The sequence below is a fragment of the Triticum aestivum genome, chromosome 6A (genome assembly GCF_018294505.1).
Source record: "Triticum aestivum cultivar Chinese Spring chromosome 6A, IWGSC CS RefSeq v2.1, whole genome shotgun sequence".
Classification (NCBI taxonomy): Eukaryota; Viridiplantae; Streptophyta; class Magnoliopsida; order Poales; family Poaceae; genus Triticum; species Triticum aestivum.
In genome coordinates, this window is record NC_057809.1 from 60,846,479 (window position 1) to 60,909,565 (window position 63,087).

Below are 63,087 nucleotides of genomic sequence, written 5' to 3' on the forward strand. Positions count from 1 at the left end.
TTCTTGCTAGAAACCCATAACAGCCACGTAAAACATGCAAACAACAATTAGAGGACGTCTAACTTGTTTTTGCAGGGTATGCTATGTGATGTGATATGGCCAAAAGGATGTGATGAATGATATATGTGATGTATGAGATTGATCATGTTCTTGTAATAGGAATCACGACTTGCATGTCGATGAGTATGACAACCGGCAGGAGCCATAGGAGTTGTCTTTATTTATTTGTGACCTGCGTGTCAACTTAAACGTCATGTAATTACTTTACTTTATTGCTAACCGTTAGCCATAGTAGTAGAAGTAATAGTTGGCGAGGCAACTTCATGAAGACACGATGATGGAGATCATGATGATGGAGATCATGGTGTCATGCCGGTGACGATGATGATCATGGAGCCCCGAAGATGGAGATCAAAAGGAGCAAAGTGATGATGGCCATATCATGTCACTATTTGATTGCATGTGATGTTTATCATATTTATACATCTTATTTGCTTAGAACGACGGTAGTAAATAAGATGATCCCTTACAACAATTTCAAGAAGTGTTCTCCCCTAACTGTGCACCGTTGCGACAGTTCGCTGTTTCAAAACATCACGTGATGATCGGGTGTTTTATTCAGACGTTCAAATACAACGGGTGTTGACGAGCCTAGCATGTACAGACATGGCCTCGGAACACATGCAAAACACTTAGGGTTAACTTGACGAGCCTAGCATGTACAGACATGGCCTCGGAACACGGAGACCGAAAGGTCGAACATGAGTCGTATAGAAGATACGATCAACATGAAGATGTTCACCGATGATGACTAGTCCGTCTCACGTGATGATCGGACACGGCCTAGTTTGACTCGGATCATGTAATCACTTAGATGACTAGAGGGATGTCTGTCTGAGTGGGAGTTCATAAGATGAACTTAATTATCCTGAACATAGTCAAAAGGTTTTTGCAAATTATGTCGTAGCTCACGCTATAGTTCTACTGTTTAGATATGTTCCTAGAGAAAAATTAGTTGAAAGTTGGTAGTAGCAATTATGCGGACTAGGTCCGTAAACTGAGGATTGTCCTCATTGCTTCATAGAAAGCTTATGTCCTTAATGCACCGCTCAGTGTGCTGAACCCCAAACGTCGTTTGTACACGTTTTGATAACTACGTGATAGTTCAGTGAAACGGTTTAGAGTTGAGGCACCAAAGACGTTTTTCGAAATGTCGCGGAACATATGAGATGTTTCGAGGGCTGAAATTGGGATTTCAGGCTCGTGCCCATGTCAAGAGGTATAAGACCTCCGATGACTTTCTTAACCTGCAAACTAAGGAGAAAAGCTCAATTGTTGAGCTTGTGCTCAGATTGTCTGAGTACAACAATCATTTGAATCGAGTGGGAGTTGATCTTCCAGATAAGACAGTGATGGTTCTCCAAAGTCATTGCCACCAAGCTGTTAGAGCTTCGTGATGAACTATAACATATCAGGGATAGATATGATGATCCTTGAGGTATTCGCGATGTTTGACACCGCGAAAGTAGAAATCAAGAAGGAGCATCAATTGTTGATGGTTGGTGAAACCACTAGTTTCAAGAAGGGCAAGGGCAAGAAGGGATACTTCATGAAACGGCAATTCAGCTGCTGCTCTAGTGAAGAAACCCAAGGTAAAACCCAAACCCGAGACTAAGTGCTTCTGTAATAAGGGGAACAACCACTAGAGCAGAATTACCCTAGATACTTGGTAGATAAGAAGGCTGGCAAGGTCGATAGAAGTATATTGGATATACATTGTGTTAATGTGTACTTTGCTAGTACTCCTAGTAGCACTAGGGTATTAGATACCGGTTCAGTTGCTAAGTGTTAGTAACTCGAAACAAAAGGCTACGGAATAAACGAAGACTAGCTAAAGGTGAGCTGACGATATGTGTTGGAAGTTTTTCCAAGCTTGATATGATCAAGCATCGCACGCTCCCTCTACCAAAGAGATTGGTGTTAAACCTAAATAATTGTTATTTGGTGTTTGCGTTGAGCATAGACATGATTGGGTTACGTCTATCGCAATACGGTTATTCATTTAAGGAGAATAATGGTTACTCTGTTTATTTGAATAATACCTTCAATGGTCTTACACCTAAAATGAATGGTTTATTAAACCTCGATCGTAGTGATACACATGTTCATGCCAAAAGATAGTAATGATAGTACCACCTACTTGTGGCACTGTCACGTAAGTCATATCGGTATAAAATGCATGAAGAAGCTCCATATTGATGGATCTTTGGGCTCACTCGTTTTTGAAAAGTTTGAGACATGCTAACCATGTCTATTGGTGTATATGCATGAAGAAACTCCATGCAAATGGACCGTTTTGACTCACTTGATTTTGAATCACTTGGGACATGCAAATCATACCACATGGGCAAGATGACTGAAAAGCCTCGTTTTCAGTAAGATGGAACAAGATAGCAACTTGTTGGAAGTAACACATTTTGATGTGTGCAGTCCAATGAGTGCTGAGGCATGCAGTGAATATCATTATGTTCTTACTTCACAGATGATTCGAGTAGATGTTGAGTATATTTACTTGATGAATCACGAGTCTGAATTATTGAAAGGTTCAAGTAATTTCAGGGTGAAGTTGAAAGATCGTCGTGACAAGAGGATAAAATATCTATGATATGATCATAGAGATGAATATCTGAATTACGAGTTTGGCACAAAATTAAGACATTGTGGAAATTGTTTCACAACTAATACAGCCTGGAACACCATAGTGTGATGGTGTGTCCAAACGTCATAGTTGCACCCTATTGGATATGGTGCATACCATGATGTCTCTTATCGAGTTACCACTATCGTTTATGGGTTAGGCATTAAAGACAACCACATTCACTTTAAATAGGGCACCACATAATTCCGATGAGATGACACCGTATGAATTATGGTTTAGAGAAACCTAAGTTGTCGTTTCTTAAAGGTTTGGGGCTGCGACGCTTATGTGAAAAAGTTTCAGGATTAAGCTCGAACCCAAAGCGGATAAAGTACATCTTCATAGGACACCCAAAAACAGTTGGGTATACCTCCTAATTCAGATCCGAAAGCAATAGGGATTGTTTCCTGAATCGGGTCCTTTTTCGAGGAAAAGTTTCTCTCGAAAAGTTGAGTGGGAGGATGGTGGAGACTTGATGAGGTTATTGAACCGCCACTTCAACAAGTGTGTAGCAGGGCACAGGAAGTTGTTCCTGTGGCACGTACACCAACTGAAGTGGAAGCTTATGATAGTGATCATGAAACTTCGGATCGAGTCACTACCAAACCTCGTGGGATGACAAGGATGCGTACTACTTCAGAGTGGTATGTAATCCTGTCTTGGAAGTCATGTTGCTAGACAACAATGAACCTACGAGCTATGGAGAAGCGATGGTGGGCCCGGATTCCGATAAATGGCTCAAGGCCATAAAACCCGAGAGAGGATCCATGTATGAAAACAAAGTGTAGACTTTGGAAGAACTACTTGATGGTCGTAAGGCTGTTAGGTACATATGGATTTTGAAAGGAAGACAGACAATGATGGTAAGTGTCACCATTGAGAAAGCTCGACTTGTCGTTAAGATGTTTTTCGACAAGTTCAAGGAGTTGACTACGATGAGACTTTCTCACTCGTAGCGATGCTAACAGTCTGTTGGAATTATATTAGCAATTACTGCATTATTTATGAAATCTTGCAGATAGGATGTCAGAACATTGTTTCCTCGACGATTCTTGAGGAAAGGTTGTATGTGATACAACCGGAAGGTTTTGTCTATCCTGAAATATGCTAATAAGTATGCAAAGCTCCAGCAATCCTTCTGAGGACTGGAGTGAGCATCTCGGAGTTGGAATGTATGCTTTGATGATGATCAAAGATTTTGGGTGTATACAAAGTTTATGAGAAACTTGTATTTCCAAAGAAGTGAGTGGGAGCACTATAGAATTTCTGATGAGTATATGTTGTTGACATATTAATGATCAGAAATGACGTAGAATTTCTGGAAAGCATATAGGGTTATTTGGAAAGTGTTTTCAATGGAAAACCTGGATTAAGCTACTTGAACATTGAGCATCAAGATCTATAAGGATAGATCAAAACGCTTAATAGTACTTTCAAATGAGCACATACCTTGACGTGATCTTGAAGGTGTTCAAGATGGATCAGTCAAAGAAGGAGTTCTTGCCTGAGTTGTAAGGTATGAAGTTAAGACTTAAAGCTCGACCATGGCAGAATAGAGAGAAAGGAACGAAGGTCGTCCCCTATGCTTAAGACATAGGCTCTACAGTATGCTATGCTGTGTACCGCACCTGAAGTGTGCTTTACCATAAGTCAGTCAAGGGGTACAAGAGTGATCCAAGAATGGATCACAGGACAGCGGTCTAAGTTATCCTTAGTAACTAGTGGACTAAGGAATTTTCTCAATTATGGAGGTGGTAAAAGAGTTCGTCGTAAAGGGTTACGTCGATGCAAGCTTAACACCTATCCGGATAGCTCTGAGTAGAGATACCGGATACGTATAATGGAGCAACAATTTAGAATAGCTCCAAGTAGAACAGTTATTTGGAATAGCTCCAAATAGAACGTGGTAGCTGCATCTAGGAGATGACATAGAGATTTGTAAAGCACACACGGATCTGAAAGGTTCAGACCCGTTGACTATAACCTCTCTCACAAGCATAACATGATCAAACCCAGAACTCATCGAGTGTTAATCACATGGTAAATGTGAACTAGATTATTGACTCTAGTAAACTCTTTGGGTGTTAGTCACATGGGGATGTGACCTTGAGTGTTAATCACATATCGATGTGAACTAGATTATTGACTCTAGTGCAAGTGGGAGACTGTTGGAAATATGCCCTAGAGGCAATAATAAATTGATTATTATTATATTTCCTTGTTCATGATAATCGTTTATTATCCATGCTAGAATTGTATTGATAGGAAACTCAGATACATGTGTGGATACATAGACAACACCATGTCCCTAGTAAGCCTCTAGTTGACTAGCTCGTTAATCAATAGATGGTTACGGTTTCCTGACCATGGACATTGGATGTCGTTGATAACGGGATCACATCATTAGGAGAATGATGTGATGGACAAGACCCAATCCTAAGCCTAGCACAAGATCATGTAGTTCGTATGCTAAAGCTTTTCTAATGTCAAGTATCATTTCCTTAGACCATGAGATTGTGCAACTCCCGGATACCGTAGGAGTGCTTTGGGTGTGCCAAACGTCACAACGTAACTGGGTGGCTATAAAGGTACACTACGGGTATCTCTGAAAGTGTCTATTGGGTTGGCACGAATCGAGATTGGGATTTTGTCACTCCGTGTAAACGGAGAGGTATCTCTAGGCCCACTCGGTAGGACATCATCATAATGTGCACAATGTGACCAAGGGGTTGATCACGGGATGATGTGTTACGGAACGAGTAAAGAGACTTGCCGGTAACGAAATTGAACAAGGTATCGGTATACCGACGATCGAATCTCGGGCAAGTACCATATCGCTAGACAAAGGGAATTGTATACGGGATTGATTGAGTCCTTGACATCGTGGTTCATCCGATGAGATCATCATGGAACATGTGGGAGCCAACATGGGTATCCAGATCCCGCTGTTGGTTATTGACCGGAGAACGTCTCGGTCATGTCTGCATGTCTCCCGAACCCGTAGGGTCTACACACTTAAGGTTCGATGACGCTAGGGTTATAAAGGAAGCTTGTATGTGGTTACCGAATGTTGTTCGGAGTCCTGGATGAGATCCCGGACGTCACGAGGAGTTCCGTAATGGTCCGGAGGTAAAGATTTATATATAGGAAGTCCTGTTTCGGCCATCGGGACAAGTTTCGGGGTCATCGGTATTGTACCGGGACCACCGGAAGGGTCCCGGGGGCCCACCGGGTGGGGCCACCTGCCCCGGGGGGCCACATGGGCTGTAGGGGGTGCGCCTTGGCCTACATGGGCCAAGGGCACCAGCCCCTAGAGGCCCATGCGCCAAGATAAAGGAAAAAGGGGAGAGTCCTAAAGGGGGAAGGCACCTCCGAGGTGCCTTGGGGAGGATGGACTCCTCCCCCCTCCTTAGCCGCACCCCTTTCTTGGAGTAGGGGGCAAGGCTGCGCCTCCCCCCTCTCCCCTGCCCCTATATATAGTGGAGGGGAGGGAGGGCAACCATACCTGAGCCCTTGGCGCCTCCCTCCCTCCCGTGACACCTCCTCCTCTCCCGTAGGTGCTTGGCGAAGCCCTGCAGGATTGCCACGCTCCTCCATCACCACCACGCCGTTGTGCTGCTGCTGGATGGAGTCTTCCTCAACCTCTCCCTCTCTCCTTGCTGGATCAAGGCGTGGGAGACATCGTCGAGCTGTACGTGTGTTGAACGCGGAGGTGCCGTCCGTTCGGCACTAGGATCATCGGTGATCTGAATCACGACGAGTACGACTCCATCAACCCCGTTCACTTGAACGCTTCCGCTTAGCGATCTACAAGGGTATGTAGATGCACTCTCCTTTCTACTCGTTGCTGGTCTCTCCATAGATAGATCTTGGTGATACGTAGGAAATTTTTTGAATTTCTGCTACGTTCCCCAACATGAATTCCTCCGAGTCAAAGTTCGACCCATTATCCGTAATGATGCTGTGCGGGACTCCATATCTGAATATCAGTTCCCTGATGAAACTAACAACAGTACCGGCGTCAAGGTTCTTGATTGGTTTAGCCTCAATCCACTTGGTGAACTTGTCGACTGCCACCAGTACGTGCGTGAAGCCACTCCGACCTGTTCTCAAAGGACCAACCATGTCGAGCCCCCATACTGCGAAAGGCCAGACGAGTGGGATGGTCTTCAGAGCTGATGCAGGCTTGTGCGACATATTCGAGTAGAATTGACATCCCTCGCACTTATCCACTATTTCCTTTGCCATCTCATTCGCCTTCGGCCAGTAAAATCCGGCTCGGTATGCTTTGGCCACGATGGTCCGAGAGGACGCATGATGACCACAGGTCCCCGAGTGAATATCATTAAGGATGATTCGACCTTCATCTGGTGTTATGCAGTTCTGACCAACTCCAGTCGCGCTTTCTCTATATAACTGTCCTTTGATTACGGTAAAGGCTTTAGATCGACGGACGATCTGTCGAGCCTCTTCCTCATCCTCCGGAAGCTCTTTTCTCAGGATATACGCGATATACGGAACTGTCCAGTCGGGAATGACCACCAAGACCTCCATGACCAAGTCGACCACTGCTGGGACTTCAACCTCAGTCGGATCTGTGGCACTCTTGGGTTGTGGAGCCTCTTCGGTGAAAGGATCTTCTTTGACTGACGGAGTGTGTATATGCTCCAAGAACACACCACTCGGAATGGCTCCTCTCTTGGAACCTATCTTTGCTAGATCATCAGCTGCTTGATTTTTCAGTCGGGGTATATGATGGAGCTCCAACCCCTCGAATTTATTTTCCAGCTTCCTCACTGCACTGCAGTATCCAGTCATGGCTGGGCTTCTCACGTCCCACTCCTTCATCACTTGGTTGACCACTAAATCTGAATCGCCATAGACCATCAGGCGACGGACGCCGAGTGAAATGGCCATGCGCAATCCGTATAAGAGGGCCTCATACTCTGCCTCATTGTTGGAGGAATCAAAGTGAATCTGGAGCACATATCTGAGCTTATCTCCTCTGGGGGAAACCAGGACAACCCCAGCACCGGAACCATTCAACATCTTAGAGCCATCAAAAAACATGGTCCAATGCTCCGAGTGAACTTCAGTCGGCTGCTGCTGTTCAATCCACTCGGCGAGGAAATCTGCTATTGCTTGGGACTTAATGGCTTTCTTTGCCTCAAACTTGATATCAAGGGGAAGAAGTTCAATCGCCCATTTCGCCACTCGACCAGTTGCATCTCTGTTGTACAAAATCTCTGATAGTGGAGCGTCGCTGACGACTGTGATGGAATGATCAGAGAAATAATGAGCAACCTTCTTTGTGGTCATGTATATTCCATACACAAGCTTCTGATAATGAGGATATCTCTGCTTGGATGGAGTCAAGACTTCAGACAAATAATACACTGGGCGCTGAACTTTGAAAGCTTTTCCTTCTTCTTCCCGCTCGACCGTAAGCACAGTATTGACGACTTGTCCTGTGGCTGCGATATAAAGCAACAGAGGCTCTTTGCTGATTGGAGCAGCAAGCACCAGCTGGGTGGAGAGCAGAGCTTTTAGCTCAGCAAACGCTGCATCAGCTTCTGGAGTCCACTCGAACTTGTCTGCCTTCTTCATCAGTCGGTAAAGAGGCAATGCCTTTTCACCGAGTCGTGAGATGAATCGACTTAATGCTGCCAAGCATCCAGTAAGCTTCTGGACATCGTGCACTCGCACAGGGCGTTTCATTCGGAGAATAGTGCTGATCTTTTCCGGATTAGCGTCGATCCCTCGCTCGGAAACGAGAAAACCGAGTAACTTGCCACCAGGAACTCCGAATGTGCACTTTGATGGATTGAGCTTGATATCATACCTTCTGAGGTTGGCAAATGTTTCGGCGAGGTCAGCGAGCAGGTCGGAACCTTTTCGTGACTTGACGACGATATCATCCATATACGCTTCCACATTCCGACTGATTTGAGTGAGTAGACACTTCTGAATCATTCGCATAAATGTGGCTCCGGCATTCTTGAGGCCGAATGGCATGGTGATATAGCAGAAGCACCCGAATGGAGTGATGAAAGCTGTTTTTACCTCGTCGGGTCCGTACAGACGGATCTGGTGGTACCCGGAGTAGGCGTCTAGAAAAGACAATCTCTCGCATCCCGCGGTCGAGTCAACAATTTGATCTATGCGAGGGAGAGGAAAATGATCTTTCGGGCAGGCCCGGTTGATGTGCTTGAAATCAATGCACATTCGGAGCGATTTGTCCTTCTTAGGAACCATGACGACATTAGCGAGCCACTCGGAGTGGTATATCTCTCGGATAAATCCTGCCGCCAACAGTCGAGCCACTTCCTCACCAATGGCTTTTCTCTTCTGGACGGCGGACCGCCGAAGATGCTCTTTGACTGGTTTTGCTGATGAGTCGACTCTTAGGCGATGCTCAGCCAGTCCCCTGGGAACACCTGGCATGTCAGCGGGCTTCCATGCAAAAATGTCCCAGTTCTCACGGAGGAACTGGATGAGCGCTTCTTCCTATTTCGGGTCGAGTGTTGTGGAGATGTGGGTCGGGGCTGCATCGGGGTCGGTCGGGTGAATGTGAACAGGCTTCGTCTCACCGGACGACTGAAATGCAGATTCTGTGGCGGGTTTCTTGGATCGCAGCAAATCACTCGGATCTGCGTTTTGCTTGTATTCTTCAAACTCGACCGCTGTCACCTGGGAATCAGCAATCTTTGAGCCCTTCTGAAAGCACTCTTCTGCCTTTTTCCGATCACCGGTGACAGTGATCACTCCTTTGGGGCCGGGCATCTTCAATTTGAGGTACACGTAACATGGTCGAGCCATGAACCGTGCATAAGCTGGTCTCCCCAAAATGGCATGATATGCACTCTGAAAATCCACGACCTCAAACGTCAACTTCTCTTTGCGAAAATGTTTCGAATCACCAAACACCACGTCCAGAGCTATTTGGCCGAGTGACTCGGCTTTCTTCCCTGGTATAACTCCATGAAAGCTCATGTTACTGGTGCTCAGTCGGGACATCGGAATGCCCATTCCTTTCAGTGTGTCTGCATACAACAAATTCAGCCCGCTACCACCGTCCATCAGCACTTTTGTCAGTCGAGTGCCTTCGACAACTGGATCGACCACCAAAGCTTGCCTCCCAGGGGTGGCAATATGAGTCGGGTGATCAGATTGGTCGAATGTGATGGGTGTTTGGGACCATCTCAGATAATTTGCTTTTGCTGGGGTAACCATGTTCACCTCGCGGTTAATGACTTTCAATCGACTCTTGCTTTCCACATCTGCAAAGATCATCAGAGTGGAGTTGACATGCGGATATCCTTCCTCACTGTCCTCCTTGTCTTCGGCCTTGTCCGACTCCTTTTCCTTGTCTTTAGACTGTTTTCCTTGAAACTGCTGGATCAGGAGTCGACATTGGCGAGTGGTATGCTTTGGGTAAATGATATTCCCCTCTTCGTCTTTCTTCGTGTGGATATGACACGGCATATCCATCACGTCGTTCCCTTCTTTATCCTTTACCTTCTTAGGGTTCCAGGATCCTTTTGGTTTCCCTTTAAACTTTCCATGAGCCACGGCCAGAGCCTCTCCAGGAGCTGCCGGTTCAGCCTTCCGCTTCTGTTTCCGACTGGTGTTTCCCTTCTCCGACTGGCTCGGCTTGTGCTTGCCGCTTCGGAGTCGGTCTTCTTCTTCACCGTTGGCGTACTTGGTAGCAATTTCCATCATCCGACTCAAGGTCATGTCTCCGGTTCGACCAAATTTCAAACTCAATTCTCTGTTCTTGACACCATCCTTGAAGGCGCAGACTGCCTGATGATCAGACACATTCTCCACAGTATGGTGCAAAGTGATCCATCTCTGAATATACTCCCTGAGAGTCTCATTGGTCTTCTGCACGCAGACTTGCAGCTCCGTCAATCCAGCCGGTCGCTTGCAAGTTCCTTCAAACGTTCTGACGAACACTCGGGACAGATCTTCCCAAGTGTAAATGCTGCTAGGAGGTAACTGATTCAACCACGCTCTGGCAGAACCTTCCAACATGAGGGGCAAATGCTTCATGGCCACCTCGTCATTCCCACCACCGATCTGAACTGCCACTCGGTAGTCCTCAAGCCAAGTTTCAGGCTTAGACTCACCGGTGAACTTGCTGACTCCTGTTGCCAACCTGAAATTGGGAGGAATCACTGCGGCTCTGATAGCTTTGCTGAAACATTCCGGACCAGAAACATGCACTCGACTGCTCGTGGGCGCATCTCTGTCGAGTCCACCTCGATGGGCTCTGTTCCGGTCGACCAAGCCTTGCACGATAATGGATCGCCTGGTTCTCTGGGGTCGACTGGAACTCTTTGCCCCGCACTGAGCTGACGTCTGACATCTTGCTGCCGAGGAGCGTAAGACCCACCCCTCGGAGGGGAAGTGGGCACTCGACGCCTATCATCTCGGTCGTGTCGGTCTTCATATTGGTCTCGCCGATTCTCGCGCCCCTCACGCCGCGGAGGCGATCTGGGACTGTGAGCCGACTGAACCGTATTCGCAGCGACGGATCGACTGTGAATTCTGTTGCGCGACTGCGACACGGCTGAATTCTGATCTCCTGCTGCCCGGAGCAGATCCCTGATCTGCATCAAGCCTCTGCCAGCTTCCGACTGAGAGGGCTGGATGGACTCTGCAATACGGGTCGCAGCTGCTAAATTCTGGATTGGGGTTCGATATACCTGAGTCGGCGGGAAGAGTTGACGTCGACTGGCGTCAGGAACTCGTTGCCGCGCGCGCTCGTCGAGTGCTCGCTGAAGATTCTCCAGGCGAGCGCGTTCGGCCAAATTGGACAAACGTGCCTCCTCCAAGGCGCGAGCCTCGGGGGTTTCTCCTGCGATGGGAGTATGCAGGGCATCCATGTTCCTGCGGCGAAGTTCCTCTCTTTGCAGAGAGTCGAGTGGCTCGGGCTGGTACTCTTCGTGGTCTCGTGCGGGGTCGCCTCCGTCGCCTGCCCCACCATCACGGGCGAAGCCAGGGGGGCTGCGAGGCCCGTCGACCATCAAGATTTCCGCCGCTGGATCACTGCTATCGCATTCGGATGCAGTCTCTACGGAGCCAGTCGACAGATCGAACAGGCCGTAGAGAGATTCGTCGGGCTCGATTGCCGCAACTTGGGTGGTGGCCGTCTGGCGAGCCACCGCGTGTCTCACCCACCGCTGAAGCCTCGACCGACCCGAGCGCTTGCGCTGGCGGGAGACCGGGAGGGTGGTCGATAGGGGAGTCCGACCGATATGGGGTCGACGGTTGCCGCAGCAGAACGCCGCGGACACATGCGCGAAAATGCGTCGCACCGCGGACGGGGAGCGCATCGACGTCGAGTGGAGCCTCCTGGAGCCAGGCGGAGTCGTCGGCGACGAAGGTGAGAGCACCGAGACGAATCTCTCGACCCTCGACCAAAACTCCAGCAGCTACCATGATGAAAGTACTCGGAAGAATCGCAACTTCTCCACAAAATCGCTAAAACACCCGCCCCAAGGTGGGCGCCAACTGTCGTGGATCTAAGTCTGACAGTAGAGTGGGGGTAGGTATGGAGATGGCAAGGTCCTAGCTATGGAGAGGTTGTAAACACAAGAGATGTACGAGTTCAGGCCCTTCTCGGAGGAAGTAAAAGCCCTACGTCTCGGAGCCCGGAGGCGGTCGAGTGGATTATGTGTATATGGATTACAGGGTGCCGAACCCTTCTGCCTGTGGAGGGGGGTGGCTTATATAGAGTGCGCCAGGACCCCAGCCAACCCATGTAATGAAGGGTTTAAGGTACATTAAGTCCGGGGCGTTACTGGTAACGCCCCACATAAAGTGTCTTTACTATCATAAAGTCGACTTAATTACAGACTGTTGCAGTGCAGAGTGCTTCTTGACCTTCTGGTGGTCGAGTGAGTCTTCGTGGTCGAGTCCTTCAAGTCAGTCGAGTGAGTCCCTCGTAGGTCGACTGGAAGGTGATCTCTTCTAAGGGTGTCCTTGGGCAGGGTACTTAGATCAGGTCTGTGACCCTACCCTAGGTACATGACTCCATCACCTAGCACTCAACGACGAGGGGTCTTGCAACACCCTCCAAGCCTGTCGCGCCAAAAGTGATAGGTTGAAAAGTTCCAGGTCCCTGAAACCCAGGCCTCCCAAGTACTTTGGCCTAGTCATTACCTCCCATGAAACCCAAGATGGTTTCCTTTGTCCCTGTTTGCAGCCCCACCAAAAATTTCTAATGATGGAGTTTATGTGATCACATAGGCCTCTTGGCAACTTGAAACAAGACATCGAGTAAACATGGATTGCTTGGGCAACTGACTTGATGAGTACTTCCTTGCCACCAGCTGATAAACACTTTCCCATCCATCCCTTTACCTTGTACCATACTCGGTCACTCAAATATTTGAACGTGCCCCTCTTTGAGTGTCCCACATCTGTGGCCATGCCAAGATATCTATCACTCAAAGACTCATTAGGGACCTGTAAGCATCCCTTAACTGCATCTCTAACAATCTGGGGGCATCCCTTACTGAAAAAGATAGAAGATTTGTCCTTATTAATTCTCTGGCCCGATGCCCTGCAATATGTATCCAAAAGGTGTGATACCTCATCCGCTCCATCTACACTAGCCTTGAAAAACAGCAGGCTATCATCTGCGAATAAAAGATGGCTCACCGAGGGTGCCGATGGCGCCACCTTAATGCCGCTGAGCTGGGATGATTCATTTTGAGATCTCAAGAGGCACGAAAGGCCCTCTGCTGCTAGCAAGAAAAGGTATGGAGAGATAGGATCTCCCTGACGGATACCTCGTGTTGGTTGGAACTCCTCCAACTTACTCCCGTTAAACAAGATTGAAAAAGAGACTGTCCTGACCATGTTCATGATGATGGATACCCATGGTGCAGCAAAGCCCAATTTCTTCATTACTGCTTCCAGATAATTCCATTCAACTCTGTCATATGCCTTCATCATATCGAGCTTGAGCGCACCGTGGTTGTTTTTCTTTGACCGGTTCCTCTTCATAAAATGCAGACATTCGTAAGCTGAGATAATATTGTCAGAGATAAGCCTCCCAGGAACAAAGGCAGACTGTTCCTCTGAGATAATGTCTGGTAGTATTGCCTTCAGGCGGTTGGCTAATACCTTTGAGGCTATCTTATAAAAGACAGTGCATAAGCTTATTGGTCGAAATTGAGACAACAGGGTCGGATTCGATACCTTTGGGATTAAAACCAAAATTGTGTCGTTAACACAAGCCGGACTCTCCTCCCCCCTGACTATACTCAACACTGCTTTTGTAACCGAAGCTCCACAAATATCCCAATGGCGCTGAAAAAAGTGCGCCGGAAACCCATCGGGACCGGGCGCCTTAGTAGGGAACATTTGGAACAACACCTTCTTCACTTCTTCCTCCTTGTAAGGTGCCATGAGAGACTCGTTCATAGCAGCTGTCACTTTCGAGGGTACATGATGTAGAACATCATCTACTCCTTCCACTCCTTCGGAAGTGTAGAGATTTTTATAGAATTCTTGTGCAAGTTGATGCATCTCCGTGAGATCCTCTGTTAGTTGCCCGTCTTGTTTCTGTAGAGCTTTAATCAGATTTTTTCGCCGTCGCATCGACGCCCGAAGATGGAAAAAGTGTGTATTCCTGTCGCCTGCTGATAGCCACTCCACCCTGGACCTTTGGCGCCACATCAGCTCCTCACGTAGATAGAGCTCAATGAGACGGTCATTAATTTTTATCTCTACATGGGTCGGGCCAACTCTGAGCGGGTCAAATCCGAGCCGTTGTAGGTCCTTTTTGAGCCTCCTTATTTCAGCCTTGACATTGCCAAACGTTGACCTACTCCATTCTACCAGGTTGTTAGACAAGGATTCTAGGTTTGCACGAACCTCAGCCACCGTTAGATTAGGACCGTTGGCCTCCCATGCATACTGGACCGTGAGGATCAACTCAGGATGCGTATCCCACATGCATTCATACCGAAACAACTTCTCCTTTGCCGGCCTTTCCGATGTTGGGTCGAGCTTTAGCAAAAGAGGGGAATGATCAGATGTTGCAACTGTCAGGTGTTGTACCGCAGCAACGGGAAATTGTGCGCACCACTATGCTGAACCGAGCGCTCTGTCAAGCCTTACCCTAGTATACGAACCTCCTGCAACTTTTGTTTCGAACGTCCACTTATGCCCTTGAAAGCCAAGGTCGATCAGGCCACAAACGTCGACCGCATCACGGAATCCTTGGATCTGAGTCTGGCTCCTCTGGCCTATTCCATCATGTTCATCATACCAGAGGACCTCATTGAAATCGCCAATACATACCCATGGCATGTTCTGTAGCGAAGCCAAGTTTTTCATTATGTCCCAAGTTCTGTGTCGTAGGTGTGTTTGGGCTTCACCATAGAAACACGAGAGCCTCCACGGATTTCCTCCCAGGTCCGACACCTTAACATCAATATGGTACTGCGAGTAACCCAAAACTTCAACCTTTATTTCATTATTCCAATACAAAACTAAACCACCACTACGACCGGTGGAACCAACAACAAAAGAACAATCATATCCTAGAGTACCTGCTAAGCTTTCAGCTCTCTCTTGGCTAATTTGTGTTTCCAAAATACAAAGCACTCTAGGGGCAAACTTTAGCGCGATTTCGCGCAATTCTTGAACTGTCGGGGCATTGCCTAGTCCCCGGCAGTTCCAACTTAATAGATTCATTGTGCTCGGCGGTCCTCTGACGAGGAGGCCGCCGCTGTTGCATCTTGATTTTTGAGACCAACCGAGTTCTTACTCACCCCTGTGTTTCCCGCCTTCTCTGCTAGCTGCACCGTTCTGGAACGCTTGGGATCCTGCTTCGGCGGGGGGCTCACTGGGATCACACACGTCCCTCCCCTTTGATTTGATGTGAGTGCAAGCTCCAGATTCCCCTTGGGGGCCGTGGTCATTGCAGAAACCGCGGCCTCATCACTTGATCTTTTCCGGTTCAGATCATTCTCCTCCATATCCGTATCCTCTCCCTCCATTGCTCTCTTATCCACTTCCAAGTCAGTGGTAGTTCCTCCTCCCGTTTGGTTGGGCTGTTTCTTCCCATTGTTTCGACGTCTCGTGCCCCATGCTGTAGTGGCAGGCGCCCTCAAGTTTTTGAAAACCAGGGCCGAGGGAGGATGCACACCATCACCGTGTTCTTTAAACTCGTGTCCCATCATTCCGCATACCTGACACCAGTCCGGGAGCCGCTCGTATTTCACAGCAAATATCTCCCTCTGGCCCCCATGGACTATGGAAGTTGCCTTCTTGAGCTGGTTGCGGACGTCCAGGCGAATTCTGACCCTGTAAAAATTGCCTTCGAAGTTGAAGGAAGACGGTTCTGAGTCTACAAAATCTCCGATCTTAGCAGCTAACGCCTTCATTTTTCCGTGGTATGCAATTGGAAGATCAATAATTCTTGCCCATATCTCAAATTTGAAGAGTTTAATGGATGTAGGCTTGGAGTAGCCATCATAAGGGACGATGATCACCGGGTTCCCCCGGAAGTGCCAAGGCCCCCCTTGGGTTACCCTCTCCCAATCACCCAGACAATTAAACTCCACGAGAGCTAGGGTCGAAACGTCGGTTGCTCTGACAGACAAGGCCCAACCCAAAAGTAAAACGTTGGAGCGCTGATTTTCAAAAAAAGAACGCTGGAGCGCTGTGAACGCTCTATCACATTTTTTAGGCAAAGTTTCCAACCGGTGCACCGGCCGAAGCTTCAGCCGGTCGCACAGGACGCATTCGATCGAGTGGGATCCAACGAATCGTTTTTCTACTTGGGGTACAGCTGGACTAGGTCATGTGGCCCACTCTCCACCAAACATTCCTTATCCTTTTCTTCTTCCTTCTTCTTCCTCCGTCCGCATCTATACTTCACTTCTACTTCTTTTTCCTCCCGTAGCAACCCCTCGCAAGCTGCTGGTTTTCTGCATTGGAGGCGGTGGTGCTGAATGGCAGCCACCTCACGGCCGAGCCTCCGCTCCTCCTCGTTGTTGCCCGCGCACACACCGCTGCAAGATCAACGCTCATGACGATACAGCATCACCATGGACGTGCCCACACAGCTTTGCTTTTTCTTTTACTGAGTGTTGCAACCGGTCATGGGAGATGCTACATCCACCGTGAGGGATGCTACAACCCATAAACTTTTTTGCTGGAACCAACTACTGTATTTGTCGCTGATTCTTTTTTTTTGCTGGAACTAGTGTTTTGTTTTGCTACCACCAGCGACATGGTTTGCTACCACCATACGCAGCGACCGGCCAACCAATTTTTTTCTTGCTACAATTGTGTCATATTTTTGCTGCAATCGGCAGCCACGGAAGCTACAATCGGTTAACATTTTTGCTACAACGGCAACGACGGGCGGCGCCGGCGAGCTTTTAATTTGCTGGAAGCGTTACCCTTTTTGCTACAACCGTTCATTTTTTGTTGCTACCGACACCGCGACGGAGAGTACAGTTTCTTGCGAGCTCATCATTGGAGGTGCTACGACCTGCAACCACCGCACACCGGAGCTGTGTCCGTCGTCATCAGAGTTGCGACCATCATCAGGGGGAGACTACGGGGACATGCTGCTGCACGCACGGAGCCGACGAGAAACACATGAGATGACGGCGGTGACCCTTGCCGCCCAACGGTGAGGGCAGCCATCGGCGGCGACTAGCGAGACGTGCCAGGCGGTGCTTCTAGGCCGGGCGCGTCGCTCGTCCATGGCGGCGCTATGGGGCTGCTTCCCAGGGAAGAAGACACACGGGAAGAAGGAAGGAGATCCTGCGGTTCTAAATTGCTTAATTTTGCTACAACCATTTTTTTTCCTAGAATTAGTCTACTTTTTCTGCTACGATCAACCACTGAATCTCTCCCAGTTTGAGTTTGTTTTCTGTTGGAACCGGTGCTTAATTTTGCTACAATCAGGGCCCGTTTGGTAGCAAAGTATTACAAAAAACAAAGTATCAAAAACTGCAGTAATTTTACCTATAGGTATGAGATAACATGGTTTTACCATAACAGAGTAATTTTGAAGTATTCACAATACATAGAACATGTTTGGTTATTGCTGCAAAACACTGTATTACCTAGCCGTTAGCAGTGCAAATGCATGCAACTGGCCGGCCGTTTGAATAGTATTTCTGTTGAGCTATTGTAGCTAGCTAGCTGGATATTCGGAAAAAAATTATATGAGACCAGGTCTCATATAAATCAGGTGAGACCCGCCCTGATGAATGACATGTGGCATTCACAAATCACAAAGCATCTAATCTCCCCCCCCTGATTTCAGGTTGGGGTGGAGTGGATGCTTTGTGATTTGTGGATGCCGCGTGTCATCCATCAGGATGGGTCTCACCTGGTCTCATAGAATTTTTTTCCTGGATATTCCTTACTCGTGCATAACAACCCAACGGCTAGCTTGTGTATACAAAGAAGACCATCCATGGCACGGCGTCTCCTGTGACTCACCTGCTGGTGAAGCTACACCTAGACGGAGCGGCTTGCCCTTCTTCGAGCCACCATTGAGGCGCAGCGGAGCTACGCGTTCAGGCGGCGACCCACCGCGTGCCGTTGTTGGCCAGTCATCTGCGTCACTGTCGAGGGGCACGAAGAGCTGCGCGAGAACTTGAATCGCATGGCCACGGTTGGCGCATTCAATTGATACTTGCATCGTCTCTGTCCTCTGTAAGTCCTCCTAATTGCTCCATCAATGTGGGGGAATTTTTTGAAGCGTAAACACCGAGAAGATGATGAGTTAGCCATCATCAAAGTCGTATACACAGGCGAGAGAGGTTCAACCAATCGCCAACATGTTCACACTTCCATCCTTACGGGACATAAGTACGTGAGAGAAGTTTTGGAGGGTCATGAATTGAGATGTAAAAGAGATTTTCGAATGGAAAAATATGTATTCCATAATTTGGTCAAGTGCTTCCGAGAGAGACAACTTCTACAAGATGAGAGGCTTGTTTCCGTGGAAGAGCAAGTAGCAATATTCTTATATACCCTTTCGGCGAATGCAAGCAACCGTACTCTGCAAGGGCGATTTTAACATAGTGGTCAAACCATAAGTATATATTTCAATAAAGTGCTACAAAGTATTATGTCACTATCTGGACAGCTCATACAGTTGCCACCAATAAATGTCCCTCAAAAGGTTTCAAGCAACCCTAAATTTATGTCGTACTTTCAGGTATGCATCTTGTAGTTCTTACATATCATTTGTAAATATTGTTACATATTTGTCATCAGTATTTCCTGTCTTTATGAAGGATTGTATCGGAGTAATTGATGGGACGCATGTTCCGATTAGCATATCTCTGAGACTACAAGACCCATATCGCAATAGAAAAGGAACATTATCACAAAATGTCATGGTGGTGTGTAATTTTGATAATCAGTTCGTCCATGTCAGTGCGGGCTGGGAAGGTTCAGCTTCTGATGCTCGAGTTCTACAAGATGCACTAGAAAACAATTTCTATGTGCCAGAGGGAAAATTTTATTTAGTTGATGCAGGATATGCAAATACACCTAATTTTATTGCACCCTGCTGAAATGTCATGTACAACCAAGTTCTTCTATTAGGCCAACTACTATAATGCAAATACACACATCTTCATTACCTTTCTGAAATTTCAGGTACCATTTGAACGAGTAAGCTAGATGCAACCAAAGGCCACAAAATGCTAAAGAGCTATTCAATCTCAGGCATGCACAACTACGTAATCACATCGAGCGTATCATTGGCGTTGTGAAGAAGCGTTTCCCAGTATTGAAGTGTGCTTCACATTACCCAATTGAATCTCAAACTGATATTGTCATAGCATGTTATGCACTTCATAACTTTATTCGCAATCACGAGGGGGGAGAACAATGGTTTGATCAGGTTGGCTCCAATATTGACCCAAAACATATAGTTGATATTCCAAGTGGGGATGCAAAATACAGAAGTGATGTAGAATCTCTCAATGAGCGGCGTGCATTGGGTCGTTCAAAAAGGGATCAAATTGCTGAAGCAATGTGGAAAGACTACTGTGAGTATCTGCAGGAGCGCGGTAGAAGAAATAGCACATGACTTGTGCAATTGTTGAAGCTAGAATAAAACGATCAGTAGAATATTTTTATCAAAATATTGTAGTAGCTTTCTCATTCATTAATAATGTACTTTACATTTCTGTGAGAAGATATGTAATGTAAAAGGCAACTATCAACTAGTGCAGCAAATATGAGTTTTTGTGTCCTGTACAAATAACATGGCGGAACTAACAAAATTTAAAGGATTGTGCTTTTATGAAAGGAAACATAGTGCCGTCAAAACCAAGTTTAGTGCTGAAACAAATTTATGCTGAGATACATTCGTGCTCCTCCTTTTATTCATGGTACAGTGCACAATGACATCTTTTTAACAAAAAAATTAACCTAGAGTAGTATGAACCAATAAACCAATAATAGAGTATCAAAGATTTTTCCTATTCAGATGAAAATACCTAGAACGAATTTCTACTTTAAATTTGACGGCCAAGCACTTCCTTGAGGATCTCCAGAACGACATCATGCTCGACTGTCATGAAGATTTCATGGTCAACTCTTTCTCCTTTCAGATGCTGGATCATCTTCAGATGTTCACTTGCTGAGAGATCTGGTATGCTCTTAAGCTTGACAATGCAATTGGCAATGCAATAAGGATCTTTGTCAGGATCTTTTTTTCCATCTGCACCATTTTCATTTCTCTATAGCTCTCAATTTGCTTCGTCTTCACATCCACATAAGTTTTAAGCTCCTCATTTCTAACAGCAACCAGATCTTCAATCGATGTGTCTTTGCCTCTCTTAGGCTTACCTTCATCATTGCCTTTAGAAGTCCTAGCCTTTTTCATAGGTGGTGGGTCAGGAAGTGTGTTCATGTCTTCCGTCAGAAAATGATTACTATTATTTTCCATACGTTCTGCTCTTTTAACAAGAAATACTTCAACATCGTCACCATATATGCCTTTACTCCACTCATAATGTTGATCTTCAAAGCCTGGAGCAGGTAATGTTGGACTAGGTGAATTACGCCCAGCGGCATTTAGAACCTGTTGGGTGAAGGTTTCCCCTCGTGACAAATCTGTAGCCGGACTGAACTTCTCTTCAACCTGATCAGTTGTCCTCTTACAACCCTTCCCCTCCGCTGTTTTACCTGCGTACATAGGAATATATTGTAAACTACAAGCAAGCAAGATCATATGCTAAATTCATTACATGTGAAACCAACGTACCATCATAAATTGCATGCAAATCATCGTAGTAAGGGAAAGCTTTGTATCTCCACTTCTGCCGTTCTTTGCTCAATTCATCCATTTTTCATCAATGGTTGTTGGCATTTTTGTAGTAGGATCAAAATTGAAGGCACTCTTCTCTACAATAGATTTGACAACAAACTATTCTTTCTTCAACCGCTGCTCTCTAAATTTTAGTTGAGAAACAATGAAATTAGCTCTCAGAAACTGATTATTCAATCGTGTAGTTATGCTATTCCATCCTTCTTTGGTCCATCCATTCCGACCGCGAAATCTAGCTGGATATGCATACTCTTTCATCACAGAAACGAGCAGGTCTTGTTGAGCACTGGTCCATGATGCTCTCTTTTTCTTGTCTGCAATTGGGAAGCAAAACATCAGGAAAATAGACAAGGACCCTACTCGAAAGCAACAAATATCATAGTTATCATAAATATCTGGTTAAAACAAATCAACTTCAGTAAATCCTAATATCTCGTGCATGACGCCACACCATGGATTACATTGACAAAACAAAATACTATATCCTAATGTACGCAGGCTTGTAGGCTGTCATGGAGCTAGGCAAAAATCTGTAGTAAGCAACTGCTAATGATAGAACAAAATTGTTATGGGTGGGCCGAAACCACGCTAGCTACAAAATGCATGCTACAAATTAATGAACTGTCACCTCTAGCCCCTACCCCCTGCTAAAAGTACCAAGTGTGGTTTGTCTTTTTTGAGAATCAGATTCGAATAGGTATACTGGAATCTGAATTGTCTGAATGAAAAACAGCAAAATCGCTATGGTATGACTGTTGTGCATTTCAGCAGCGAGATTGGGGTTCTACTGCTTGTCTTAGACAGTCTATTTACACTTCCACAGCCTGATTGGCTGTCAAAATTTGTAAGCTGGTAACCCAGCAAAACTTAGATAGCCAAAGCCTCTGTAACATACATATTTCTGAAATCGCAGCCTGATATAAGCCGACCAAGCAGCAGCTTGGCTGTCTACTTTCTTTTGGCTTCAGATATAAGCCGACCTAGATAGCCAATGCTTTTGTAACACATATATTTCTGAAAATCGCAGCGATGCAGACTGTCTTACGCCATATTTCGGGCTACTACATAAAGCTATCACCAAGCTAAGATCATCTAGGTTGCATCTAGCCTTAAGCCACTAAATCTTGCTTCTCAATCTATCCAAGGAGAATCTACTCTGCCCCTGAATCGGGGATGGCCTTCTCGTCAGCAAGGTCGGACGGCATCGAGGAGATTGTGCGTCGCGGCGCCGTCCGCAGATACCAGCGGCATGCACAGTGGAGAACGGCACGGCCGTGCAGAGGAAGGAGTCGGCGGTTGGCGGGGAGAGGCGGGAAGGAGCGATGAGGGAGGATGGAGGGCAGAGTAATCACCTTTGGTCTCTCCATCGCCATCTCTTTGTTTCCCCATGGCCGCCGATGGAAGACGACAGGGCGGCGGCGGCGGCGTGAGAATGAGCCAGAGCAAGGAGCGGGGAAGGATAACGAGGGGACTCCCTTCTTTTCGCCGCTCTGTTTTTTAAAAACAGGTCGGGGGTTTTTTTTATTAAACAGAGAAAAAACTACAGTTTGCCAAATACTACAATATTAAAACAACAGTTATTAGGGGCAAACAAACAGCTCGTTGTAAATAAAACTGTGGTAATCTCAAAAACTGCAGTATTCTCAAAATGCTTAAAAAATACTTCGCTACCAAACGGGGCCTCATTGTTTTTTCTGCTGGAACTAGTCTACTTTTTTGCTACAATTGACCACTGAATCCCCAGCTGAGTCTACTTTTTTGCTTCCACCATGTTCTGTTTTTACTGGATCCTATCATTATTTTTGCTTCCACCATGTTCTGTCTTTTTGGGCACGACATTCAGAGTTGCGACCGTGGGGGCGTCGTCGGGATGCCGCCGGCGAGTTGGCTGGCGCTGCAGTAGAAGCATGCGAAGGATGAGGGGGGAAGGAGGAGGTGCATGGTTGTTGGGCATGGACATGGGGGAGACGAGGAAGGGGAGTGGAGACGCGGCGACGGCGAACTCCGACCCGCGGCGGGGGCGGCGACGCTGAACTCCGACCCACGGCGGGGGTGGCGATCTGCGTGGTGGGCAGGGCAAGTGGTCGTGGTGGGCGGGTCAATTTGATGGGGCGAGGGGAATTTTTCTCCTACACGCTCGGAACGATGGGTGGGGAACGAAGCGGGAAAGCTGATCTGGCGGACGAGATGCCTTGCATCGTACGGCGCAGATGCGACTTGGGCCGGTGCGCCGGCGCAGATCAGCGCCCTTTTATAATCTATTTCACGCGAGCTTATATATATATACTCCCTCCGTTCCAAATTACTCGTCGTAGAAATGGATGTATTTAAAACTAAAATACATCTAGATACATCCATGCCTGCGACAAGTAATTCGGAACGAAGGGAGTAGTAACTAAGAGAGATTCCTGTTTCCCTTAAGAAAAGCAGTTTTGCTAAGTCTTAGAGGGTGTTTGTTTCTAGGGACTTTTTGATGTAGAGACTAGAAAAAATCCCTCTTAAAGACATTTTAACCAAACAGAAGGGACTAATAGGGACTAAAAGTTGCTTTTTGGGACTAAATAAAGAAGACTCTCAAGGAGAGTCTTTTTTGGGACTTTTCGGGACTTTTCCAACAATGCCCCTCCCTACACCCATTGCCCCGCCGCCCCATGGTGTTATTTGGTTGTTATTTTTCTGTATACTAGGGGTAACATGGCCTTTTACATGTCATTTAATAACCTTTAAGAAGGGACTAGGGACTTTTTAGTCCCTCAAAACAAATAGAGAGGGACTTTTTAAGGACTAGGGACTTTTTATTTGGGACTAGAAAAGGTCCTAGGACTTATGAACCAAACAGGGCCTTAGTCGATTGAGACTTCGTTATGCCTCAGTCGATGCTATATGCCTTTTTTTACGAGAAAATTTCCGATCTATTCATCTTCAATCATGTCAGTACAACGAATACCAAAAATAATAGAAATTACATTAGATCCATAGACCACCTAGCGGCGACTACAAACACTGAAGCGAGCTGAAGGCGTGCGGCCGTCATCGCCCCTCCATCGCCGGAGTCGGGCACAACTTGTTGTAGTAGACAGTCGGGAAGTCGTCGTGCTAAGGTCCCGTAGGACCAGCGCACCAAAACAGGAACCGCCGCATATGAAGAATAATGTAGATCAGAAGGATCCAACCCGAAGACACACGAACGTAGACGAACAACGGCAAGATCCGAGCAAATCCACCATAGATAGATCCGCCAGAGACACACCTCCACACGCCCACCAACAGTGCTAGACGCACCGCCGGAACAACATTTGTTTGTGCTAGGAACAACAAATAATGAATGTTGTACCCGAAGAAGATGACAAAGGTTACAATTGATCATATCATATGGTAAAGAAAGTTTGAAACAAAATTGAAGAACACTCATTTAGCATGTTCACTTCACAAGCACCTAAAATTAGCGATTCAGATAAAATGACTGTCGCTATCTCTCATTTTTGTTAATTACTGCATATATTTGAATGATGGAACATTGATCAATTAATAATGCGCAAGTCCCATGGGACGGAACTAAAGCAACAGAACTTTAACCACCATCGTGTGAGTGTGCACGCATTCCACAAGGGGTCAGTTTCAGCAAGACATTACACATCTATATCGTTTCATCTACTTAGGTACCTACGCATGCTCTTGATGTCAAGTATCTTCTCATGCTTGTCGAGATCTGCATCGTCAACGTCATCACCATCACCATCGCCAAGATTGTAGTGATAAGCCTCATAGTCATCATCGCCGTATTTTGAAGAGGGCACGTAATCACAACAATCACATAGAGTAGGCTTGGGGCGGTAATACGCATAATGAGTGTCATTGTAATAGTCACTCCAGTACTCATGGTCATCAAAGGTTATCCGGGAAAACCTCGCTCGTAGGTTGTAATCCATAGGAGAGCCACAATCTCGCATGTTTAGGTACTTTAGATCATGGCAGTTGTTAAGGATGGCTGTTAGCCCTTCTTTGTCGAGGACAAAACCGACAAGATGCAAGGAACGTAGCTTACGCATCCTGGCAACCGCAAATGCTACCTTGTTACCATTTTCGTAGTACCTTCCTGTGACAAGTCTGAAGTGCTTCAATAGTGGGCAGGCTCTAGCAGCAATTTCAACCAGCTTCAATGTATACGTTTTTGAAAGCAGCGTAATTTCGAGCTCCTCGAGAAGAGGCAACATCTTGATTGCCTTTGCAAATCCTTTGTCAGAGATATGGGTCACAACGAGATGAAGGCTTTTCAACGAGTGGGCCCTGCAAGTTTGCATTAGATATGACTATTATTATTCGTGACAAGTACGTAAGTAGGATATTCAAAAATGCATAAGCAACCCTCTGTCCTTCGAAATAAATTTGACATTCAAATATATACAGAAACGACCTTTCCTCCTTTAAAGAATAATGCAATAAAAAAATCTCAAAAGACAATGGCAATTGGAGGGGCCATGAGAAGAGCACTCCCTTTACCCTTCGATTTATGCGAATTGAAGTCCCAGCTAATCGGACAAGGGAAGCCTAACAAGAGTACGAAAGAGATCGGGGTGATAGGGGAAGGAAATTAAATCCCGTACCGCTCGGCGAGAAAGAGGAGTGTGTCGTCGTCGACGTGCTCGCACACGAGGGCCTCGCACTGCCCCGCGCTCAGCCGCAGGGCCTTCCGCACCATGGACCTCGTCTCCAGGTTGAACATGGGTGGGTAGGACCCCGGGGCGTACCACAGGCCGCCGCTCAGGTCGATGCGGCGCCACAGCGCCGGCTCCTCCCGGGCGACGCGCCGCCAGGAGCGGCACACGCCCGTCACGCCGCCGAGCAGGAGCTCGGCCTGGTCCAGCCTGCGGAAGATGCGCGAGATCAGGTCCGGGTGCAGCTCCGCCCAGTCCCTCTCCGGCAGCGGCACGGGCGTGTACTTGAACACCGTGACGTGGAACGTCCGTGCTCTTCTCTTGGAATATCGACGGCTTCGTGGTGCCGCCGCCGGCGGTGACGACGGCATCGAGATGCGGAATTGTGGTGGGCGTTAACGACGAGCGAGCATGTCGCTGACCGAGCTGGCACTCGCTCCGATCGATCGTTGTGGTTTTATAGTGTGCGAGCGGCAGGTCGGTTCCTGTTTTCTTGGGCACAAAGTTTCTTTGTAGCTCAGCATCAATTTTCTCACAGCCCGTTTGTGATGGGCCAGGCCTACATGTTGAGCCTCCTACTGTACTAACGGGCTGATGTATGCCAATATTTGACCTTCTTCTCTAAGAAAAGAGAAAAAAAAATACATGGTTTGAGCTATGCTCCTAATAAAAGAAAAAACAGGACAATTTAATTATCCAATCAACAGTTATGAAAAAGAGAGAGGAAAACTCTAGCTGCCACAGCTGGTTCTCCTAGTGTTATGAAAAAGAGAATTCAAACACCGAAAATGCATAGGAGCACATGCGGGCACACAACCCCTCATATCTGACCAATAAACAAGCATAGGGATATGTACTACTATATTAGTATGAGGGTATTTTTTATTTATGCTTTGATTTAGGAATGGTGTAGAGGGTTGTATTCACTGCACAAAGTGTCCCATCTAGCCCACTTTGTAGCACCCTCTTGTTCTAGATGCATTTATTCTTGTAATGGTCACATTGCCAATCAATGTCATCTCTTCAAATTCAAAGCTATTTTGCTAATTTACACCTTTCTAATAAACCATAAATTTCTTATGATACTAATTCCTAGGAAATTATGTAAATAAATATGAGAAAAATTTCAAGATATTCCATGTTATTTTTATCGTAAGTGAAAAAACTGAGAGCGGCATGGTAATAATTCTATCAACCTTTTAATAATAATCTCTGGATTGATTGAGCCATATGGTTTGTACCATATAACACATCTAATATTTTGTTTGTACCAAGTTCCCAGGAAACATCTTTGAATAATAATTCCTAGGAAATTATGTAAATAAATATGAGCGATCTTTAACACATTTCATGTTGTTTTTATAATAAATGAAAAACTTAGGACATCATGGTAATAATTCTAGAAAGTTTTTCATAACAATCTCATGATCTTTGGAATTATTCTCTTCTAAAAGATTTGAGAATTTAGTAATGCTAATTCTGAGAAAGGTGTAATTAATCGTCGCGATCAAAATTAATGTATCATGTCACATGCACACAAACAAACTGTTGTGTTTACCGTTTCTATCTTTATAGTTTACAGTGCTTGCTTTTATTAAATAGACATGTACCCAAAATCTTTACCACTCAATGCTTCATTCAAATCTTTGCTATGCTTTGCCAGGCACACTATCTCGAATTAATGAGTATAGACAACTCTTTACTTTTTGCAAATACACAAGCACGTTGTATTGCGATCTCACTTCCAATTGAATGAAAACATGTACCGATCCCCAAACGAACCATGAGTGACTTTTATTACAGAGGGGTGTGTTGGCGTGTGCTCCTTGTTCGGGTTCATTTGAACCCTTCTTCTTTCTACCATGCCAACAAAAATGTTAATTTTAGTCTTGGTAACTTCGGTATGAGCGGGATGATAACTATGACATTTGCATCCTACTAACTTCAACATTAGCATCCCGGTAACAGAAATGGCATGATAAAGCTGGTAACTATGTCGTGAGAAGGATGATAACTATAACGTGAGAAACACAATAACTTTAACATGTGCAACATGGTAACTTTGCACAAAAGTTACCGGGATATGTTTAAAAATTCCCCTTCCCTTGCTGAAAGTTGCCATGGTGTTCTGAGCGTAGGTTAGAAGTATGGTTTTGAGACGAAGGTGGTGGCATCCAAAAAGAGGGCGACGGGACATGAAGTTTCGACATACTAGATCCCATGTTCCAAAAGTTGTTGTGATGTTCATACATAAGTTATCAAATTTTTGGTTCATATATTACCATGCTATTTACAGAAATTGTCGGGGTAATTTTTTCCCAACAACTGTTTTTATCTTAGATCAAAAGTTATCGCGGTGTTTGAACATAAGTTATCAAGTCTTCGGTTCATATATTATCATGCTATTTATGCGTGAGTTACTGGTGTAATTTTTTAAAACTTATTTTCTCCTAAGGTCAAAAGTTACCACGGTGTAGGATCGATGTCCCCTAGGTTATGGACGAACGAAAGAAGCCGGTTGTTCAGGCAGCAACACCCATAACTGTGATCCAGTCTTGGGTCATGTTGGTCCATATGGGAGATGTTCGTCGGAGTGATACGATTGTCCTTAATTATGGTCCAATGTTAATCCAAAATAGGGAGATGATGGCAAATCTGGACTACATCTACAACTACAATGATGTAGAGGCTCCCTGGATGCTTCGAATAAAAAGATCACCTTTGGCAAAGCTTGTGGAGACGTTTAGAAACAAGGGGCTGCTACAAGATAGCACCCACACCTATGTGGAATAGCAAGTTTTCTTGTTCCTTCTTGTTGTAAGTGATAATCAGAGGTTCCGGGTTATTCACAACACGTTCGGGAGATCAATGAAGACTATTTATAGGTATTTTCTAAGCAAGTCTTGTATGCTATTTGGGTGCTCACATGAGAGATGGTCAAGACACCAACTGGGCAAACTCCTAACAAGATTCTCAACAACCCAAGATGGTACCTGTATTTCAAGGTAAGCACTACTTACAATTCATGTTTTGACATGCTTGTATTGTTTTTGTACAGCCATAACACCATATTTTCATGCCATCAGAGGATTGCATTAGCACAATAGACGATACTCATGCGACTGCTAGATGTCGAGGTCACAGGCTGCATCATACAAGGGTAGAAAGCACTACACATGTCAGAATGTGCTTGCTACTATTGACTTTGATCCGAAGTTCACATATGTGTTAGCTGGCTAGGAAATGTCGGACCATGATGCTAACATTCTGGCTGACGGCATGACTTGACTGGTTGGTCACACTATCCCCGATGACAGGTTCTACCTAAGAGATGTTGGCTATGCATGTCAGCCTGGTGTTCTTCCACCCTTCACGAAAATGAAGTATCATCTGAACGAGTTCTCTTTCATGAACTATCTTGGGTTTGCACAAGAATTTTTCAATTTTAAACACTCTAGCCTTAGAATTATGGTTGAGAAGACATTTGGAGTTCTGAAGAACAGATTTAAGATCCTGAGTTAGAAGTCATTTAACCATTTTACCCCCCATATTAGGCTTGTTCTTGCATTTTTGCATCCTCCATAACTGAATCCTATAACGGGGTTGTGAAGAGTTTGTGCCGAAGGAGGAATATGTGATGGCTGATGGTGGTGATACCTCTGGCCATAGTGTGGATGCATTTGACAGTGAAGTTTGGAAGAGCAAAATATTGGAGTGATTTGATGCAATGTGGGCAAATAGAAGTTACGCAAAGATCTAAAGAAGAAGAAGCAACAGAAGAAGAAGAAGCGGGAAGAAGACGGCAATGGATTTCCTCCTTATTGGGCACGATGACCTTTCCCTTATTGAACCATATGACTATTAATTTGTACCGCAATTTATTAGTAGTTAGAATGAACTGTCATTTATTTACTAGCTAGTACTCAAACAATGTTTATTTCAAACTACATATCTTAGTGTCATGTAAGGTAAGATCACCACTAGTAAGAATGAACGATCATAACATAGACCATGCATAATCAAACACTAGGTAGTGCATCAGCCCAGCCTAACACAGGCCACCAGACATAAAAAAAAGTCGATTTGCTAGCGCAGCCAACCTTCATACACCTTGTCAAATTACATACACAACGAGTGTGGTGTTTTGGATCTCGGCCTCTATGGAGGCCGAACTTTTGAAATAAAATAAAATTCAAAGATGTCGGTTTTAAAGAATTTGAAAAACATTTGTACAAATAAAAAAGGATGTGAGGTGTATGTGTGTAAAATTTCAGGATGAACTACATTGAAATGCGACCTATACAAAAAAAGACAAATTCATGGCCTGCCTGGGAGGATGAATAGTATCATGTGTTAAAAAACTTTAGATTTGTTTTTTTTCTTCTCACTTCCCCATTTCAACGTATTTCGTCCTGAAAAATTTACACATCTGTGCATCATGCCTTCATCTATCTCTGTATTATTATTTTTGAATTTTCTAAACGTAAAATATGAATCTTCATAAATTTTGAATTTTGCATTTAAAGTTCTCCGTGGAGCTCGACCTTCAAAAGCAATTTTTTTTTTGAGAATTCAAAAGCAATTTCTGAACAGAACATGATTTTTTTGCCTGTATTTAGGCAGCGACACACCCAAGTCATGGTGAAAGACCCCTGTTGATTAAGCATTTTCGCTGGACGTCGACGTGGCAAAAGAGACTGCCACACGGGCAGGTCGCACCCGAACACCAAAAGAAAATTCCCCCCTCCGAGTCTCTTCCGCCGGAATCAAGGTCGCCGCCTAACCCCTCCCTCCGTCGCCGACGAAGCTGCTGCCTCCGCCGCCGAGAGGAGCTCCGAGCTCTTCCACGACCTCGCGTTCCCGCCTCTGCGCTGCCGCCGCTCCAACCTGTGCCATCCCCGTCACCCCGTCCGTGACGAGCTCCGCATCCTCCCGTGCAGGGACTCCGACCCGTGCTGCCGCCACCAAATTCCCCTCAAGCGGCAAGGTGAGGCATCTCCGCCCTCCCTCTTTCATGCTTTCTTTCTGTTTATATTACCGTCTCTTGGATCTGTTAGTGGGCACATATCGGTATACTGCTTGGAGGTCATGTATTGGATCTGTTAAGTTCCAGTTATTTTGATTAGGATGTGGTAAACCATAGGGATGCAATAATGTGCGGATATTGAACCTGCCAATGTCTGTTAAGATGTGTATGGTGTTTGGTGTATGCTTTCTGCCAACTATCAGAATGTTTCATATCATTCCCGAAACAGCTAGAGCTAATAACTAAATCTATGTGCACTATAAATGCTATATTGTCTAGATTTATCCTACATCTGTTTAAACCTGGAATCACAATGGTCCAAACTGTGTTTACTTGTTCTCTCTCCTTCATGTCTCGCCTCACTGCTAAAACAAAAGCATCGCTGCCGCCTGGGGGTCCCAGATCCACCGGACAACCCCGCCGAGCTGCACCACTCCTGTGCAACAAACCGTTTGTAACCTTCACCGGCATGGCCAGCCGCTCCCGCGGGCAAGCCGGTGGTTGACGGGAGAAAATTAAACAGCAAAGATACAAATTGGGGAGTTACGGCGACGGTAGCCTTTTAGATAAGAGTGGCATTAAAGATACAGAAAATAGGGGATATGGTAAATGAAAACTGGATAAGCAAATTTGGGGTTTTAGGGAGTTCTGTGTGAGGCTTAGCTGCAATTGGTGGCAATATTGTTCTTATCGTAGAGTAACTTCTTAACTGCGGCATCATGGTTATGGCAAGGTGCATGAGTTTCCCCTTTTTGTATGGTTGCATACAACAACAACAACAACAACAACAACAACAAAGCCTTTAGTCCCAAACAAGTTGGGGTAGGCTAGAGGTGAAACCCATAAGATCTCGCAACCAACTCATGGCTCTGACACATGGATAGCAAGCTTCCACGCACCCCTGTCCATAGCTAGCTCTTTGGTGATACTCCAATCCTTCAGGTCTCTCTTAACGGACTCCTCCCATGTCAAATTCGGTCTACCCCGCCCTCTCTTGACATTCTCCGCACGCTTTAGCCGTCCACTATGCACCGGAGCTTCTGGAGGCCTGCGTTGAATATGCCCAAACCATCCCAGACGATGTTGGACAAGCTTCTCTTCAATTGGTGCTACCCCAACTCTATCTCGTATATCATCATTCCGGACTCGATCCTTCCTCGTGTGGCCACACATCCATCTCAACATACGCATCTCCGCCACACCTAACTGTTGAACATGTCGCCTTTTAGTCGGCCAACACTCAGCGCCATACAACATTGCGGGTCGAACCGCCGTCCTCTAGAACTTGCCTTTTAGCTTTTGTGGCACTCTCTTGTCACAGAGAATGCCAGAAGCTTGGCGCCACTTCATCCATCCGGCTTTGATTCGATTGTTCACATCTTCATCAATACCCCCATCCTCCTGCAGCATTGACCCCAAATACCGAAAGGTGTCCTTCTGAGGTACCACCTGGCCATCAAGGCTAACCTCCTCCTCACACCTAGTAGTACAGAAACCGCACATCATGTACTCGGTTTTAGTTCTACTAAGCCTAAACCCTTTCGATTCCAAGGTTTGTCTCCATAACTCTAACTTCCTATTTACCCCCGTCCGACTATCGTCAACTAGCACCACATCATCCGCAAAGAGCATACACCATGGGATATCTCCTTGTATATCCCTTGTGACCTCATCCATCACCAATGCAAAAAGAAAAGGGCTCAAAGCTGACCCCTGATGCAGTCCTATCTTAATCGGAAAGTCATCAGTGTCGACATCACTTGTTCGAACACTTGTCACAACATTATCGTACATGTCCTTGATGAGGGTAATGTACTTTGCTGGGACTTTGACATTCCGCGGTATCTTATCATAGGCCTTCTCCAAGTCAATGAACACCATATGCAAGTCCTTTTGCTCCCTATATCTCTCCATAAGTTGTCGTACCAAGAAAATGGCTTCCATGGTCGACCTCCCAGGCATGAAACCAAACTGATTTTTGGTCACGCTTGTCATTCTTCTTAAGCGGTGCTCAATGACTCTCTCCCATAGCTTCATTGTATGGCTCATCAGCTTAATTCCACGGTAATTAGTACAACTCTGAACATCCCCCTTGTTCTTGAAGATTGGTACTAATATACTCCGTCTCCATTCTTCTGGCATCTTGTTTGCCCGAAAAATGAGGTTGAAAAGCTTGGTTAGCCATACTATCGCTATGTCCCCGAGACCTTTCCACACCTCAATGGGGATACAATCAGGGCCCATCGCCTTGCCTCCTTTCATCCTTTTTTAAAGCCTCCTTGACCTCAGACTCCTGGATTCGCCGCACAAAACGCATGCTGGTCTCATCAAAGGAGTCGTCCAGTTCAATGGTAGAACTCTCATTCTCCCCATTGAACAGCTTGTCGAAGTACTCCCGCCATCTATGCTTAATCTCCTCGTCCTTCACCAAGAGTTGGCCTGCTCCGTCCTTGATGCATTTGACTTGGCCAATATCCCTCGTCTTCCTCTCTCGGATCTTGGCCATCTTATAGATGTCCCTTTCACCTTCCTTCGTGCCTAACCGTTGGTAGAGGTCCTCATATGCCCGACCCCTTGCTTCACCAACAGCTCGCTTGCGGCCTTCTTCGCCATCTTGTACTTCTCTATGTTGTCTGCACTCCTATCCAGGTATAGGCGTTTGAAGCAATCTTTCTTCTCTTTAATCGCCTTCTGGACATCATCATTCCACCACCAGGTATCCTTATCTTCGCTTCTCCTTCCCCTGGACACTCCAAGCTCCTCCGAGGCCACCTTACGAATGCAAGTCGCCATCTTCGTCCACACATTGTTCGCATCTCCTCCTTCCTCCCAAGGGCCCTCCTTAATGACCCTCTCCTTGAACGCTAGAGCTACCTCCCCCTTGAGCTTCCACCACTTCGTTCTAGTGACTTTGGCACGCTTATCCCGCTGGACACGAATCCGAAAGCGGAAGTCAGCAACCACCAGCTTATGCTGGGGTACAACACTCTCTCCAGGTATCACCTTACAGTCTAGGCACGCACGCCTATCTTCTCTTCTCGAGAGGATGAAATCAATCTGGCTAGAGTGTTGGCCACTACTAAAAGTCACCAGATGTGATTCTCTCTTTCTAAAGAGGGTGTTAGCTACAATCATGTTGTAGGCTAGAGCAAAGCTTAAGACATCTTCTCCTTCTTGATTCCTGATGCCACAGCCAAAGCCCCCGTGCGCCCCTTCAAAACCTGTGTTAGATGTACCCACGTGGCCATTGAGGTCTCCTCCTATGAAGAGCTTCTCACCAATCGGTACACTCCTAACCATGTCTTCCAGGCCTTCCCAGAACTCCCTCTTGGTGTTCTCATTGTGGCCTACTTGCGGGGCATACACGCTGATAACATTGAGAACCAAGTCCTCAACTACCAGCTTGACCAGGATAATCCGGTCCCCACGTCTCTTGACGTCTACCACTCCATACTTGAGGCTCTTGTTGATCAAGATGCCTACGCCATTTCTGTTTGCAGCCGTTCCTGTGTACCACAGCTTGAAGCCGGTATCCTCCACCTCCTTCGCCTTTTCTCCTCTCCATTTGGTTTCTTGGACGCAAAGGATATCAACACCTCTCCTCACCGCTGCATCAACTAGCTCCCGAAGCTTCCCTGTCAGAGACCCTACGTTCCAGCTACCTAAGCGAATCCTCCTAGGCTCGGCTAGCTTCCTTGCCCTTCGCACTCGTCGAGTCAAATGCGAAGACCCTTGCCCATTTTCCACTACATCCGGGCGCCGATGTAGCGCGCCACTAAGGATGCGACGACCCGATCCTCGCTCACTTGCCACCGTATCCGGATCAAGATACAGCGCGCCACCTTGGGGGTGACGGCCCGGCCCTTGCCCATTTTCCACCACACCCGGGTTCCGATGTAGCGCGTCGCTGAGAGGGTTACGCCCCAACGAAAATCTTTTGGGTTTCATCTCCATAAGAGTGGCTGAGTTTTTACGTTGGCTCGCCAAGCCTATCACAACCCTCCTCCTTTACCCTTTTTGTATGGTTGCATATTGCCGTTTATTTAGAGCTGCTGTTTATTTGGAGCTAGTGTTTTGTTCAGTAATCGTGCATACCACCGTGTATTTTGAGAGATTTGTTTTAAAGCTGGGTTGGTAAGAAAGTAAAAAAAAAAACGCAGCTAGGACAGTGAGATGGATTAGTAAGTTAGCTTGTGACTACCGGTGTCCTTGACCTAGGTTGGTCAGAATTCACATAGTTGATCTATTTTGGAGAGGTTGGTAACAAAGTCAACAGTAAATAGTTTGGGATGCTCATTCGAAGTATTGGTTTACCCGACGAAGTTATTGGTAGGATCTTATGTTATAACCCAGAGTATTGCCTGCTATGGTTTTATGTTCAAATGGGTCTGTATTTATGTTTTCACTCTTGCATTATTGCATATATTTTTTGGCACTAAGCAAATAGCATGCATTTGGATATAGGTGTAGCACTCCTACAACTTTTGGAAACTCACATGACTTAACATATACTTAGTGCATCGTATATCTTGCTTAGTGTTACAGATTGTTGGCATGGTGCTGTGATTATCATATGTTTATGTGCAGTAACATCGAGCTTTATACCTGCTTTTATGCTTACAAGTGATGATATAGTATGAATTTGAGGCTGTCGATGCCCACAAGAGAAACTGTGTTGGCTTTTCTGAATAAATACTGACTTGATTGGATTTTAGTGTAGTGCGGCGGCACTTAAGGCAGAATTAGTACCTGGGATGTTACATATCATTCTACATTTATGTGTCATCTAGAACCATTATTGTTTCACGCAGAAGCATATAGGTGATAACGTATTGTTATTTGTGCCAGTGCCTATAAATTTGGGTGAGAATGGCAGGACAATCGCTAAATCAACTATCATCAGCTGAAGCTATCTTGGTGGGAGCCTTGTCCTCTGGTGTTAATGTAAGAAATACTGCAATGTGCGTTATTATGTTCACCGTTAAATTTAATTTGACCTCGTGCTTTGTGATATATTCCTGTATTCAGCCCCAGATTTAGTCATAATATTGTTCCCTTTTTTATGTGGTTATGGAATGCACAAATAACTGTAATGAAGTATCCTAACCGATGTTTATCTTGTTGGTGTAGGCTCCCACGTGGGTCGTGCTCCAGATCACATTTTTGCTACTGGCATTCTGCTTCACCGCGATGCTTTACCTAGCCTTTTTCTCAAGCGACTTTGTGATCGTCGGTCACGTCCTTCTGCTCATAACCATCGGCGCGGTTCTATTTGTGCTCCTCAACAGGTCTCCCCTGTCCTCTCCTACTCTCTGCCCACACACGACCTACCCTCTGTTGTGACGAGCAATCTTAGCAAGCTGTGATTTCTGCACGCTGCAGGTTCCTCGCGGAGACCGGCTTCGTCCCGGTCGAACAGCAGATGCAGGAGATAGAGATCCGCAAACCAGAAGCCACAGAGAAAGACAAGAGCAAATGAGCCTTTTGGGCCCAACTTTTTTACATTACATTATGATGATTAAACAGAGCGCGCCTCGCTGTACGCAACGGCTCCACACATAGTATACACAAAGTTCAGATAGACGCTAATTGCACAGGTGCACATCCGTTTAAGTGCAGCGATACTTTGGAGCGGGGCAGCTTCTTCAGCCATACGCTCGGCCGCTTCGTCAGTCCTTCGGTTTGCCGCTCTTCTTCTTCTTGATGTAGCAGAAGCACGAGCAGCAGGGGAACTGGAACAGGAACTTCATTGGTCTGGGATGGGATTTGCCGATGCTGTTGTTTGTTGTGTGCGTTGGTGTGTTGCTGAAGGCGGGTCTGCATCCGGCCGATAAATATACTAGCGTGTTGATTCCTTGCTTGGCTGGTTATGTTATCACAGGACGGTGGAGATTGTGGTGCTTTCTTGTGTGTGGGGTGGTTTGTGCGATTAATTAAAACCATTAAGCTACGCATGAAGCGAGGCCAACCAGCTATGCCACATGGCGCAAGTTGGTTGGCCGCGGTAAGAAATCTTTTAGAAATTTTTTAGATGAAAGTGTGAATTATTTTTTAAATGTATTTTTTTAGATGGAGGTGAGGACCTCTGATATTTTTTAAATGGAGGGTTATGTAAAGTGGCACTCGCTGGTAGGCTGAGGTGGTAATTTTTTTATTTTTTTTAGATGAAGGTGAGAATTTTTTTTCTGAGATGTTTTTTTAGATGAAGGCGAGGACTCTGTGTCTTTTTTTAAATGAAAACGTGCATACAACTTTCTCTTAAACGACGTCACAGGATGGCGCCCCAATCACTAGTTTCATGTCATGTTGTGCCGAGAGGAACTTGTCGGCAAGTAATCGTGACGATCGTTCCATCTGCTTTTTACCATAATATATCAACTGCAAAGTATAAAACCATTCTCAAGCCAGCACAAGTCTGGAGTTACCCTCTGTAAAAGGAAGGGGAAAAGCCAAGTCTGGAGTTGCAACCTTTGCTAGTGGTTTTGAAGTTGTGAACAGTTCTTGCATGCCTCGCTACCAAACGGAAAGAATATCCTTTGGTTGCCTTTTTGACAAAGGTGGATTATTATTAGCTGAAAATGGAGCATAAGGGATACAAATACAATGAGCATGTACCCGGCCTTTGCAGTTATAGGATGTACATGACCAACACACACAAAAACAAGTCACACCAGCAACTAGCAAAGTCTAAACAAAGAGATCGAAGCTATGCCTTGGTGGAGTAAAGAAAAAGGAAAAACTCAGAAGTGATCAAACCAATTATCAGCAATCTACAGCAACAATCATATCGGCACCAATCATCTTTTGACAACAATCTACAACAGCAATCATATCAGCACCAATCATCTCTTGACAACAACTGTGATGCCATCACCACTTCCGGCGGTCCTCGCAGCTACATACACAAACACAGTCTTGGTGTGAGGTACCACACAAATGAAGACCATGCTCGCACAAGCGGACAACCATGCCACGATAAGAGTCGGTCACCACCAACTGCTTCGAACAACAAAGGTTGCCGTCGCACTTCGCAACAAAGATCGAGAGAGAGAGAGAGAGAGAGGAAAGTAAACGACATCATCAAATCCCAATTTAGGACACCCGACAATCTCGCACCGTCCTCATCCATGGAGGCAGAATCAGGCAACAAAACAAACTCATCATTGCGCCAATCTGAAGATCCAAGATTCTCGATCCCGTCTCGACAATCACCTAGTAGCGCAGGAACACACCTTTGCCTACTCCCTAGAGAGGAGAATCATCGTACCATGAAGCATCAGGACGATGATGTCGCATGCGTACCTGCAGATGGGATCGTGACCATTGATGTCTCACTATAAGAGACTGTCGACCCAGCTAGAAAATCCACGCCACCGCTGCACATCCATGCCCTCTGCCTCAAGCCATCTTCCATAGATCTCACTCCGGAGTAACACTGAATAAATTAGAGCTCTAGCTCCGGTGACCGAGTCTGTTCCAAGACAATGCCTCCAAGAAGGTCAACGATGAGGAAATCGCCGCCATTGTCTGTCCCAAGAGGGGAGCATGGGTTCCCTCCGGAGCAAAGACCATGAGAGAAGGAGAGGAGCATTGCAGGGACGTCTTCAACAAGGATTACGACGCCTAGAGGCGTTGTCGTCACTGCTCATGACATGAAGCCAAGATAGGCACCATGACCGAGGCCATCTTGTCGAGTGCGCCGACGAGAAGGGGCCAGGCCACCGGAGCATGATCGGACGACCCATCCCCGAGTGCCGCCAAAGGACAGACCATGCACCTGCCAGATTGAGGAACACCACACGTGTTGTCGCCCCTGGCCAGCACCCATCCCGCCAGCCATGCCCGACACGGGTGATAACCCACAAGTATAGGGGATCGCAACAGTTTTCGAGGGTAAAGCATTCAACCCAAATTTATTGATTCGACACAAGGGGAGCCAAAGAATATTCTCAAGTATTAGCAGCTGAGTTGTCAATTCAACCACACCTGGAAACTTAATATCTGCAGCAAAGTGTTTAGTAGCAAAGTAATATGATAGTGATGATAACGGTAGCAAAAGGTAACAATAGTAAAAGTAATGTTTTTGGTATTTGTAGTGATGATAGCAATAGCAACGGGAAAGTAAATAAGCAAAGAATAATATATGGAAAGCTCGTAGGCAATGGATCGGTGATAGAGAATTATGCCGGATGCGGTTCATCACGTAACAGTCATAACCTAGGGTGACACAGAACTAGCTCCAGTTCATTGATATAATGTAGGCATGTATTCCGAACATAGTCATACGTGCTTATGGAAAAGAACTTGCATGACATCTTTTGTCCTACCCTCCCGTGGCAGCGGGGTCCTTACGGAAACTAAGGGATATTAAGGCCTCCTTTTAATAGAGAACCGGAACAAAGCATTAACACATAGTGAATACATGAACTCCTAAAACTACGGTCATCACCGGTAAGTATCACGATTATTGTCACTTCAGGGTTAACGGATCATAACACATAATATGTGACTATAGACTTGCAAGATAGGATCAAGAACACTCATATATTGATGAAAACATAATAGGTTCAGATCTGAAATCATGGCACTCGGGCCCTAGTGACAAGCATTAAGCATAGCAAAGTCATAGCAACATCAATCTCAGAACATAGTGGATACTAGGGATCAAACCCTAACAAACTAACTCGATTACATGATAGATCCCATCCAACCCATCACCGTCCAGCAAGCCTACGATAGAATTACTCACGCACGGCGGTGAGCATCATGAAATTGGTGATGGAGGATGGTTGATGATGACGATGGCGACGGATTCCCCTTTCCGGAGCCCCGAACGGACTCCAGATCAGCCCTCCTGAGAGGTTTTAGGGCTTGGCGGCGGCTCCGTATCGTAAAACGCGATGATTTCTTCTCTCTAATTTTTTTCTCCCCGAAACACAATATATGGAGTTGGAGTTGGAGTTGGAGTCGGAGAGGCAACAGGGAGCCCACGAGGTAGGGGCGCGCCCCCCACCCTCGTGGAGAGGTGGTGGGCCCCCTGGCCTTCATCTTTTGCAGGTATTTTTCATATTTTCTAAAAAGTGGCTCCGGGAAGTTTCAGGTCATTCCGAGAACGTTTGTTTCTGCACATAAATAATACCATGGTAATTCTGCTGAAAACAACGTCAGTCCGGGTTAGTTCCATTCAAATCATGCAAGTTAGAGTCCAAAATAAGGGCAAACGTGTTTGGAAAAGTAGATACGTTGGAGACGTATCAACTCCCCCAAGCTTAAACCTTTGCTTGTCCTCAAGCAATTCAGTTGACAAACTGAAAGTGATAAAGAAAAACTTTTACAAACTCTCTCTGCTCTTGTTGTTGTAAATATGTAAAGCCAGCATTCAAGTTTTCAGCAAAGATTATAACTAACCACATTCGTAATAACGCATAGGTCTCAAGTTTACTCATATCAATAGCATAATCAACTAGCGAGCAATAATAATAAATCTCGGATGACAACACTTTCTCAAAACAATCATAATATGATATAACAAGATGGTATCTCGCTAGCCCTTTCTGAGACCACAAAACATAAATGCAGAGCACCTTTAAAGACCAAGGACTGACTAAACATTATAATTCATGGTAAAGGAGATCCAGTCAAGTCATACTCAATGTAAACTAACAGTAATGAATGCAAATGACAGCGGTGCTCTCCAACTGGTGCTTTTTAATAAGAGGATGATGACTCAGCATAAAAGTAAATAGATAGGCTCTTCGCAGAGGGAAGCAGGGATTTGTAGAGGTACTGATACGTCTCCAACGTATCTATAATTTTTGATTGCTCCATGCTATATTATCTACTGTTTTGGACTATATTGGGCTTTATTTTCCACTTTTATATTATTTTTGGGACTAACCTATTAACCGGAGGCCCAGCCCAGAATTGCTGTTTTTTTTGCCTATTTCAGTGTTTCGAAGAAACGGAATATCAAATGGAGTCCAAATAGAATAAACCTTTCTGGAACGTGATTTTCTTCCCGAATATGACCCAGGAGACTTGGACCCTACGCCAAGGAAGCTTCGAGGTGGGCACGAGGTAGGGGGCGCGCCCTATACCCCCAGGCGCGCCCCCCACCCTCGTGGGCCCACCGAAGCTGCACCGACGTACTTCTTCCTCCTATATATACCTACGTACCCCCAAACGAACAGAGGGGGAGCCAAAAACCTAATTCCACCGCCGCAACTTTCTGTATCCACGAGATCCCATCTTGGGGCCTGTTCCGGAGCTCCGTCGGAGAGGGCCGTCATCACGGAGGGCTTCTACATCACCACAGCATCTCCGATGAAGTGTGAGTAGTTTACCTCAGACCTTCGGGTCCATAGTTATTAGCTAGATGGCTTCTTCTCTCTTTTTGGATCTCAATACAAAGTTCTCCCCCTCTCTCGTGGAGATCTATTCGATGTAATCTTCTTCTTTTTGCGGTGTGTTTGTTGAGACCGATGAATTGTGGGTTTATGATCAAGTCTATCTATGAATAACATTTGAATCTTCTCTGAATTCTTTTATGTATGATTGGTTATATTTGCAAGTCTCTTCGAATTATCCGTTTGGTTTGGCCGACTAGATTGGTAGTTCTTGCCATGGGAGAAGTGCTTAGCTTTGGGTTCGATCTTGCGGTGTCCTTTCCCAGTGACAGAAGGGGAAACAAGGCACATATTGTATCATTGCCATCGAGGATAACAAGAAGGGGTTTATTTCATATTGCATGAATTTATCTCTCTACATCATGTCATCTTGCTTAAAGCGTTACTCTGTTTTTAACTTAATACTCTAGATGCATGCTGGATAGCAGTCGATGAGTGGAGTAATAGTAGTAGATGCAGAATCGTTTCGGTCTACTTGTCACGGACGTGATGCCTATATACATGATCATGCCTAGATATTCTCATAACTATGCTCAATTCTGTCAATTGCTCAACAGTAATTTGTTCACCCATCATAGAATACTTATGCTCTTGAGAGAAGCCACTAGTGAAACCTATGGCCCCCGGGTCTATTCTCATCATATCAATCTTCATCACTTTAATCTTGCTTTGCTTTTTTACTTTGCCTTTTACTTTTCACTTTGCATCTCTATACCAAAAACACCAAAAATATTATATCTATCAGATCTCACTCTCGTAAGTGACCGTGAAGGGATTGACAACCCCTAATCGCGTTGGTTGCGAGTAGCTATCGTTTTGTGCAGGTACGAGGGACTTGAGCGTGACCTCCTACTGGATTGATACCTTGGTTCTCAAAAACTGAGGGAAATACTTACGCTACTCTGCTGCATCATCCTTTCCTCTTCGGGGAAATCCAACGCAAGCTCAAGAGGTAGCAGTACCAGAGCTCGGTTTTGAAACAGAGGTGAATAATATTTTGAGCGGTATACTTTCATTGTCAACATAACAACCAAGAGATGGCGATATCTTCCATGCTACACACATTATAGGCGGTTCCCAAACAGAATGGTAAAGTTTATACTCCCCCTTCCACCAACAAGCATCAATCCATGGCTTGCTCGAAACAACGAGTGCCTTCAACTAACGAGAGTCCCAGGGGGAGTTTTGTTTGCAATTATTTTGATTTAGTTTGCATAAAGCATGGGACTGGGCAACCCGGTGACCAGCCATTTATCTCGTGAGTGAGGAGCAGAGTCCACTCCTCTTGAGAATAATCCGTCTAACATGGAAGATACAGACAACCCTAGTTGATACATGAGCTATTCGAGCATACAAAACAGGATACTTATTTGAAGGTTTAGATTTTGGCACATACAAATTTACTTGAAACGGCAGGTAGATACCGTATATAGGTAGGTATAGTGCACTCATATGGAATAACTTTGGGGTTTAAGGAGTTTGGATGCACAAGCAGTATTCCCGCTTAGTACAGGTGAAGGCTAGCAAAAGACTGGGAAGCGACCAACTAGAGAGCGACAACAGTCATGAACATGCATTAAAATTAATCAACACCGAATGCAAGCATGAGTAGGATATAATCCACCATGAACATAAATATCGTGAAGACTATGTTGATTTTGTTTCAACTACATGCATGAACATGTGCCAAGTCAAGTCACTTAAATCATTCAGAGAAGGATACCACCCTATCATACCACATCATAACTATCTCAATAGCATGTTGGCACACAAGGTAAGCCATTATAACTCATAGCTAATCAAGCATGGCACAAGAAACTATGATCTCTAGTTGTCATTGCAAACATGTTTATTCATAATAGGCTGAATCAGGAACGATGAACTAATCATATTTACAAAAAAAGAGGTCGAGTTCATACTAGCTTTTCTCATCTCAGCCAGTCCATCATATATCATCATAATTACCTTTCACTTGCACGATCGAATGATGTGAATAATAATAATAGTGCACATGCATTAGACTAAGATGGAATCTGCAAGCATTCAATAAACAGGAGAAGACAAGGCAATACGGGCTCTTTTGTCAGATAATCAATAATGCATATAAGAGCCACTTCAACAATTTAATTATGGTCTTCTCCTATCGACCCCCAAAGAAAAGAAAAGAAATAAAACTATTTACACGGGAGAGCTCCCAACAAGTAAAAGAAGAACAGGAAATCTTTTTGGGTTTTCTTTTTAATTACTACTACAAGCATGGAAATTAAACTGATTAAAAGCTACAACTAATTTTTTGGTTTTTCTTAAGGTTTATTAAACACACAAGAAAGCATAAAAAAGAAATTAAACTAGCATGAATGATACAATGAAAAAGTATGAGCACTGACATCTAGCAATGAGTGTGTGAACATAAATGTAATATCGGTGGGAAATACGTACTCCCTCAAGCTTAGGCTTTTGGCCTAAGTTGGTCTATGGCCACGGCTGGCCTGGTGGATATCCATAATAGTAGTTGGGGTCGTACTGAGATGAAGAAGAGGAAGACTCCGATTGCCACTGGCTGACAATCATCTCCGGATCCCATCGGTAATTAGACTGTCATGGAGGATCAACTTTTGGTTCCGGCTCTGGCTCCACGACTGGTGCAGGATATCCATAATTTTGAAGTTACTAAACTTAATATCTGCAGCAAAGTGTTTAGTAGCAAAGTAATATGATAGTGGTGATAACGGTAGCAAAAGGTAATAATAGTAAAAGTAATGTTTTTGGTATTTTGTAGTGATGATAGCAATAGCAACGGGAAAGTAAATAAGCGAAGAACAATATATGGAAAGGTCGTAGGCAATTGATCGGTGATAGAGAATTATGTCGGATGTGGTTCATCATGTAACAGTCATAACCTAGAGTGACACAGAACTAGCTCCAGTTCATTGATATAATGTAGGCATGTATTCCAAACATAGTCATACGTGCTTATGGAAAAGAACTTGCATGACATCTTTTGTCCTACCCTCCCGTGGCAGCGGGTTCCTTACGGAAACTAAGGAATATTAAGGCCTCCTTTTAATAGAGAACCGGAACAAAGCATTAACACATAGTGAATACATGAACTCCTCAAACTACGGTCATCACCGGTAAGTATCCCGATTATTGTCACTTCAGGGTTAACGGATCATAACACATAATAGGTGACTATAGACTTGCAAGATAGGATCAAGAACACTCATATATTGATGAAAACATAATAGGTTCAGATCTGAAATCATGGCACTCGGGCCCTAGTGACAAGCATTAAGCATAGCAAAGTCATAGCAACATCAATCTCAGAACATAGTGGATACTAGGGATCAAACCCTAACAAAACTAACTTAATGACATGATAGATCCCATCAAACCCATCACCGTCCAGCAAGCCTACGATGGAATTACTCACGCACGGCGGTGAGCATCATGAAATTGGTGATGGAGGATGGTTGATGATGACGATGGCGACGGATTCCCCTCTCTGGAGCCCCGAATGGACTCCAGATCAGCCCTCCCAAGAGGTTTTAGGGCTTGGCGGTGGCTCCGTATCGTAAAACGTGATGATTTCTTCTCTCTGGTTTTTTCTCTCCCCGAAACACAATATATTTAGTTGGAGTTGGAGTTGGAGTCGGAGAGGCAACAGGGAGCCCATGAGGTAAGGGGCGTGCCCTAGGGGGGCAGGCGCGCCCCCACCCTCGTGGAGAGGTGGTGGGCCCCTGGCCTTCATCTTTTGCAGGTATTTTTCATATTTTTTGAAAATGGCTCCGTGAAGTTTCAGGTCATTCTAAGAACGTTTGTTTCTGCACATAATAACACCATGGTAATTCTGCTGAAAACAGCGTCAGTCCGGTGTAGTTCCATTCAAATCATGCAAGTTAGAGTCCAAAACAAGGGCAAAAGTGTTTGGAAAAGTAGATACGTCGGAGATGTATCAACGGGCACGCAACCGGCACGTAACGGGCACGCAACGGGCACGCAACCGGCACGTAGGATCAAGCACCAACAACCGTGCCCTACTACCATTTGCTGAGCTCCGTCATGGCATGGCTGGACGCCATGACACACGCACGCCCGGAGCACCGCCAGATCCCGCTGGGAGCTACCCCCCACAGACCCAGGGAAGCTGTGAGGAAAGGCCACGCCGTCGGTCACACGGGTTTCGCGTCTTTCGGTGGTGATGCTCTAACAGTCCCGAATCGGGACACATACAATCACAACTTTGTATGAAAAAAAGGAAAAGATCAGGGACACATGTAGTGGGTGTAATCTCTACCTCTCTACCTACTAATAAAGCAATTACTGCTTCTGGTCGTACGTCGTCGGCGTTTATCCGAAAAAGCCCCTCTGTTTCTTTGAAATAAACCCGCAATCCCTGTTTAAGTGGCACTCTAGAAAATGTTTAGTTTTGCGTAAAAACCCCTACATTTATTAGAAATTATGGCCACGACCCTTATCTCTTATTGGACTGGCTCACCATCACGCGTCTGGCTGGTCGCAGCGGTCTGGGCTGGCGGGAGCCCACGGACGACGGCTCTGCTTACCGGCGGCGACCGGAGGCGGATGGGGCTGCCTCGGGAGATCCACTCGCGCGCGACAGGAGGCTCGAGGAGAGGGCCAGGCGTGGCTTGGCGTCTCCAAGAGCCTCGAGGCCGTCTCCGCCGGCGTCAGGCGTCCAAGTTAGTCACGACGGCTCCGTCGTGCAAAGCTTTCACCGGTCGCCTTCCAGTCCGGCTGCGCAGTGACCGCGGCGCCGCCGCAGGAGGACACCAACTGGCAGGAACGACGCCCACACGTGTAGCTCGCCGTCGAAGTTGCCATGTCCTCAGAAAGGCAGCACCACTCCCCGTGGCACCTCCACTCGCCGAACAGCTGCGTCGTGTGCATGCCCGCCCAGGACCAGTCCCTGCTCGGATTCGAAAGACCAGATGAATCAAATAAAGTAGCAGCAAAAAATTATCATTCAAGATCTGGATACAGATGGACTCTCTCGCGGATAACAAAACTCGGGGCTCACCAAGGCAGCCGCACTGCACGGGCCATGATCCAAGCCGCCCCTCAAGCCATCCGAGATCTGGCCCGGAACGCCGCAGCAAGGCACCAGAGGAGGAGGGCGGACTGGACACGACCACGCCGATCCGGAGCCCGGAGCCCCGACGCAGATCCATGCGGCCCTGAAGCAGGCCACCGCTACCGCGGCTCCACCACAGGCCCAGCCAACCCCCCTCCCCCGCGCACAACCTCGGTCACCAGGAGCCCATATGCGGCTGCCCCGCAACCGGCCTACGAACGCGAAGCAGCCATTGGTCACGGGTGAGACGGCCTGGGAAATCGAATCGTCTAGCTGCTGCAGATGGGGGCGGTCACATCGGTGAAGGAGAAGAGAGAGATGGGGTCAACAGAACGAACTCCAGGGGCAGGGAGGGAGGGAGGGGTGGTGCTTTGCGATGTGGAGGAGGGAGGAGAGAGGAGAACGCGACACCATGGGCTGGAGTAGAAGGGCGCGTGGTGTGCTGTGTGCGAGAGCCACGGATAGAGAGAAGAGGAAGGAGAGAAGCACAGATGGGGGCAGAAATCACATATTTGACCTGAGGGCGAAATCAAATCACAAACTGACCTGCTCTCAAAAAAATTTCACAATGGTGACCCTTTTCGTGTGGCACCGACAACTAGGCGCCGCACACGACTGTGCAGCGCCTCGGCCTTAGGCGTCGTACCTCCTGCCAGCGTGGCATCACTGGTCCAGTTACGGCCCCACAGACAGCACTGCAGCGCCTAAGGCTTGGGCGCCACACTGTGTAAAGTGCAGCGCCTATCACTTGGGCGCTGCACATTGACTTAAGCCGCATCGGGCTAGCCCCTCCCAGGCAGTTCTTCCCCCTCTGAGGAAGTTGCTCTCTGTATAGAGAGCGGCGGCAGCGCCCTCTTCGGACCCGCCCTCTACACACCTCTCAGATCTGAAGTTTTGAGGCCCGGATTTGATCTCCAATCCCTCCTACTAGGTAAACTCCTACGTTCCCTTTCTTTTCCTCCGTAAATTCGTTGCAATTTTAGGGATTTGCCCAAGATTAGGTGGAACCTTTGATTTGCTAGGTCTGGATCTTTGTTTGCCCAAGATTAGGTGGAACCTTTGATCCCCCCCCCCCCCACACACACACTATATGATTCTTGTTAGTGAAACCTAGATTGTATTTTTTAGATATATATGAGATGCCTAGTTTTGTAGATAATTATGAGATGTTGAGTTTTGTAGCTATATGTGAGATGTTGAGTTTTTTTAGATATATATTAAATGTTGAGTTTATTTGAAATATGAGATGTTGATTTACTTGAACACATATGACATACTATATATATATATATATATATATATATATATATATATATATGAGAATTTACAATCATTTATTCATTGTGTGAGAAGGAGATGTTGAGATTCTTGTAGATGAATACATATGAGATGTTTAGATGAACACATATGAAATGTTGAGTGTTTACCGATATTTGAGATGAACTCATATATGTTTATTGTTTGAAATTTGTAAGGATGGTTTGGCTTCTCGACGACGTCTACGACACGAAACACCGGGCCTACATGATGCGCGAGAAGGATATGATAATAACGAGTAATCTAAATATTTTGCAAATTTGCCTTAAGTTGAAATTTACATGCCCTAAGATTTGTCATTACTTGTTAAGCTTGAACCTCTGAAGATTCGGTATCACGGGGTCTCTGGTCCTGCCATGCCTTACGATGAGCGGTACACATCGTACATCAGGCAGGCATGACTACTCCCATGGATTCAGTTGGTCAGCCGGTCCACGCCGAATCTGAACGCTCCACTGGTGTCCGCTCTTGCTGATCGGTGGAGGCCGGAGACGCACAGTTTCAATCTTCGGACTGGGGAGATGACCGTGACGCTCGAGGATGTCTCGTTGATCACCGATCTTGCTATCGACGGGAGACCTCTCTGTATGAGCACCGATTCTGATGGGTGGCGCAAGCAGATGATTGCAGACTCGCGCCACCCATCATGATTCTGATGGCTGGTTCTTGAATATTTTCCACATACAAGTTAAATAAGTTCAAGGAGTGAAATGCGCCACTAGTCCACGAACTCAAATTGATTGCACACTTTAGGCCAACAACTCGAGAAGTGATCTGATTTAGTCTACAAACTCGTTGATTTGATCAAATAATATTAAAAAAATTGCATTGGCCAAGACTTGAACCTGGACCGTTCGGAGTTTTGCATGCCTTAGTGACCACCAAACCAACACCACTTTGCACACTAACCTACTCCCTTCGTTCGGAATTACTTGTCGCAGAAATGGATGTATCTGGATATATTTTAGTTCTAGGTATATCCATATTCGAGACAAGTAATTCCGAACAGAAAGAGTACAACTCAGGGTCTATATATATATATTCACTTAGAATCAGAAGAAAAATAAATAAACGTGAGTTCGGACTTGAGCCCAGGTCGTCGGGATATAAATCAGCTTCCAAACAGATACACCACGAACTCATTCATGCACCAACAGGCAGCCTACTTTATTTATCTTCGCAGATTGACAAACAGAAGGAAAGAGATCGCCTGATTGAAAAACGATCTGGAGGGACCTTCTGATTTGTTTTTTCTCTGTCATGATTCTATGTGAAAATATATCCTGTGGGCAGCATGCTATTGTGCAAACCAGATGTTGGTTCCGTGGTTAGTGAGGCAGTCCAAATTCCGAACAGCCCAGGTTCAAGTCTTGGGTAATGCAAGTTTTTTTTTTACTATTTTTTATGATTTGTGAGAAAAAACCGTCAAATTTATATATAGACCCCTGTAAAAAATAGTGAACGCACGAGCAGTCAACAGAATGATTGACATGGCATCCACGTGGCCGGTTTTTTAACTCTCGGGCCGGTTTTGGCCTTATTTGATCAAATCAATGAGTTTGTGGATTAAATCCGATCACTTCTCGAGTTGTTGGCCTAAAGTGTGCAATCAGTTTATGTTGATGGACTAGTGACGCATTTCACTCATATTTTCCACATACAAGTTAAATAAGTTCAATTTGTTCATCAAGAGACATATGCAAAGATAGAAGGGCCCCAGTTATGGAATATGGAAGTAATAGAAGGACCCAGTTTCATAGCAGCCGGAAAATGTTGGGGCAGACGATTATCTTCCTTTAAGCAAATTCTACAAATTTATATTTCACTTGCTGCTTTGAAATCATATCATGCATCTTGGTGAGTAACTTTAGTGATTTGATTTGCATAGATTTATACAAAGATTTGCTCATATTGAGAATCATGTGTAGTGGAATTTTTTTCTTGGGAAGCAAAGGTAGTAGATTTTGATCCAAACACAATAATAATTTTATTTCTCAATTGCTTGTGCAATATATGAAAATGGTTTCTATTTGATTGATAATATGGTGAAAACTTTATAAGTCAATGTCACATGTAAATATAAATCGTATTATTTTTGTTTTCAAGGATCAGCATTGCATGTCAGTAGTTTCACACCAAAGAAAAGGTGACCAAACAAACTCTCAAATTTATTTTATAGTATCCATTGCAATACAAGGGACTTTTTTGCAAGCACAATTTTCATGAACAACAGATGTGTTTTGCACATAATTAAATACACATCAACTTTTCTTCCGTTGCAACACATGGGCATTTGTGCTAGTTTGAATAAATAAATAACGAAAACACTAACGCCCACACGTGTGGGCGTTACCCAACTCGCCCACACGCCTGAATCGTCATTCACTGTCTTTTGCACGAATCTTGACACGAAAAGGTGGATTTGGTGTGCCATGTAGAACGGGGATGGTGTGTGGGCGTTGGAGAGTTTGCCCACACGCCTGCACCACGCTGTTTGCCAGCTGCATTATGTGGGCGAAATCGCCCACACAGCCACCAACTAGGTCATGCGCGTGTGGGCAAACTGCTTTTCGCCCACACGACACTACTATCTTATGGATGGCAACTGCAGTTACGCGAACGTGGCAACTCGGTACGCACACATGGCAACTGTGATTCTTTGCTACATGGCAACTGCAGTTACGCGAACGTGGCAACTCGGTACACACACATGGCAACTGTGATTCTTTGCTACACGACAACTGCAGTTGCGCGTACGTGGCAACCAGATAAACACACATGGCAACTGTGATTAACAATACATGGCAACTATGATTGGACCACACGTGGCAACTAGGTAAACACACATGACAACTACTGTTTTGACCATATGTGGCAAGTAGTTAATCACACACGGCAACTACGGTTTGATTACACGCGGCAACTACCATAAATTAAACATGGCAACTATAGTTAACCAAAACAGATAGAGTTGCCATGCTTTTACAACTACACTTGCCATCCCGGATAACTACATCTGCCAACCAGGATGGGGCCTTTTTCACTATTCTGACCCTTTGAACAAACTTTGTCATAAAATGAACTCGACGTGAAAGTATTTCACGATCTGACCCTTTTAGCAACGCCACATCCCGCGGCGTTTCTGCCCAACATAGAAACGCCGAGGTAGCTAGCGTTTCTGATCAAAGAAGAAACGGCAAGCTAGCTAACATTACAGACCAGGTAAGAAACGCCGAAGGCGTTGGCGTTGCTGCCCATCATTGAAATGCCAATGACCATGGCGTTGCTGCCCTTTTTCATGTGCATGTAGAATGTGGATGAACAACCTGATTAATAAGGCTAACTAATTATGACCAAAGAGGGCAGCAACGCCATGGTTCCTTGGCGTTTCTATGATGGCTAGAAACGTCAGCGTCTTCGGCGTTTCTTATCTGGTCCGCAACGCTAGCTAGCTCGGCGTTTCTTCTTTGATCAGAAACGCTAGCTACCTCGGCGTTTCTATGTTGGGCAGAAACGCCGCAGGCTGTGGCGTTGCTAAAAGGGTCAGATCTGAAATACTTTCACGTCAAGTTCATTTTGTGACAAAGTTCGTCCAAAGGGTCAGAATAGTGATTTCGGCCCCAGGATGGCAACTAAATCGTCATCCGCGGGATACCTAACGTAGCTGCGTCAGGACGTGTGGGCATTTTTGCTTCGTGTCACACGCATGGAGTGGAGATGAGTAGTACTTGTTGGGCATGTGGCACGAAGTAGCCGTGCCCACATGTATGGGCAATTCTAATGTCCGCCCACACACAACCCGTGTGGGCTGCCTCTTGCTCACACCACACACGGTGTGTGGACGCATGTCGTATATGCCACACATGTGACAGTTATCGGCGTCACTCATCTTCACCCCGTGCGTGTGGCACGAAGCAAAAATGCCCACACGTCCTGACGCAGCTACGTTAGGTACCCCGCGGGATGATGATTTAGTTGCCATCCTGGTTGGCAGATGTAGTTATCCGAGATGGCAAGTGTGGTTGTAAAAGCATGGCAACTCTATCTGTTTTGGTTAACTATAGTTGTCATGTCTAATTTATGGTAGTTGCCGCGTGAAATCAAACCGTAGTTGCCGTGTGTGATTAACTACTTGCCACATATGGTCAAAACAGTAGTTGCCATATGTGTTTACCTAGTTGCCACGTGTGGTCCAACCATAGTTGCCATGTATTATTAATCACAGTTGCCATGTGTGTTTATCTGGTTGCTACGTACGCGCAACTGCAGTTGTCGTGTAGCAAAGAATCACAGTTGCCATGTGTGTGTACCGAGTTGCCACGTTCGCGTAACTGCAGTTGACATCCACAAGGTAGTAGTGTCGTATGGGCGAAAAGCAGTTCGCCCACACGCGCATGACCTAGTTGGTGGCTGTGTGGGCGAAAAGCAGTTCGCCCACACAATGCAGCTGGCAAACAGCGTGGTGCGGGCGTGTGGGCAAACTCGCCAACACCCACACACCAGCCCCGTCCTACGTGGCACACCAAATCCACCTTTTCGTGTCAAGATTCATGCAAAAGACAGTGAACGACGATCCAGGCGTGTGGGCGAGTTGGGTAACGCCCACATGTGTGGGCGTTAGTGTTTTCGTAAATAAATTATGAACGCAGAATGTATACTAAATACGGTCTCCGTTTTTTTGCGGGGTAATGAGGGCTTTATTCCAAATAGATTGCTCCGGCTCTATCAGCCATGAGGCTGGTAACCAGAAGACCAGGAGGATTGTTCATCCAACACTCCGTTACCTTCGTTGTGCAAGCATGTTTTGCACACAGGTGGGCGGGGATATTGGCATGTCTCTTTACATGACAAATAGTAAAAGAATAAAAAGAAGTAGCTAAACCCTCAATATCGAGTAATACGGGCGCTATCAGTGAGCGCGAAGAACCGCGCGAGTTCCAAAGATCGACGACCTCCATGCTGTTGGTCTCCATCTCCACCCGCACAAAGCCACGAAGTTGAGCAAAAATCACACCCTCGCGGAGGGCAAGAGCCTCCGCAACAAGTGGATCCGTAGTGCCCTGGATAGGTTTGCACCAAGCACCCAAAAAAGTATTGGCAGATCTGGCAACGCCTCCCAGCCCGCACATCCCTGCCTCCTTGGAAATCCCAGCATCAGTATTGATCTTTATATGATCGTCATCAAGTGGTCTCCAACCATGGCCCGGTAAGATCATTGCATGTTGTTGGGGTAATTCTAACAGCGACAAGGCCTCTCTCGTCATTTTCATGGAGTGAGCAGGATCCAAGCTAGCCTTGTCATGTGTAATATTGTTCCTGTTGGGTTTCGTAGTAATTTCAAAAAAATTCCTACGCACACGCACGCAAGATCATGGTGATGCATAGCAACGAGAGGGGAAGAGTGTGATCTACGTACCCTTGTAGATCGACAACGGAAGCGTTAACTTGGTTGATGTAGTCGTACGTCTTCACGGCCCGACCGATCAAGCACCGAAACTACGGCACCTCCGATTCTAGCACACGTTCAGCTCGATGACGATCCCCGGACTCCGATCCAGCAAAGTGTCGGGGAAGAGTTCCGTCAGCACGACGGCGTGGTGACGATCTTGATGTACTACTGTCGCAGGGCTTCGCCTAAGCACCGCTACAATATTATTGAGGACTATGGTGGAAGGGGGCACCGCACACGGCTAAGAATATGATCACGTGGATCAACTTGTGTCTCTAGGGATGCCCCGTGCCTCCGTATATAAAGGCTCAAAGGGGGGGCTGGCCGGCCAAGAGGTGGCACACCAGGAGGAGTCCTACTCCTTCCCGGAGTAGGATTCCCCCCTTTCCTAGTTGGAATAGGATTCGCGGAGGGGCGGGGGGGGGGGGGAAAGAGGGGAGAGGGGAGGAAGGGGGGCCGGCCCCCTCTCCTTGTCCTATTCGGACCAAGGGGGAGGGGCGCGCGGCCCATCTCTGGCCACCTCTCCTCTCTTCCACTAAGGCCCACTAAGGCCCATATACCTCCCGGGGGGTTCTGGTAACCTCCCGGTAATCCGGTAAAATCCCGATTTCACCCGGAACACTTCCGATATCCAAACATAGGCTTCCAATATATCAATCTTTATGTCTCGACCATTTCAAGACTCCTCGTCATGTCTGTGATCACATCCGGGACTCCGAACAACCTTCGGTACATCAAAAATGCATAAACTCATAATATAACTGTCATCGTAACCTTAAGCGTGCGGACCCTACGGGTTCGAGAACAATGTAGACATGACCGAGACACGTCTCTGGTCAATAACCAATAGCGGGACCTAGATGCCCATATTGGTTCAAAGATATTCTACGAAGATCTTTTATCGGTCAGACCGCATAACAACATACGTTGTTCCCTTTGTCATCGGTATGTTACTTGCCCGAGATTCGATCGTCGGTATCCTATACCTAGTTCAATCTCGTTACCGGCAAGTCTCTTTACTCGTTCCGTAATACATCATCCCACAACTAACTCATTAGTTGCAACGCTTGCAAGGCTTAAGTGATGTGCATTACCGAGAGGGCCCAGAGATACCTCTCTGACAATCGGAGTGACAAATCCTAATCTCGAAATACGCCAACCCAACATGTACCTTTGGAGACACCTGTAGAGCTCCTTTATAATCACCCAGTTATGTTGTGACGTTTGGTAGCACACAAAGTGCTCCTCTAGCAAACGGGAGTTGCATAATCTCATAGTCATAGGAACATGTATAAGTCATGAAGAAAGCAATAGCAACATACTAAATGATCGGGTGCTAAGCTAATGGAATGGGTCATGTCAATCAGATCATTCAACTAATGATGTGATCCCGTTAATCAAATAACAACTCTTTGTCCATGGTTAGGAAACATAACCATCTTTGATTAACGAGCTAGTCAAGAAGAGGCATACTAGTGACACTCTGTTTGTCTATGTATTCACACATGTATTATGTTTCCGGTTAATACAATTCTAGCATGAATAATAAACTTTTATCATGATATAAGGAAATAAATAATAACTTTATTATTGCCTCTAGGGCATATTTCCTTCAGTCTCCCACTTGCACTAGAGTCAATAATCTAGATTACACAGTAATGATTCTAACACCCATGGAGCCTTGGTGCTGATCATGTTTTGCTCGTGGAAGAGGCTTAGTCAACGGGTCTGCAACATTCAGATCCGTATGTATCTTGCAAATCTCTATGTCTCCCACCTGGACTAGATCCCGAATGGAATTGAAGCGTCTCTTGATGTGCTTGGTTCTCTTGTGAAATCTGGATTCCTTCGCCAAGGCAATTGCACCAGTATTATCACAAAAGATTTTCATTGGACCCGATGCACTAGGTATGACACCTAGATCGGATATGAACTCCTTCATCCAGACTCCTTCATTCGCTGCTTCCGAAGCGGCTATGTATTCCGCTTCACACGTAGATCCCGCCACGACGCTCTGTTTAGAACTGCACCAACTGACAGCTCCACCGTTTAATGTAAACACGTATCCGGTTTGTGATTTAGAATTGTCCGGATCAGTGTCAAAGTTTGCATCAACGTAACCGTTTACGATGAGCTCTTTGTCACCTCCATATACGAGAAACATATCCTTAGTCCTTTTCAGGTACTTCAGGATGTTCTTGACCGCTGTCCAGTGATCCACTCCTGGATTACTTTGGTACCTCCCTGCTAGACTTATAGCAAGGCACACATCAGGTCTGGTACACAGCATTGCATACATGATAGAGCCTATGGCTGAAGCATAGGGAACATCTTTCATTTTTCTCTCTATCTTCTGCAGTGGTCGGGCATTGAGTCTGACTCAACTTCACACCTTGTAACACAGGCAAGAACCCTTTCTTTGCTTGATCCATTTTGAACTTCTTCAAAATCTTGTCAAGGTATGTGCTTTGTGAAAGTCCAATTAAACGTCTTGATCTATCTCTATAGATCTTTATGCCTAATATGTAAGCAGCTTCACCGAGGTCTTTCATTGAAAAACTCTTATTCAAGTATCCCTTTATGCTATCCAGAAATTCTATATCATTTCCAATCAGTAATATGTCATCCACATATAATATCAGAAATGCTACAAAGCTCCCACTCACTTTCTTGTAAATACAGGCTTCTCCAAAAGTCTGTATAAAACCAAATGCTTTGATCACACTAACAAAGCGTTTATTCCAACTCCGAGAGGCTTGCACCAGTCCATAAATGGATCGCTGGAGCTTGCACACTTTGTTAGCTCCCTTTGGATCGACAAAACCTTCCGGTTGCATCATATACAACTCTTCTTCCAGAAATCCATTCAGGAATGCAGTTTTGACATCCATCTGCCAAATTTCATAATCATAAAATGCGGCAATTGCTAACATGATTCGGACAGACTTAAGCATCGCTACGGGTGAGAAGGTCTCATCATAGTCAACCCCTTGAACTTGCCGAAACCCTTTTGCGACAAGTCAAGCTTTGTAGACAGTAATATTACCGTCGGCGTCAGTCTTCTTCTTGAAGATCCATTTATTCTCAATTGTTTGCCGATCATTGGGAAAGTCAACCAAAGTCCACACTTTGTTCTCATACATGGATCCCATCTCAGATTTCATGGCTTCAAGCCATTTTGCGGAATCTGGGCTTACCATTGCTTCTTCGTAGTTCATAGGTTCATCATGATCTAGTAGCATGACTTCTAGAACTGGATTACTGTACCACTCTGGCGCGGACCTCACTCTGGTTGATCTACGAGGTTCAGTAGTATCTTGTTCTGAAGTTTCATGATCATTATCATTTAGCTTCCTCACTAATTGGTGTAGGTGTCACAGAAACAGTTTTCTATGATGCACTACTTTCCAATAAGGGAGCAGGTACAGTTACCTCGTCAAGTTCTACTTTCCTCCCACTCACTTCTTTCAAGAGAAAACTCCTTCTCCAGAAAGTTTCCAAATTTAGCAACAAAAGTCTTGTCTTCGGATCTGTGATAGAAGGTGTATTCAATAGTCTCCTTTGGATATCCTATGAAGACACATCTCTCCGATTTTGGTTCGAGCTTATCAGGTTGAAGCTTTTTCACATAAGCATCGCAGCCCCAAACTTTCAGAAACGACAACTTTGGTTTCTTGCCAAACCATAGTTCATAAGGCGTCGTCTCAACGGATTTTGATGGTGCCTTATTTAACGTGAATGCGGCCGTCTCCAAAGAATAACCCCAAAACGATAGCGGTAAATCAGTAAGAGACATCATAGATCGCACCATATCTAGTAAAGTATGATTACGATGTTCGGACACACCATTATGTTGTGGTGTTCCGGATGGCGTGAGTTGCGAAACTATTCCGCATTGTTTCATATGTACACCAAACTCGTAACTCAAATATTCTCCTCCACGATCAGATCGTAGAAACTTTATTTTCTTGTCACGATGTTTTTCAACTTCACTCTGAAATTCTTTGAACTTTTCAAACGTTTCAGACTTATGTTTCATTAAGTAGATATACCCATATCTGCTTAAGTCATCTGTGAAGGTGAGAAAATAACGATATCCGCCACGAGCCTCAACATTCATCGGACCACATACATCAGTATGTATGATTTCCAACAAATCTGTTGCTCTCTCCATAGTACCGGAGAACGGCGTTTTAGTCATCTTGCCCATGAGGCATGGTTCACAAGTACCAAGTGATTCATAATCAAGTGGTTCCAAAAGTCCATCAGTATGGATTTTCTTCATGCGCTTTACACCGATATGACCTAAACGGCAGTGCCACAAATAAGTTGCACTATCATTATCAACTCTGCATCTTTTGGCTTCAACATTATGAATATGTGTGTCACTACTATCGAGATTCAATAAGAATAGACCATTCTTCAAGGGTGCATGACCATAGAAGATATTACTCATATAAATAGAACAACCATTATTCTCTGATTTAAATGAATAGCCTCTCGCATCAAACAAGGTCCAGATATAATGTTCATGCTCAACGCTGGCACCAAATAACAATTATTTAGGTCTAATATTAATCCCGAAGGTAGATGTAGAGGTAGCGCGCCGACTGCGATCACATCGACTTTGGAACCGTTTCCCACGTGCATCGTCACCTCGTCCTTAGCCAATCTTCGCTTAATCCGTAGTCCCTGTTTCGAGTTGCAAATATTAGCAACAGAACCAGTATCAAATACCCAGGTGCTACTGCTGAAGGAAATATGCCCTAGAGGCAATAATAAAGTTATTATTTATTTCCTTATATCATGATAAAAGTTTATTATTCATGCTAGAATTGTATTAACCGGAAACATAATACATGTGTGAATACATAGACAAACAGAGTGTCACTAGTATGCCTCTACTTGACTAGCTCGTTAATCAAAGATGGTTATGTTTCCTAACCATGGACAAAGAGTTGTTATTTGATTAACGGGATCACATCATTAGTTGAATGATCTGATTGACATGACCCATTCCATTAGCTTAGCACCCGATCGTTTAGTATGTTGTTATTGCTTTCTTCGTGACTTATACATGTTCCTATGACTATGAGATTATGCAACTCCCGTTTGCCAGAGGAACACTTTGTGTGCTACCAAACGTCACAACGTAACTGGGTGATTATAAAGGAGCTCTACAGGTGTCTCCAAAGGTACATGTTGGGTTGGCGTATTTCAAGATTAGGATTTGTCACTCCGATTGCCGGAGAGGTATCTCTGGGCCCTCTCGGTAATGCACATCACTTAAGCCTTGCAAGCGTTGCAACTAATGAGTTAGTTGCGGGATGATGTATTATGGAACGAGTAAAGAGACTTGCCGGTAACGAGATTGAACTAGGTATAGGATACCGACGATCGAATCTCGGGCAAGTAACATACCGATGACAAAGGGAACAACGTATGTTGTTATGCGGTCTGACCGATAAAAGATCTTCGTAGAATATCTTTGAACCAATATGGGCATCCAGGTCCCGCTATTGGTTATTGACCGGAGATGTGTCCCGGTCATGTCTACATTGTTCTCGAACCCGTAGGGTCTGCACGCTTAAGGTTACGATGACAGTTATATTATGAGTTTATGCATTTTTGATGTACCGAAGGTTGTTCGGAGTCCCGGATGTGATCACGGACATGACGAGGAGTCTCAAAATGGTCGAGACATAAAGATTGATATATTGGAAGCCTATGTTTGGATATCGGAAGTGTTCCGGGTGAAATCGGGATTTTACCGGATTACCGGGAGGTTACCGGAACCCCCCGGGAGGTATATGGGCCTTAGTGGAAGAGAGGAGAGGTGGCCAGAGATGGGCCGCGCGCCCCTCCCCCCTTGGTCCGAATAGGACAAGGAGAGGGGGTCGGGCCCCCTTCCTCCTCTCTCTCCTCTTTTCCCCCCTCCGCGAATCCTATTCCAACTAGGAAAAGGGGAATCCTACTCCCGGAAGGAGTAGGACTCCTCCTGGCGCGCCACCTCTTGGCCGGCCAGCCCCCCCCCTTTGAGCCTTTATATACGGAGGCACGGGGCACCCCTAGAGACACAAGTTGATCCACGTGATCATATTCTTAGCTGTGTGCGGTGCCCCCTTCCACCATAGTCCTCGATAATATTGTAGCGGTGCTTAGGCAAAGCCCTGCAACAGTAGTACATCAAGATCGTCACCACACCGTCGTGCTGACGGAACTCTTCCCCATCACTTTGCTGGATCGGAGTCCGGGGATCGTCATCAAGCTGAACGTGTGCTAGAACTCAGAGGTGCCGTAGTTTCGGTGCTTGATCGGTCGGGCCGTGAAGACGTACGACTACATCAACCAAGTTAACGCTTCCGTTGTCGATCTACAAGGGTACGTAGATCACACTCTCCCCCTCTCATTGCTATGCATCACCATGATCTTGCGTGTGCGTAGGAAATTTTTTGAAATTACTACGAAACCCAACAACTGCGAGCATTAGTAAGGTACACATCAATAACATGTATATCACATATACCTTTGTTCACCTTGCCATCCTTCTTATCCGCCAAATACTTGGGGCAGTTCCGCTTCCAGTGACCAGTCTGCTTGCAGTAGAAGCACTCAGTTTTAGGCTTCGGTCCAAACTTGGGTTTCTTCTCTCGAGCAGCAACTTGCTTGCTGTTCTTCTTGAAGTTCCCCTTCTTCTTCCCTTTGCCCTTTTTCTTGAAACTAGTGGTCTTATTGACCATCAATACTTGATGCTCCTTTTTGATTTCTACCTCCGCAGCTTTCAGCATTGCGAAGAGCTCGGGAATAGTCTTATTCATCCCTTGCATATTATAGTTCATCACGAAGCTCTTGTAGCTTGGTGGCAGTGATTGGAGAATTCTGTCAATGATGCAATCATCTGGAAGATTAACTCCCATTTGAATCAAGTGATTATTATACCCAGAAATTTTGAGTATATGCTCACTGACAGAACTATTCTCCTCCATCTTGCAGCTATAGAACTTATTGGAGACTTCATATCTCTCAATACGGGCATTTGCTTGAAATATTAACTTCAACTCCTGGAACATCTCATATGCTCCATGACGTTCAAAACATCGTTGAAGTCCTGGTTCTAAGCCGTAAAGCATGGCACACTGAACTATCGAGTAGTCATCAGCTTTGCTCTGCCAGACGTTCACAACATCTGGTGTTGCTCCAACAACAGGCCTGGCACCCAGCGGTGCTTCCAGGACGTAATTCTTCTGTGCAGCAATGAGGATAATCCTCAAGTTACGGACCCAGTCCGTGTAATTGCTACCATCATCTTTCAACTTTGCTTTCTCAAGGAACGCATTAAAATTCAACGGAACAACAGCACGGGCCATCTATCTACAATCAAACATACATAAGCAAGATACTATCAGGTACTAAGTTCATGATAAATTTAGGTTCAATTAATCATATTACTTAAAGAACTCCCACTTAGATAGACATCCCTCTAATCCTCTAAGTGATTACGTGATCCAAGTCAACTAAACCATGTCCGATCATCACGTGAGATGGAGTAGTTTCATTGGTGAACATCACTATGTTGATCATATCTACTATATGATTCACGCTTGACCTTTCGGTCTCCGTGTTCTGAGGCCATATTTGTATATGCTTGGCTCGTCAAGTACAACCTGAGTATTCCGCGTGTGCAACTGTTTTGCACCCGTTGTATTTGAACGTAGAGCCTATCACACCCGATCATCACGTGGTGTCTCAGCACGAAGAACTTTCGCAACGGTGCATACTCAGGGAGAATACTTCTTGATAATTAGTGAGAGATCATCTTATAATGCTACCGTCAATCAAAGCAAGATAAGATGCATAAAAGATAAACATCACATGCAATCAATATAAGTGATATGATATGGCCATCATCATCTTGTGCTTGTGATCTCCATCTCCGAAGCACCGTCATGATCACCATCGTCACCGGCGCGACACCTTGATCTCCATCGTAGCATCGTTGTCGTCTCGCCAATCTTATGCTTCCACGACTATCACTACCGCTTAGTGATAAAGTAAAGCATTACAGCGCGATTGCATTGCATACAATAAAGCAACAACCATATGGCTCCTGTCAGTTGCCGATAACTCGGTTACAAAACATGATCATCTCATACAATAAAATTTAGCATCATGTCTTGACCATATCACATCACAACATGCCCTGCAAAAACAAGTTAGACGTCCTCTACTTTGTTGTTGCATGTTTTACGTGGCTGCTACGGGCTTAAGCAAGAACCAATCTTACCTACGCATCAAAACCACAACGATAATTTGTCAAGTTGGTGCTGTTTTAACCTTCACAAGGACCGGGCGCAGCCACACTCGGTTCAACTAAAGTTGGAGAAACTGTCACCCGCAAGCCACCTATGTGCAAAGCACGTCGGGAGAACCGGTCTCGCGTAAGCGTACGCGTAATGTCGGTCCGGGCCGCTTCGTCCAACAATACCGCCGAACCAAAGTATGACATGCTGGTAAGCAGTATGACTTATATCGCCCACAACTCATTTGTGTTCTACTCGTGCATATAACATCAACATATAAAACCTAGGCTCTGGTACCACTGTTGGGTTTCGTAGTAATTTCAAAAAAATTCCTACGCACACGCAAGATCATGGTGATGCATAGCAACGAGAGGGGGAGAGTGTGATCTACGTACCCTTGTAGATCGACAATGGAAGCGTTAACTTGGTTGATGTGGTCATACGTCTTCACGGCCCGACCGATCAAGCACCGAAACTACGACACCTCCGAGTTCTAGCACACGTTCAGCTCGATGACGATCCCCGGACTCCGATCCAGCAAAGTGTCGGGGAAGAGTTCCGTCAGCACGACGGTGTGGTGACGATCTTGATGTACTACTGTCGCAGGGCTTTGCCTAAGCACCGCTACAATATTATCGAGGACTATGGTGGAAGGGAGCACCGCACACGGCTAAGAATATGATCACGTCGATCAACTTGTGTCTCTAGGGGTGCCCCGTGCCTCCGTATATAAAGGCTCAAGGGGGGGGGGGGCTGGCCGGCCAAGAGGTGGCGCGCCAGGAGGAGTCCTACTCCTTCCCGGAGTAGGATTCCCCCCTTTCCTAGTTGGAATAGGATTCGCGGAGGGGGGGAAAAGAGGAGAGAGAGGAGGAAGGGGGGCCGGCCCCCTCTCCTTGTCCTATTCGGACCAAGGGGGGGAGGGGCGCACGGCCCATCTCTGGCCACCTCTCCTCTCTTCCACTAAGGCCCACTAAGGCCCATATACCTCCCGGGGGGTTCTGGTAACCTCCCGGTAATCCGGTAAAATCCCGATTTCATCCGGAACACTTCCGATATCCAAACATAGGCTTCCAATATATCAATCTTTATGTCTCGACCATTTCGAGACTCCTCGTCAGGTCCGTGATCACATCCGGGACTCCGAACAACCTTCGGTACATCAAAAATGCATAAACTCATAATATAACTGTCATCGTAACCTTAAGCGTGCGGACCCTACGGGTTCGAGAACAATGTAGACATGACCGAGACACGTCTCCGGTTAATAACCAATAGCGGGACCTGGATGCCCATATTGGTTCAAAGATATTCTACGAAGATCTTTTATCGGTCAGACCGCATAACAACATACGTTGTTCCCTTTGTCATCGGTATGTTACTTGCCCGAGATTCGATCGTCGGTATCCTATACCTAGTTCAATCTCGTTACCGACAAGTCTCTTTACTCGTTCCGTAATACATCATCCCGCAACTAACTCATTAGTTGCAACGCTTGCAAGGCTTAAGTGATGTGCATTACCGAGAGGGCCCAGAGATACCTCTCCGACAATCGGAGTGACAAATCCTAATCTTGAAATACGCCAACCCAACATGTACCTTTGGGGACACCTGTAGAGCTCCTTTATAATCACCCAGTTATGTTGTGACGTTTGGTAGCACACAAAGTGTTCCTCTAGCAAACGGGAGTTGCATAATCTCATAGTCATAGGAACATGTATAAGTCATGAAGAAAGCAATAGCAACATACTAAACGATCGGGTGCTAAGCTAATGGAATGGGTCATGTCAATCAGATCATTCAACTA

At 45.7% G+C, this 63,087-nt stretch overlaps 3 protein-coding genes across 3 annotated transcripts; 1 reads left to right on the forward strand and 2 right to left on the reverse strand.

Annotated features, from left to right (window-relative positions):
- Positions 1-19,981: 19,981 nt before the first annotated feature.
- On the reverse strand, positions 19,982-21,356 carry LOC123130277 (uncharacterized). Its single transcript, XM_044550209.1, has 2 exons — positions 20,976-21,356; positions 19,982-20,896 (listed from the first exon to the last, which is right to left on the reverse strand). The coding sequence occupies exons 1-2, from the start codon at positions 21,055-21,057 to the stop codon at positions 20,334-20,336; spliced, it is 645 nt and encodes a 214-aa protein (XP_044406144.1). The 5' UTR covers positions 21,058-21,356; the 3' UTR covers positions 19,982-20,333.
- Positions 21,357-24,498: 3,142 nt separating this feature from the next.
- Positions 24,499-26,105, reverse strand: LOC123130278 (F-box protein SKIP19). The gene is made up of 2 exons (XM_044550210.1): positions 25,643-26,105; positions 24,499-25,325 (listed from the first exon to the last, which is right to left on the reverse strand). The coding sequence occupies exons 1-2, from the start codon at positions 26,062-26,064 to the stop codon at positions 24,686-24,688; spliced, it is 1,062 nt and encodes a 353-aa protein (XP_044406145.1). The 5' UTR covers positions 26,065-26,105; the 3' UTR covers positions 24,499-24,685.
- Positions 26,106-30,376: 4,271 nt separating this feature from the next.
- On the forward strand, positions 30,377-36,888 carry LOC123130279 (uncharacterized). Its single transcript, XM_044550211.1, has 4 exons — positions 30,377-30,680; positions 35,568-35,663; positions 35,850-36,007; positions 36,102-36,888. Exons 2-4 carry the CDS (start codon positions 35,589-35,591, stop codon positions 36,196-36,198), a joined length of 330 nt encoding a protein of 109 aa, XP_044406146.1. The 5' UTR covers positions 30,377-30,680; positions 35,568-35,588; the 3' UTR covers positions 36,199-36,888.
- The last annotated feature ends 26,199 nt before the right edge of the window (positions 36,889-63,087 follow it).

Bases quoted from the DNA above. Each gene is read 5' to 3' on its own strand.
- LOC123130278 (XM_044550210.1), bottom strand. From the start codon at position 26,064: ATGCCGTCGTCACCGCCGGCGGCGGCACCACGAAGCCGTCGATATTCC. The intron at 25,326-25,642 runs GTACGGGATTTA...GCAAACTTGCAG, and splicing joins CTCCTCTTTCTCGCCGAGCG to GGCCCACTCGTTGAAAAGCC.
- LOC123130277 (XM_044550209.1), bottom strand. From the start codon at position 21,057: ATGGATGAATTGAGCAAAGAACGGCAGAAGTGGAGATACAAAGCTTTC. The intron at 20,897-20,975 runs GTACGTTGGTTT...CTATGTACGCAG, and splicing joins TTTGCATGCAATTTATGATG to GTAAAACAGCGGAGGGGAAG.
- LOC123130279 (XM_044550211.1), top strand. From the start codon at position 35,589: ATGGCAGGACAATCGCTAAATCAACTATCATCAGCTGAAGCTATCTTG. The intron at 35,664-35,849 runs GTAAGAAATACT...TTGTTGGTGTAG, and splicing joins CCTTGTCCTCTGGTGTTAAT to GCTCCCACGTGGGTCGTGCT. The intron at 36,008-36,101 runs GTCTCCCCTGTC...TGCACGCTGCAG, and splicing joins CTATTTGTGCTCCTCAACAG to GTTCCTCGCGGAGACCGGCT.